Raw genomic sequence first — 72,089 nt, forward strand, 5'->3', positions numbered from 1 at the left:
CAAGTAACAAACCCCTTTAAAATTGATAACCGAAGTATTCAAACCTCGGGTCGTCTTCTCAAGGAATTACAGGGAGGTATGTTCTTATTATTGGTTATGAAAAAGTATGTTTGGGGTTTTTGGATCAAGGTAAAAGGTTAGTTGGGCAATGGACACAGGTATATTTTCAAAGCAATAAAAGTAAATGAATGACTGTAAAATAAACTCTTGGCAAGGTATGGGAACTGGAGGTCCTATCCTGGTTATCCTTATCAATTGTAATGAGAATTGGATTTTTCTCCCACTTTGTTAACCTCTAACTATGAAGGTAAGTTAAGTGGATGAATTCCAATTTTCAATTAATAATGAGTTTGATAACTCAAGAGTTGCCAGTTATTTTACCAGAGCCAAAAGGAAAACTATCTACTCGAATGAAAATAATTTGGATAGTACCGACAACATAAATTAAAGAAAGCAATCATAGATCTGAAATATCTCAAATAGCATTAATTTAAAAGAGTAATCTGTAACATGGAAGAGTTCATAAATTTAATTGGAAAAATAAATAAAAAGGAACATTGAACCTGAATCGAGAGTCACTCTTAAAAACCAAGAGAAGTCCTAAATCCTAGTTTCTAAAAATCCTAATTTCTAATCCTAAGGGAGAGAGGAGAGAACCTCTCTCAAAACTAATCTAAATCATGAGAAGTGAATTATGAGTGCATGATTATGAATGGATGCATTCCCCCACTTTATAGCCTCTAATCTGTGTCCTCTGGGCCGAAAACTGGGTCAGAAACAGTCCAGAAATCACTTCCAGCGCTTTCTGGTCCGTACAGGTCGCAGAAAAGTGACGCGGCCGCATGGCTCACGCGGCCGAGCGGGTTCCGTTCCTGCCAGGTCACGCGTCCGCGTGACCCACGTGTTAGCGTCGCTTGGCGTCGAGGTAGCTATAGCAAATTATATATCAAATCGAAGCTCCGTACGTTAGCTTTCCAACACAACTGGAACCGCGTCATTTGAACCTCTGTAGCTAAAGTTGTAGCCGTTTGAGTGTGAAGAGGTCAGGCTGGACAGCTTAGCAATTTCTCCAACTTATTGTATTCATTCCATTTTTGCATGCTTCCTTTCCATCCTCTGAGCCATTCCTGCCTTATAATCTCTGAAAACACTTAACACACATATCAAGGCATCTAATGGTAATAAGAGAGGATTGATAATAAGCAAATATAAGATCAAAGAAGCATGTTTTCAATCAAAGCACATAATTAGGAAGGGGAATGTAAAACATGCAAATAGTATGAATAAGTGGGTAAAGAGTTGATAAAATCCACTCAATTGAGTACAAGATAAACCATAAAATAGTGGTTTATCAGTGCCCATCATAGTAGGGTACAATATTGATCTCAACCCTCATTCTAAGACAACAACTCTATAGTGCTTGTAGAAACCTCGGCACCTATTGTATGACTCCTCCTCATCACCGTAAATCTGGACAATTGCCTTTTGCTTCACCAGTTAGACCTTTCTGTACGAAAATTTGGAGTGATAGCTTTTCCTAACTGCACCTTGTAGGACAGAGATACAAACGGATGGCTGGATTGTATCAACGGTAGGATGACACGGCAGATGAGATTGTTGTCCAACTGTCGGCGGTTCTGAGACATGGTGGTTGCTAAATACGTGTGCGCGCTTCCCACCTTAAGCACCTCCCTAACGAAATATGACAACCGTGGTTGACATGTACAACAAGCATAACAATGATAAATGATAATATAAAACAAAGTTAAACTTGACCTTACCAATATCTTAGATTCTTTCAGAGAGCAACACGGAGATTCCAAGGGCAGCCTGCTTCATATTGTCCGCAATGCACATGGTACTTTAATCGATATGACTCCACGACTTGGTACTCAGCATTTTTGCGAATTCTGTAAATCTTCACACCCTGCATTACTGCATCTCTGCTTTTGAATCTGTGGCCAACCCAAAACTTCACGCGCACCGTCTAAGTTGTAATCATCTTCACTTTTGTTGGAAAATAGATTTTCTCCTGCATCGCATCCAGATCAAATGTATGATAATTATAAATGACAAGGTCGGAATTGGGTGCGGGGCAAGGCAGAAGATACTGACGTGATGGCTCAACTGGGGTCTCTAGTACAAACTACTCATCCTCATCATCTTCAGAAGAACCGCTCTCGTTGCTATCAGCAACATACTCCCGTCGGAGTCCTCACCGTGACGTCCATGTCTTTCACTGGACGAACAACGTGTAGCGGTGGTGGTGCGAGAGGTTGGTCATTCTTCACAAAGTCTGACTGGCCAGATCCACTGCCACTGACATCACCAACCTCCACAGAAAGCTTCATCACTTGTTCCGCCATGATTCTCCCATGGATGTCAAACATCAAGCGCATATACTCGTCTTCTTGGAGTCAAAACAGATGAACCGAAAAGCTCTGTGTCCCATTGGTGCTAGCAACCCATACCCCACACTTCCGATCTCTTTTCTGCCGCTACTACCGGTACTGCTCAATATCAGACTCTTCAGTTTTGATAAAGAACTTACTCGTTAGGTACGCAACAAAATGAAATTCTCACACTCAAATATCACCTCAGTATCACTATTTCTCATATGACAATTGGGATACACACTTACAACTAAATATCCACTACTACTAGACATTTTGGCTTACTTTTCAGAAGAAAAATGGTAGACAAGAAGAAGATAAATGTTTGTGAAGAATACAAAGGGTTGCACATCCTTTTATAGTTGTTAAAAATTTGTCGTAGCATATCTCGTTTACACTATAAACATTATAAGTGTTCATGTATTTCTTTTACAGTGTAAACGAAATAAAATTGCACATATCTCGTTTACACTGTAAACGAAATATATACGTCTCTCATTTCATGCCTTATCTTATTTACAGTATAAATAATATACGTACAATCTTATTTCATTTACACTTAAATGAGATAAGCCATATGATGCATTTTAGTAAAAAAAACTATAAAATGTATGTTTTGATAAATAAAATATTTATTTTATTTATTTAAAAAAATTTGACTTTTTAAAACCCTTATAATATCAAGAAATTAAAGTGGGATTTGAATATAAACTAAAGTATACATAGGGTGTCTAATAGATAATATTATAATAATAATCATCCCCTTTTAATAGGATGATAAAAAGAATCTGTATCTACAGAAATCCGCAAAAATTATTTACGACGGAGATACTAATAGAGACTCGTAAAATTTTCACAAAAACAAAAATTCATCCTGCAAATAAATAAAGACGGGATCGAAAATTGAGGTACTACTTCAGAGGACTTATGAAATCTTTTCAAAAGAAAATTTATGTAAATATCTTTATATATATAAGTTATGTAAGTAATTATAATTTGTTTTATTTTAATTTATATGTTAAAAATTTTATGTGTATGTTATATACATATTAAATTTAAATTGTATTGAATTTTATAATAATTGTGTTAATTTTATTTTTTAAAAAATTTAAAACTTAATATTTTTGGATATCCATGAATTTTCATCTCTTCCACAAAGAAAAATAAACGAAGATTCATAACAAAAATAAAATAAAAACAAAAGATATTTTACTAAATAGAAATAGAAATAGGGGAAGGATACTCCATAGAGACCCATTCCATTTCTACCTTTGAAGTGATATACTTTAATCAATTTTTAACACTATAATATGATAGTTTCGAATTAATAATTAACTAATAAGTTTATTCAATGTAAATATGTAATCAGCTTTTGCCTTTTCATCAGATCAGCTGGCTGAGTTGGAGCACTCTTCTTAATTGGTAGCTCGCTCGTCAATTAATTCAAGTTTATACTCACAACATAAAGTGTTTTTTACCATATATACATAATGCAGACAATTTAATGCAATTTATATTCACAATCACCAAAATGAAAGCAACAAGCCAATAACTAACTAATCAGGGAATATTCCAGCTTGTTATGAGCTGCTTCATTATAAATAATATATATGGCTCAGAGCCTCAGAGAGAAAAAAGGATGGTTTAAACGAGAGATTCAAATCGGATCTTGATTACACTAATATATTGAACCTTCCATGCTCTTCTATACCTTTGTTGTAACTACCACTTCACACACACACAAAATAAAGTAGTAGTTCCAATAATTAAATATTATATTACATTATTACTGTATGTAGGATAAAAGAGATTCACACATAACACATTATTTTTAATTAATACCAACTCATTTCCCTTCATTAATTGTCACGATTTGAAGTGCTTCGTGTCAAAAAAATTAAAAGTACTATACGAATAAGGTCATATATATACAAACCCACACACACCAAAAAATAATTGTTAATGCAAAATCGTACGCAATCTTGCATAATGTTATATCATTGTTTCCTCCATGAAGGCCCCACTCGCTTGTCATTAGGCTTTTGATTTGGTTTCCAATTGCATCACACATGCTTTATTTTGTGGGTTCCTACTTTCAAGAACGAGTAAGTATCTAATCCGGTCTCGGACAATTATTTTAAAAAACAAAATATTTTTTGACAAAAAAAAAGTTTAATTCGGTTTTTAGTCTTTAATCCTATTCTTTCGTTATTTTTGTTGTGAAATTGTAACAAAAATTACTTAAGTAGCACATTCGAATGATGAGTTAATATGTTAGTTGTTACATTATCACTGCTAAATTGACTAGAGATTTATTCCTAAATTTAAATTGTCAAAGAATCTATTTATCTTTATTTGTTTTGACAAAACGATGTTGATTTGACGTTAAATTAATCAAATATTTATTTATCGAAGACCTATTTGTGTCAAAAGGATTTTTTATATAATTTTTTTCATATTAACTTTTTATTTTTATGATATTGATTTTATTAATTTTTTAATAAATTATTAAATAAATAGTATAATAAATATAAATTAATTAATAAATCATTCAAATTTAAAATATTATTTATTATGAACTTAAATAAATAATTCTCAGTGTAATTTTTTAACTTATAAAAAAAAATTAGGGGTAAGTATGGTTTTGGTCCCTAATGTTTAATGCCAGAATCGAAACCGCCCCTCATCTAATTTTCGTATTAAAATCGTCCTTAACGTTTTTTTTCGTATTAAAAATCGTTCTTTTTATTTTTTTGGACAAAATTACCCTCACCACTACCAACACAATTACATGCTCCACCACCACCACCACCAACACCAACACCACCGCCACAGCCTCCACCCACAGCACCACCAACATCACCAGCACCACCACCACCACCACCAACACCACCACCAACGCCGCCGCTGCCGTTCCCCTCCCTCCTTTTCCCCTCCCCGTCTTCCCTTCCCCCAACCTCCACCCCCACCCCCGCGTCCCCTCCCCTCCCCAACCACCATCCCCACCCCGCGTCCCCTCCCCCTCCCCGTCTTCCCTTCCCCCCACCTCCACCCCCACCTCCCACCTCCACCTCCATCTCCACACAGAGAAGCAGAAACAGAAAATCAACAAATTCAAGCACAAATTTAGCAAATGCAGAAACAGAAAGCAACAAATCAACAAATCAACACAGCCAAATTAACAAATTCAATAGAGAAGCACAAAGCCAAATCAGAAATTCAAAGTACAAAGAAGCAGATGCAGAAGGCCAAGCAGGACCACCGGCAAACTCATCATCATAACCCATAACCGCAAGAAGCTGAAGCGGCGAGGCGGCGAGGAGCAGCGGCGACGGTGGCGCTGGCTTCCCTCAGTGGCTAGGCGATAAGAAGCAGCAACGTGAGTCCTTCTCCCTCTTCGCGTCTCTCTCTGTCCGATCTCTCTCCTCTAGCGTGGGTGGCTGGCGCGACAGTGAGGGTTCGCCGAAGAGATGAGGGCTGGGCGGTGAGGCGGTGAGGGCTGGGCGCAGCTGGCAGTGAGGGGCTGGGTGCGGCGGTGAGGGCTGGACCTGGTGATGCCAGGGCATCTAGGCCAGTTTCACTGACCTTTTCTTCACTGTTTTAAGGTAGTTTCATGCATTTCCCTAGTGAATAAGGCAAGTTTTGGGTGAAAATACACTTACACCTTCATTTAAGCAACTATTGTGAATTTTGCATGATTTCATGAGATTTTTGCCAGAATTGCATGATAACTTAATGATGCATACTCTCATGACTTTGGCTTTGGCTAGAGCTTTGATGCACCTTAATTGCTTGATTTCAGGACAAATGAACCATGGAAGAACCACGTTAGCATTCACGTTAACTTAGTTAACGTGGGTTCTAACGTGGGATGGCAAAGAGCTTGCAACGTTAATGAGAAAAGTGATCACCAATAACGACTGCGAAGCCATTCATAGCTTACGTTAAGAGCCACGTTAACTAAGTTAACGTGGTACTTAACGTAGAAGAAAAAGAGGACTCCACGTTAACAAGAAACATGAACTCCAATAACGTTTCTCCTCAATGTTAGTGGTAAAAGTGAACACCACTAACGTTGGGAAACTAGGCAATGCCCCACGTTAAGAGTCACGTTAACTTAGTTAACGTGAACTCTAACGTGGAAGAGGATCAACTACGCCAACGTTAGTGACACTCACTTTTGTCACTAAAGTTGGATCATTAGCATTGCCTGCGTTAACTCTCACGTTAAGATTGTTAACGTGAAAGTTAACGTGGAGTTAGGTTCAAAGAACCAACGTTAGTGACACTCACTTTTGTCACTAACGTTGGGAGATGGCTTCATTACTACGTTAAGATCCACGTTAACTTAGTTAACGTGGGTTCTAACATAGGGACTTAAGGCAATTGGAGCGTTAGTGACAAAGGTGAGGGTCACTAATGCTCTCGAAGGTGATAGATATCCACGTTAAGAGCTCGTTAGCTGATGAGCGGATAATTTATACGCTTTTTGGCATTATTTTTAGTATGTTTTTAGTATGTTTTAGTTAGTTTTTATTATATTTTTATTAGATTTTATTTAAAATTCACTTTTCTGGACTTTACTATGAGTTTGTGTATTTTTCTGTGATTTTAGGTATTTTCTGGCTGAAATTGAGGGACCTGAGCAAAAATCTGATTCAGAGGCTGAAAAGGACTGCAGATGCTGTTGGATTCTGACCTCCATGCATTCGAAGTGGATTTTCTGGAGCTACGAAAGCCCAATTGGCCTGCTCTCCATTCCGTTGGAAAGTAGACATCCTGAACTTTCCAGCAATATATAATAGTCTATACTTTGCCCGAGATTTGATGGCCCAAACCAGCGTTCCAAATCAGCTCAAGAATTCCAGGCGTTTAACGCCAGAACTGGCACAGAAGTGGGAGTTAAACGCCCAAACTGGCACAAAAGCTGGCGTTTAACTCCAAGAAAAGTCTCTACACATGGAAGCTTCAATGCTCAGCCCAAGCACACACCAAGTGGGCCCGGGAGTGGATTTTTACGTCATTTACTCATTTTTGTAAACCTTAAGCTACTAGTTCTCTATAAATAGGACCTTTTGCTATTGTATTTTCAACGGTGGAGTTTCTACACACCACAGATTAAGGTGTGGAGCTCTGCTGTACCTCGAGTATCAATGCAATTACTACTATTTTCCATTCAATTCAGCTTATTCTTGTTCTAAGATATTCATTCGCACCCAAGAACATGATGAATGTGATGATTATGTGACGCTCATCATCATTCTCACTTATGAACGCGTGTCTGACAACCACTTCCGTTCTACATGCAAACAAGGCTTGAGTGTTTATCTCTTAGATTCCTTAATCAGAATCTTCGTGGTATAAGCTATAATTGATGGTGGCATTCTTGAGAATCCGGAAAGTCTAAACCTTGTCTGTGGTATTCCGGGTAGGATTCAAGGATTGAATGACTGTGATGAGCTTCGAACTCACGATTGTGGGGCGTTAGTGACAGACGCAAAAGAATCACTGGATTCTATTCCGACATAATCGAGAACCGACAGATGAATAGCCGTGCTGTGACAGAGCGCGTTGAACATTTTCACTGAGAGGAAGGGACTGTAGCCATTGACAACGGTGATGCCCAACATACAGCTTACCATGGATAGGAGTAAGAAGGATTGGAAGAAGACAGTAGGAAAGCAGAGAGACGGAAGGGACAAAGCATCTCCATACGCTTATCTGAAATTCTCACCAATGAATTACATAAGTATCTCTATCTATGTTTTATTCATCTTTTAATTATCAATCCCCCATAACCATTTGAATCCACCTGAATGAGATTTACAAGATGACCATAGCTTGCTTTAAACCAACAATCTCCGTGGGATCGACCCTTACTCGCGTAAGGTTTATTACTTGGACGACCCAGTACACTTGCTGGTTAGTTGTGAGAAGTTGTCATAAAGAGTTGAGATTGCAATTTAGCGTACCATGTTGATGGCGCCATTGATGATCACAATTTTGTGCTCCATTAGCCAAGCTAACGTGAGATCTAACGTAGGGGCAAGAGCAAGCAACGTTAATGGGAAAAGTGATTCCCATTAACGTTTGCGAAAAGGGGCACAAGCCAACGTTAATGGGAAAAGTGAGTCCCATTAACGTTGGCCTAGGATCGAGTAGGAAACGTTAAAAGTCACGTTAAGATTTCTAACGTTGGGATTAACGTGGGTATATAAGGGTGGAACGTTAGTGGAAAAAGTGAATGCCACTAACGTTCTCGCACCCAAAAATGTATTCAACGTTAATCTCACTAAATGCCTAAGCCTAACTCATATTTCTCTGCAAGCTGGGCCCACTAAAGATGAGAATTGCTTCAACTCAAGGTCCAGATCCCACATCCAAGACTTGAAGAACTCACTAGAAGATCATGAGGAGTAGTATATATAGGAGTAGTTTTCAACTAGAGAGAAGCTTAGCACTTTTGGGAACTACTCTCGGCATATTTACTTTTCTGTACTTCTAGCATGGATTCTTCTTTTCTGCCATTTTTGATTCCTAGAGCTATGAACAACTAAACCCCTTTCATTGGGTTAGGGAGCTCTATTGTAATTTGATGGATCAATTATAGTTTTCATTCTTCTTCTTTCTTTTCTCTTGATCTTACTAGAAAGCTTTCAATCTTAATTTAATTGGTTAGTTGTCTTGGAAAAGAAACTCTCTATAATTGGATCTCCTTTGAACCTTGGAAAAGGGATGAGGAAATCATGCTAGAAATGCTTTCTCATGTTGGACCAAATTGGGGTTTGGATGGATATTGTGACATTTAATCCTCCCAATACTTTGATTTGGAAATACATGTGGTATAATCAGTGACCACACATTCATCTCTTCCCATGAGCAATTAAATCAAGGAATTGGGCAATTGTTCAAGCTTAGAGAGATTGGATTGCCAAGAAATTGGGATCCAATCACTTAAGATTGCCAAGGAGATTAATGAATGCATTGATTGAGGAAGAGATGAGAATGAACTTGATCTGGAGAATGCAACATCTCCTAAACCCAATGATCTCCCCATTTCTGATCTTACCCGTTCTATTTACTTTCTGCCATTTAATTTCCTGCTCATTACCCCAACTTCCCATTTAAGATTTTGCACTTTAAATTCTGTTATTTACTTTCTAGTCAAAATTTCTGCATCTCAATCTCAATTCTGTTTAGCTCAACTAGCATATTCTTCTAACTAAAGTTGTTTGACCAATCAATCCTTGTGGGATTCGACCTCACTCTATTGTGAGTTTTACTTGACGACAATTCGGTATACTTGCCGAAGGAAAATTTGTTGAGAGACAAGTTTTCATGCATCAAGTTTATGGCGCCGTTGCCGGGGATTGATTTTGAATCAACAATGATTAAGTTAGAAGATCACTAGATTGAGCATTTTTTTATTTCGTTATTCATTTTTTTTATTCAGTCAATTTCTGTTAGTTGTTTTGATTTCTTCCTCACCCCTGCACCCTTTTAGTTTGTTTCGTTCTTCATTTCTTTGTTTATTATAATTTTGCTCACTAACCCACTAACTGTTTGATAAATTGCATCACTCACACTAACAATTACTCTAACAAGAATAATCTTCACTATACCTCCTGTTGTGCAATCTGTTTGTTGTATGACAGGGAGAAGAGAAGGAGTCTTAACATCCTTTTGATTCAGAACCTGAAAGAACCCTTTGGAGAATAAGAAGGGAGGCAAGAGGAAAAAGGATTATTGGTGCTGAGGAAGAGGAAGAATACTTTAAACCCAACATGGAAGAGAATTTGGAGAACAATCATGAAGAAGAAGCTCATAATCATGCCAGAGAAGGCCATGCAAACCGGGCTGGGCAAGAAAGGAGGGTCTTAGGATTCTATATCAATCCTAATCCAAGAAACTGTGGAAGCAGCATTCAGAAGCCCACCATACATGCCAACAATTTCGAGCTAAAACCTCAGCTCATCACTCTTGTGCAGAATAATTGTTCATTTGGAGGAGGTGTTCAAGAAGATCCTAATCAACACTTGACCACCTTCTTGAGGATTTATGACACAGTGAAGTCCAATGGAGTCCACCCGGATGTCTATAGGCTGCTCCTGTTCCCTTTTTCACTAAGGGACAAGGCATCTAAATGGCTTGAATCCTTCCCAAAGGAAAGCTTAACTAATTGGGAAGAAGTGGTAAACAAGTTTTTAGCAAGATTTTATCCTCCTCAAAGGATCAATAGGCTAAGAACTGAGGTGCCGACTTTTAGACAACAAGATGGTGAGACACTTTATGAAGCATGGGAGAGATTCAAAGACTTGACAAGGAGATGCCCACCAGAGATGTTTAATGAGTGGGTTCAACTTCACATCTTTTATGAAGATCTGTCCTATGAGTCAAAGAAGGCTGTGGATCATTCATCAGGAGGGTCTTTAAACAAGAAGAAAACCATTGAAGAAGGCATAGATGTCATTGAAACAGTTGCTGAGAATGACTACTTCTATGCCTCTAAAAGAAGTAATACTAGAAGAGTAATGGAGCTGAACCACATGGATGCACTGTTAGCCCAAAACAAGATGATCACTGATGAGCGGATAATTTATACGCTTTTGGCATTGTTTTCAGTATGTTTTTAGTATGTTTTAATTAATTTTTATTATATTTTTATTAGTTTTTAGTTAAAATTCACTTTTCTGGACTTTACTATGACTTTGTGTGTTTTTCTGTGATTTCAGGTATTTTCTGGCTGAAATTGAGGGACCTGAGCAAAAATCTGATTCAGAGGCTGAAAAGGACTGCAGATGCTGTTGGATTCTGACCTCCATGCATTCGAAGTGGATTTTCTGGAGCTACGAAAGTCCAATTGGCCCGCTCTTCATTCCGTTGGAAAGTAGACATCCTGGACTTTCCAGCAATATATAATAGTCCATACTTTACCCGAGATTTGATGGCCCAAACCGGCGTTCCAAATCAGCTCAAGAATTCCTGGCGTTTAACGCCGGAACTGGCACAGAAGTGGGAGTTAAAGGCCCAAACTGGCGCAAAAGCTGGCGTTTAACTCCAAGAAAAGTCTCTACACATGGAAGCTTCAATGCTCAGCCCAAGCACACACCAAGTGGGCCCGGGAGTGGATTTTTACGTCATTTACTCATTTTTGTAAACCTTAAGCTACTAGTTCTCTATAAATAGGACCTTTTGCTATTGTATTTTCATCTTGGTTCTTCTGGTTCCCTCTCTGGGGCCGAAGCCAATGATCACCGTTATTACTTATGTATTTTCAACGGTGGAGTTTCTACACACCACAGATTAAGGTGTGGAGCTCTGCTGTACCTCGAGTATCAATGCAATTACTACTATTTTCCATTCAATTCAGCTTATTCTTGTTCTAAGATATTCATTCGCACCCAAGAACATGATGAATGTGATGATTATGTGACGCTCATCATCATTCTCACTTATGAACGCGTGTCTGACAACCACTTCCGTTCTACATGCAAACAAGGCTTGAGTGTTTATCTCTTAGATTCCTTAATCAGAATCTTCGTGGTATAAGCTATAATTGATGGTGGCATTCTTGAGAATCCGGAAAGTCTAAACCTAGTCTGTGGTATTCCGAGTAGGATTCAAAGATTGAATGACTGTGATGAGCTTCGAACTCACGATTGTGGGGCGTTAGTGACAGACGCAAAAGAATCACTGGATTCTATTCCGACATAATCGAGAACCGACAGATGAATAGCCGTGCTGTGACAGAGCGCGTTGAACATTTTCACTGAGAGGAAGGGACTGTAGCCATTGACAACGGTGATGCCCAACATACAGCTTACCATGGATAGGAGTAAGAAGGATTGGAAGAAGACAGTAGGAAAGCAGAGAGACGGAAGGGACAAAGCATCTCCATACGCTTATCTGAAATTCTCACCAATGAATTACATAAGTATCTCTATCTATGTTTTATTCATCTTTTAATTATCAATCCCCCATAACCATTTGAATCCACCTGAATGAGATTTACAAGATGACCATAGCTTGCTTTAAACCAACAATCTCCGTGGGATCGACCCTTACGCGCGTAAGGTTTATTACTTGGACGACCCAGTACACTTGCTGGTTAGTTGTGAGAAGTTGTCATAAAGAGTTGAGATTGCAATTTAGCGTACCATGTTGATGGCGCCATTGATGATCACAATTTTGTGCACCATTAGCCAAGCTAACGTGAGATCTAACGTAGGGGCAAGAGGCAAGCAACGTTAATGGGAAAAGTGATTCCCATTAACGTTTGCGAAAAGGGGCACAAGCCAACGTTAATGGGAAAAGTGAGTCCCATTAACGTTGGCCTAGGATCGAGTAGGAAACGTTAAAAGTCACGTTAAGATTTCTAACGTTGGGATTAACGTGGGTATATAAGGGTGGAACGTTAGTGGAAAAAGTGAATGCCACTAACGTTCTCGCACCCAAAAATGTATTCAACGTTAATCTCACTAAATGCCTAAGCCTAACTCATATTTCTCTGCAAGCTGGGCCCACTAAAGATGAGAATTGCTTCAACTCAAGGTCCAGATCCCACATCCAAGACTTGAAGAACTCACTAGAAGATCATGAGGAGTAGTATATATAGGAGTAGTTTTCAACTAGAGAGAAGCTTAGCACTTTTGGGAACTACTCTCGGCATATTTACTTTTCTGTACTTCTAGCATGGATTCTTCTTTTCTGCCATTTTTGATTCCTAGAGCTATGAACAACTAAACCCCTTTCATTGGGTTAGGGAGCTCTATTGTAATTTGATGGATCAATTATAGTTTTCATTCTTCTTCTTTCTTTTCTCTTGATCTTACTAGAAAGCTTTCAATCTTAATTTAATTGGTTAGTTGTCTTGGAAAAGAAACTCTCTATAATTGGATCTCCTTTGAACCTTGGAAAAGGGATGAGGAAATCATGCTAGAAATGCTTTCTCATGTTGGACCAAATTGGGGTTTGGATGGATATTGTGACATTTAATCCTCCCAATACTTTGATTTGGAAATACATGTGGTATAATCAGTGACCACACATTCATCTCTTCCCATGAGCAATTAAATCAAGGAATTGGGCAATTGTTCAAGCTTAGAGAGATTGGATTGCCAAGAAATTGGGATCCAATCACTTAAGATTGCCAAGGAGATTAATGAATGCATTGATTGAGGAAGAGATGAGAATGAACTTGATCTGGAGAATGCAACATCTCCTAAACCCAATGATCTCCCCATTTCTGATCTTACCCGTTCTATTTACTTTCTGCCATTTAATTTCCTGCTCATTACCCCAACTTCCCATTTAAGATTTTGCACTTTAAATTCTGTTATTTACTTTCTAGTCAAAATTTCTGCATCTCAATCTCAATTCTGTTTAGCTCAACTAGCATATTCTTCTAACTAAAGTTGTTTGACCAATCAATCCTTGTGGGATTCGACCTCACTCTATTGTGAGTTTTACTTGACGACAATTCGGTATACTTGCCGAAGGAAAATTTGTTGAGAGACAAGTTTTCATGCATCAAGTTTATGGCGCCGTTGCCGGGGATTGATTTTGAATCAACAATGATTAAGTTAGAAGATCACTAGATTGAGCATTTTTTTATTTCGTTATTCATTTTTTTTATTCAGTCAATTTCTGTTAGTTGTTTTGATTTCTTCCTCACCCCTGCACCCTTTTAGTTTGTTTCGTTCTTCATTTCTTTGTTTATTATAATTTTGCTCACTAACCCACTAACTGTTTGATAAATTGCATCACTCACACTAACAATTACTCTAACAAGAATAATCTTCACTATACCTCCTGTTGTGCAATCTGTTTGTTGTATGACAGGGAGAAGAGAAGGAGTCTTAACATCCTTTTGATTCAGAACCTGAAAGAACCCTTTGGAGAATAAGAAGGGAGGCAAGAGGAAAAAGGATTATTGGTGCTGAGGAAGAGGAAGAGTACTTTAAACCCAACATGGAAGAGAATTTGGAGAACAATCACGAAGAAGAAGCTCATAATCATGCCAGAGAAGGCCATGCAAACCGGGCTGGGCAAGAAAGGAGGGTCTTAGGATTCTATATCAATCCTAATCCAGGAAACTGTGGAAGCAGCATTCAGAAGCCCACCATACATGCCAACAATTTCGAGCTAAAACCTCAGCTCATCACTCTTGTGCAGAATAATTGTTCATTTGGAGGAGGTGTTCAAGAAGATCCTAATCAACACTTGACCACCTTCTTGAGGATTTATGACACAGTGAAGTCCAATGGAGTCCACCCGGATGTCTATAGGCTGCTCCTGTTCCCTTTTTCACTAAGGGACAAGGCATCTAAATGGCTTGAATCCTTCCCAAAGGAAAGCTTAACTAATTGGGAAGAAGTGGTAAACAAGTTTTTAGCAAGATTTTATCCTCCTCAAAGGATCAATAGGCTAAGAACTGAGGTGCAGACTTTTAGACAACAAGATGGTGAGACACTTTATGAAGCATGGGAGAGATTCAAAGACTTGACAAGGAGATGCCCACCAGAGATGTTTAATGAGTGGGTTCAACTTCACATCTTTTATGAAGATCTGTCCTATGAGTCAAAGAAGGCTATGGATCATTCATCAAGAGGGTCTTTAAACAAGAAGAAAACCATTGAAGTAGCCATAGATGTCATTGAAACAGTTGCTGAGAATGACTACTTCTATGCCTCTAAAAGAAGTAATACTAGAGGAGTAATGGAGCTGAACCACATGGATGCACTGTTAGCCCAAAACAAGATGATCACTGATGAGCGGATAATTTATACGCTTTTTGGCATTGTTTTCAGTATGTTTTTAGTATATTTTAATTAGTTTTTATTATATTTTTATTAGTTTTTAGTTAAAATTCACTTTTCTGGACTTTACTATGAGTTTGTGTGTTTTTCTGTGATTTCAGGTATTTTTTGGCTGAAATTGAGGGTCCTGAGCAAAAATCTGATTCAGAGGCTGAAAAGGACTGCAGATGCTGTTGGATTCTGACCTCCCTGCACTCGAAGTGGATTTTCTGGAGCTACAGAAGCCCAATTGGCACGCTCTCAACGGCGTTGGAAAGTAGACATTCTGGGCTTTCCAGCAATGTATAATAATCCATACGTTTCCCGATATTTGATGGCCCAAACCGGCGTTGCAAATCAGCTTCAGAATTCCCAGCGTTTAACGCTGGAACTGGCATAAAAATTGGAGTTAAACGCCCAAACTGGCATAAAAGCTGGCGTTTAACTCCAAAAAAAGTCTCTACACATGAAAGCTTCAACGCTCAGCCCAAGCACACACTAAGTGGACCCAGAAGTGGATTTTTACGTCATTTTACTCATTTCTGTATACCCTAGGTTACTAGTTCACTATTAATAGGATCTTTTGACATTGTATCTACACCTCATGACACTTTACACGTTTCTCATTGTATCTTCTACAGTATGAGTCTCTAAACCCCATGGTTGGGGGTGAGGAGCTCTGCTGTGTCTTGATGGATTAATGCAATTACTACTGTTTTTCATTCAATCATGCTTGCTTCCATTCTAAGATATCACTTGTTCCTAAACCTGATTAAATGTGATGATCCGTGACACTCATCATCATTCTCAACTATGAACGTGTGCCTGACTGCCACCTCCATTCTACCTTAGATTGAGTAGATATCTCTTGGATTCTTTAATCAGAATCTTCGTGGTATAAGCAAGAATTGATGGCGGCATTCAAGAGAATCCGGAAGGTTTAAACCTTGTCTGTGGTATTCTGAGTAGGATTCAAGGATTGAATGACTGTGACGAGCTTCAAACTCCTGAGAGTTGGGCGTTAGTGACAGACGCAAAAGAATCACTGGATTCTGTTCCAACCCGATTGAGAACCGACAGATGATTAGCCGTGCTGTGACAGAGTGCGTTGAACATTTTCACTAAGAGGATGGGAGGTAGCCGTTGACAACGGTGAAACCCTACATACAGCTTGCCATGGAAGGAGCCTTGCATGCTTGAAGAAGAAGACAGTAGGAAAGCAGAGGTTCAGAAGATAGAGCATCTCCAAAACCTCAACCTATTCCCCATTACTGCAAAACAAGTACATATTTCATGTTCTTTTGCTTTTTACAATCAACCCTGATAATTATTGATATCCTGACTAAGAGTTACAAGATAACCATAGCTTGCTTCAAGCCGACAATCTCCGTGGGATCGACCCTTACTCACGTAAGGTATTACTTGGACGACCCAGTGCACTTGCTGGTTAGTTGTGCGGAATGGCAAAAGTGTGATTGCAATTTCGTGCACCAAGTTTTTGGCGCCATTGCCGGGGATTGTTTGAGTTTGGACAACTGACGGCTTATCTTGTTGCTTAGATTAGGACTGTTTTATTTTTGTTGGTTTAGAGTCTTTTATTTGAGTCTAGTTTCATATTTTAAGTTTGATGTCAATTGCATGTTCTTAGTCCTTTCTTGTTCTTTAAAAATTCTAAGTTTGGTGTCTTCTTTGTGTTTTTCCTTTAAAATTTTCGAAAATTTGTGTTTGATTTTCTAAAAATTTTAAGTTTGGTGTCATTTTGTTGTTTTTCTCTTTCCTCATTTCAAAAATCAATTCTTTTTCAAAATAATTTTCAATCATATCTCTTCAATTGCTAATTTCAAAATCTTTTTAATTAACTAATTGATTCAGTTTTCAATTTGCTTTGATCTTATTTTCTTTTAATTTTCAAAATTTTATTTTATTTTCCATTTATTTTATTTTAATTTTTTCGGTCACCTTAAAAAAAAATATTTTTACTTTGCTTGTGAATCCATATCATATTCTCTTTCTCCATCATGGACCTAAGTGGAATTGAGCAGTCCAGAAGGACTCTGGGGTCATATGCTAACCCCATTACAGCTGCATATGGGAGTAGCATCTATATACCTCCCATCAAAGCAAGCAACTTTGAGCTAAATCCTCAACTCATTATCATGGTGCAGCAAAATTGTCAGTATTCCGGTCTTCCACAGGAAGAACCTACTGAGTTTCTGGCACAGTTCTTACAAATTACTGACACAGTACGTGATAAAGAGGTGGATCAGGATGTCTACAGATTATTACTGTTTCTATTTGCTGTAAAAGATCAAGCTAAGAGGTGGTTAAATAACCAACCTACAGCAAGCATAAAGACATGGAAACAGTTATCAGACAAATTCCTGAATCAATTTTACCCTCCAAAAAGGATGACACAGCTAAGGCTGGACATCCAAGGCTTTAAACAAGAGGATAATGAATCCCTTTATAATGCCTGGGAGAGGTATAGAGGTATGCTAAGAAAATGCCCTTCTGAAATGTTTTCAGAGTGGGTATAGTTAGACATCTTCTACTATGGGCTTACAGAAAAAGCTCAGATGTCTCTAGACCACTCAGCTGGTGGATCTATACATATGAGGAAAACGATTGAGGAGGCTCAAGAGCTTATAGATACTGTTGCTAAAAATCAACATTTGTACTCTAGCAATGAGTCCTCTATAAAAGAAGAAGTTATGACAGTAGCCACTGACCCTAATCCTCAAGAACAGATGGTTGAGCTTAATTAACAATTACACCTTATGACAAAACAGTTAGCAAAATTTAAAGAGATGCTCCAAGAAACTAAAATTGCTAACAAGAACATAGAATCACAGTTGAATCAGGCAAGACAGCAGTTATCTAAACAGATAACAGAAGAATGCCAAGCAGTTCAACTGAGGAGTGAGAAGACATTGAATAACACTGCTCAAAGTAGCAAAAAGCCAACAAAGGAACAATTGACAAAGGATAACCAAACCACTGTCCAAAATCCCTCTGAGGACAGTAAGAGCCCATAGAGGAATACTCTTGGCGTTCAAACGCCAGAAAGGGGGGGAAAGCTGGCGTTAAACGCCCATTCCCTGCCCAGTTCTGGCGTTCAAACGCCAGAAAAGGGGGAAAACTTGGCGTTAAACGCCCATTCCTCACCCAATCCTGGCGTTTAAACGCCAATGAGGGATCAGACACCTGAGAGTGCTGATAGTAACCCCTCTAAAAAGGCTTCTCCAACCACCTCTGTAAGGAATAAACCTGCAGCAACTAAGGTTGAAGAATATAAAATCAAGATGCCCTATCCTCAGAAACTCCGCCAAGCAGAACAAAATAAGCAATTTGCCCGCTTTGCAGACTATCTAAGGACTCTTGAAATAAAGATTCCATTTGCAGAGGCACTTGAGCAAATACCCTCTTATGCTAAGTTCATGAAAGAGATCTTAAGCCATAAGAAGGATTGGAGAGAAACTGAAAAAGTGTTTCTCACTGAAGAATGCAGTGCAGTCATTCTGAAAAGCTTACCAGAAAAGCTTCAAGATCCAGGAAGCTTTATGATACCATGCACATTAGAAGGTGCTTGCACCAAGACAGCCCTGTGTGACCTTGGAGCAAGTATTAATCTAATACCTGCATCCACTATCAGAAAGCTTGGGTTGACTGAAGAAGTCAAACCAACCTGGATATGCCTCCAACTTGCTGATGGCTCCACTAAATATCCATCAGGCATAATTGAGGACATGATTGTCAAGGTTGGGCCATTCGCCTTTCCAACTGACTTTGTAGTGCTGGAAATGGAGGAGCACAAGAGTGCAACTTTCATTCTAGGAAGGCCCTTCCTAGCAACTGGACGAACTCTCATTGATGTACAAAAATGGGAAGTAACCCTGAGAGTCAATGAGGATGAGTTCAAGTTGAATGCTGTAAAAGCTATGCAGCATCCAGACACACCAAATGACTGCATGGACGCTGACATTATTGACTCTTTGGTGGAAGAGATCAATATCACTGAAAGTCTAGAATCAGAGCTTGAAGACATCTTCAAGGATGCTCAGCCTGCTCAGGAAGAACCAGAGGAAACAAAAGAATTTTTGAAAATTCCTCAGGAGGAGGATAAGCCTCCCAAACCTGAACTCAAACCACTACCAACATCCCTGAAGTATGCATTTCTGGGAGAGGGTGACACTTTTCCAGTGATTATAAGCTCTGCTTTAAATCCACAGGAAGAGGAAGCACTGATTCAAGTGCTAAAGACACACAAGACAGCTCTTGGGTGGTCCATAAGTGATCTTAAGGGCATTGGCTCAGCAAGATGCATGCACAAGATCCTATTGGAGGATAATGCCAAACCAGTGGTCCAACCACAAAGGCGGCTAAATCCAGCCATGAAGGAGGTGGTGCAGAAAGAGGTCACTAAATTACTAGAGGCTGGGATTATTTATCCTATTTCTGATAGCCCCTGGGTGAGCCCTGTCCAAGTTGTCCCCAAGAAGGGAGGCATGACAGTAGTTCATAATGAAAAAAATGAACTGGTTCCTACAAGAACAGTGACAGGGTGGCGTATGTGTATTGACTACAGAAGGCTCAATACAGCCACCAGAAAGGATCATTTTCCTTTACCATTCATAGACCAAATGCTAGAAAGACTAGCTGGTCATGATTATTACTGCTTTTTGGATGGCTATTCAGGCTACAACCAAATTGCAGTAGATCTTCAGGACCAAGAGAAAACAGCATTCACTTGCCCTTCTGGCGTGTTTGCCTACAGGAGAATGCCTTTTGGTCTGTGTAATGCTCCTGTAACTTTTCAGAGATGCATGTTATCCATCTTCTCTGATATGGTGGAGAAATTCCTGGAAGTCTTCATGGATGACTTCTCAGTATATGGAGACTCATTCAGCTCCTGTCTTAATCACCTAGCACTTGTCCTGAAAAGGTGCCAAGAGACTAACCTGGTTTTAAACTGGGAGAAATGTCACTTTATGGTGACTGAAGGAATTGTCCTTGGGCACAAAATTTCAAGCAAGGGAATAGAGGTGGATAAAGCAAAGGTAGAGGTAATTGAAAAATTGCCACCACCTGCCAATGTTAAGGCAATCAGAAGCTTTCTGGGGCATGCAGGATTCTACAGAAGGTTTATAAAGGATTTTTCGAAAATTGCAAAACCTTTAAGCATCCTGCTAGCTGCTGACACACCATTTGTGTTTGACACACAATGTCTGCAGGCATTTGAGACCCTGAAAGCCAAGCTGGTCATAGCACCAGTCATTTCTGCACCAGACTGGACATTGCCATTCGAACTAATGTGTAATGCCAGTGACCATGCCATTGGTGCAGTGTTGGGACAGAGGCATAACAAGCTTCTGCACGTCATTTATTATGCCAGCTGTGTTCTAAATGATGCACAGAAGAATTACACAACCACAGAAAAAGAGTTACTTGCAGTGGTCTATGCCATTGACAAGTTTAGATCCTATCTAGTGGGATCAAAGGTGATTGTGTACACTGACCATGCTGCTCTTAAGTACTTACTCACAAAGCAGGATTCAAAACCCAGGCTCATAAGATGGGTGTTGCTTCTGCAAGAGTTTGACATAGAAATAAGAGACAGAAAAGGGACAGAGAACCAAGTAGCTGATCATCTGTCCCGAATAGAACCAGTAGTTGGGGCGTCCCTCCTTCCTACTGAGATCTCTGAGACCTTTCCAGATGAGCAACTTTTTGCCATTCAGGAAGCTCCATGGTTTGCAGATATTGCAAATTACAAAGCTGTGAGGTTCATACCCCAGGAGTACAGCAGGGTGCAAAGAAAGAAATTGATTTCAGATGCTAAGTACTACTTGTGGGATGAGCCATACCTCTTTAAGAGATGTGCATACGGAATAATCCACAGATGTGTACCCAGAGAGGAAGCACAAAGAATCCTGTGGCATTGCCATGGATCACAATATGGAGGACACTTTGGAGGTGAGCGAACAGCAACCAAGGTCCTCCAATGCGGATTTTACTGGCCTACTCTCTATAGAGATGCCTGAGAATTTGTGCGTAACTGTGACAGTTGCCAAAGAGCTGGTAACTTGCCTCATGGTTACGCCATGCCTCAGCAAGGGATCTTAGAGATTGAATTGTTTGATGTATGGGGAATTGACTTCATGGGCCCTTCCCACCATCATACTCAAACACTTATATTCTAGTGGCAATAGACTATGTATCTAAATGGGTGGAAGCAATTGCCACACCCAATAATGATACCAAGACCGTGCTGAAATTCCTCCAGAAACACATCTTCAGCAGGTTTGGTGTTCCCAGAGTACTGATCAGTGATGGGGGCACTCATTTCTGCAATAAACAACTGTACTCTGCTATGGTTAGATATGGAATTAGCCACAAAGTAGCAACTCCATATCACCCACAGACAAATGGGCAAGCTGAGGTCTCTAACAGAGAGATCAAAAGAATCCTGGAACGGACTGTTGTTGCCCGTAGAAAGGATTGGGCAAAGATCTTGGATGATGCTCTGTGGGTATACAGAACAGCATTCAAGACTCCTATAGGAACCTCTCCATACCAACTGGTGTATGGGAAGGCCTGTCATTTGCCCGTGGAACTGGAACATAAAGGCTACTGGGCAACCAGATTCCTAAACATGGATGCTAAGTTAGCTGGTGAAAAAAGATTGCTCCAGCTAAATGAGCTAGAGGAGTTCAGACTCAGTGCCTTTGAAAATGCAAAAATTTATAAGGAAAAGGCAAAGAAGTGGCATGACAAGAAGTTGTCATCCAGAGTCTTTGCGCCAGGACAAAAAGTCCTGCTCTTCAACTCTAGGCTCAGATTGTTCCCAGGAAAACTTAAATCCCGCTGGAGGGGTCCGTATGTGATTACAGGAGTATCACCATATGGATATGTTGAGCTTCAGGATACTGATTCTGACAAGAAGTTCATTGTTAATGGACAGAGGATTAGGCATTATCTTGAAAGCAATTTTGAGCAAGAATGCTCAAAACTGAGACTTGAGTGATTCTCAGTGAAGGTCCAGCTAAAGACAATAAAGAAGCACTTGCTGGGAGGCAACCCAATGATTAGCAGGGTATCTGTTCTGTTTAATAAAGGTTTGATACATATTCTAAAAGGGCAATTATCAAAATTGAAGGAATTCATAGAGTTACAGAAGGATTCAGTGCAAAAAGCAGAGAAAAAGAGCTTGCTGGCAAAAAAATGCCAGTAAGGGATACTTTGGGCGTTAAATGCCAGAATGGGCACCATTCTGGGCGTTTAACGCCAGTAAAGGTGCCATTTTGGGCGTTAAACGCCAGAATGGGCACCATTCTGGGCGTTTAACGCCAGGTGTGCAGCATCCTGGGTGTTTAGTAAAATGCCCAGTGATAAAGGGATTTCTGGTGTTTAACGCCAGCCAGGGTACCTGGCTGGGCGTTAAACGCCCAAATTGGCCAACAAATGGGCGTTAAACGTCAGAATGGATACCATTCTGGGTGTTTAACGCCAGAAAGGCAGGGGGAGGAGATTTTGGTTCCCACTTCAAATTTTTTCAAACTTTTTTGTTTTGATCCATATTTTTCTGCATACACACATTACAAACTTTCATCATTCACCTTCCAATTTCAAAAATTAAAATCTTCTTCAAATCTATTTCAAATCCTTTCCTAGGCTCTTTTAAAAACTCCATTATCTCGTCAAATTTTTTCTATATCTTCTCAAATCTCCCTCAAATTTTCAAAAATCTCTCCTCCTCTCCTATTTAAACACGTTCGGCCACCCTCTTTCCCCACACCATTCGAATTTGCTCTCCTCCTCTCTCCCCTCTTTGCCTTCTTTTGCTTGAGGACAAGCAAACCTCTAAGTTTGGTGTGCTTTCCGTGATCACTAGGCCAAGATTTACCAAGATCATGGCTCCTAGAGGAAAACAAACCAATTCAAGAGGCAAGAAAGAGAATAATCCAAAGGATGTCTGGAGTCAAGAGAAGTTCTTAACCAAAGAACATGCGGACCATTACCACAAAATAATGGGTCTGAGGTCAGTAATCCCGGAAGTCAAATTCAATCTGAAAGAAGATGAATATCCGGAGATCCAAGAGCAAATTCGAAATAGAGGATGGGAAGTTCTAACCAACCCTGAGACAAAGGTTGGAAGGAACATGGTTCAGGAATTCTACTCAAATCTGTGGCTGACAGATAAGCAGAGAATGACTGGAACTGCTTTTCATACCTACAGAACCATGGTCAGAGGGAGAATTATTTACTTCTATCTGGACAAAATAAGAGAGGTCTTCAAATTGCCTCAACTGCAAGATGATCCTGAATCCTTTAATAGGAGGATGGTGAGAGCAGATAAAGGGTTGGATCAAGTTCTAAAGGACATATGCCTCCCTGGAACTAAGTGGATAACCAATTCAAAAGGTGTCCCAAACCAACTCAAGAGGGGAGACCTCAAACCAATTGCAAGAGGTTGGCTAGACTTTATTGGGCGTTCCATATTGCCCACTAGCAACCGTTCTGAGGTCACTATCAAGAGAGCAGTGATGATTCATTGCATTATGTTGGGAAAAAGAAGTGGAGGTTCATCATCTGATTGCTTGTGAGATCTACACAATTGCAAACAAGAATTCCACTGAAGCCAAACTGGCGTACCCAAGCTTGATCTCCTTGCTCTGCAAAGAGGCTGGGGTGAAAATGGGAGTAGATGAATTCATCCCAATTGAACATCCAATCACCAAGAAGTCAATGGAAGGACAAATGCAAGACAACTCTATCAAAAAGAGGGCGCAGGAGTTCCTCCCTGAATTTCCTGAAATTGACTACTGGGCCAGCCTAGAAGCATCTATCACCAAGTTGCAAGAAACTATGGAGCAACTTAAGGAAGAACAGCAGAATCAGAACTGCATGCTCTGCAAATTGCTGAAGGAACAAGAGAAGCAGGGGCATGAACTTCAAGAGTTGAAACGCCAAAAGTTCTCCCCTCAATTTGAGGGAGCATCCACTTCTCAAAATCAAGGTTGTTGAGTCCTAACTCTGTGATAACCTCTATCATTAGGAGCCTATTTAAATTTTTGTTTTCTATTCCTACTAGTCTCATCTTATATCTATTTTTGAGTCTTGTTCTTAATTAATGATTAATAAAATTTAAAGTTCATGTCTTAAAGCTATGAATGTCCTATGAATCCATCACCTCTCTTAAATGAAAAGTGCTTTAATCACAAAAGAACAAGAAGTACAGGATTTCAAATTCATCTTTGAAACTAGTTGAATTAGTTTGATGTGGTGACAATACTTTTTGTTTTCTGAATGAATGCTTGAACAGTGCATATGTATTTTGAATTTGTTGATTTAAGAATGTTAAAGTTGTTGGCTCTTGAAAGAATGAGGGAAAAGGAGAACTGTTATTGAGGATCTGAAAAATCATCAAATTGATTCTTGAAGCAAGAAAAAGCAGTGATTCAAAAATCTGAAAAAAAAAGAGAAATAAAGTTGTGATCAAAGGCAAAAAGAGTGTGCTTAAGAACCCTGAACACCTCTAATTGGGGACTTTAGCAAAGCTGAGTCACAATCTGAAAAGGTTCACCCAAGTATGTGTCTGTGGCATGTATGTATTCGGTGGTAATACTGGAAGACAGAGTGCTTTGGGCCACAGCCAAGACTCATAAAATAGCTATGTTCAAGAATCATTATACTTAACTAGGAGAATCAATAACACTATCATAGTTCTGAGTTCCTATGGATGCCAATCATTCTGAACTTCAAAGGATAAAGCGAGATGCCAAAACTGTTCGGAAGCAAAAAGCTAATAGTCCCGCTCATCTAATTGGAGCTAAGTTTCTTTGATATTTTGGAGTCTATAGTATATTCTCTTCTTTTTATTCTATCTTGATTTTCAGTTGCTTGGGGACAAGCAACAATTTAAGTTTGGTGTTGTGATGAGCGGATAATTTATACGCTTTTTGGCATTGTTTTCAGTATGTTTTTAGTATGTTTTAATTAGTTTTTATTATATTTTTATTAGTTTTTAGTTAAAATTCACTTTTCTGGACATTACTATGAGTTTGTGTGTTTTTCTGTGATTTCAGGTATTTTCTGGCTGAAATTGAGGGTCCTGAGCAAAAATCTGATTCAGAGGTTGAAAAGGACTGCAGATGCTGTTGGATTCTGACCTCTCTGCACTCGAAGTGGATTTTCTGGAGCTACAGAAGCCCAATTGGAAAGTAGACATCCTGGGCTTTCCAGCAATGTATAATAGTCCATACTTTGCCCGAGATTTGATGGCCCAAACCGGCGTTGTAAATCAGCTTCAGAATTCCCAGCGTTTAACGCTGGAACTGGCATAAAAATTGGAGTTAAACGCCCAAACTGGCATAAAAGCTGGCGTTTAACTCCAGAAAAAGTCTCTACACATGAAAGCTTCAATGCTCAGCCCAAGCACACACTAAGTGGACCCCGAAGTGGATTTTTACGTCATTTTACTCATTTCTGTATACCCTAGGTTACTAGTTCACTATTAATAGGATCTTTTGACATTGTATCTACACCTCATGACACTTTACACGTTTCTCATTGTATCTTCTACAGCATGAGTCTCTAAACCCCATGGTTGGGGGTGAGGAGCTCTGCTGTGTCTTGATGGATTAATGCAATTACTACTGTTTTTCATTCAATCATGCTTGCTTCCATTCTAAGATATCACTTGTTCCTAAACCTGATGAATGTGATGATCCGTGACACTCATCATCATTCTCAACTATGAACGTGTGCCTGACAACCACCTCCGTTCTGCCTTAGATTGAGTAGATATCTCTTGGATTCTTTAATCAGAATCTTCATGGTATAAGCTAGAATTGATGACGGCATTCAAGAGAATCCGGAAGGTTTAAACCTTGTCTGTGGTATTCTGAGTAGGATTCAAGGATTGAATGACTGTGACGAGCTTCAAACTCCTGAGAGTTAGGCGTTAGTGACAGACGCAAAAGAATCACTGGATTCTATTCCAACCCGATTGAGAACCGACAGATGATTAGCCGTGCTGTGACAGAGCGCGTTGAACATTTTCACTGAGAGGATGGGAGGTAACCATTGACAACGGTGAAACCCTACATACAACTTGCCATGGAAGGAGCCTTGCATGCTTGAAGAAGAAGACAGTAGGAAAGCAGAGGTTTAGAAGAGAGAGCATCTCCAAAACCTCAACCTGTTCCCCATCACTGCAAAACAAGTACCTATTTCATGTTCTTTTGCTTTTTACAATCAACCGTGATAATTATTGATATCCTGACTAAGAGTTAGAAGCTAACCATAGCTTGCTTCAAGCCGACAATCTCCGTGGGATCGACCCTTACTCACGTAAGGTATTACTTGGACGACCCAGTGCACTTGCTGGTTAGTTGTGCGGAATTGCAAAAGTGTGATTGCAATTTCGTGCACCAATCACCAAGCAGCTAGCAGATCTTACCAAGAAGGTGGAAGAGAACCAAGTTGCAGCAGCCATCACCTCATCACCAACTCAAGAAGGAGTAAACATAGGAGAAGAAGGTGACTGGGAGCAAGCCAACTATGTGGGAAACTCACCTAGACAAGTCCATGATCCATACTCCAAAACTTACAACTCTGGATGGAGGAATCACCCAACTTTAGATGGGGAAATCAACAAGACCAAGGGCAAGATCAGAGACGCCACAACTTCAACTCCAACAACAATGCTACTCATCAAAACACCTCATAGAGATATTACCAACATCCATCTAACCAACCTTCTCAACCACTTAATCTCAACCCATCATCATTAACAGATGATAGGCTTTCAAAGATTGAGGCTCTACTTGAAAACATATGCAGAGAAGTCCAAGACAACAAAGTGTTTAAGGAAGAAGTGCGAGCTAATATTAAGAACCAAGGAGAAAACATCAGGAGATTGGAGTCCCAAGTAGGGTACCTATCTCAACAAATTCCCAAACCCACTGATGGATTTCCCAGTGATACAGAGAAGAATCCAAGAGGAAAAACAAAAAAAGTGAGATGGGAAGAATGCAAAATGATAACCACAAGTGATGAGGGGAGTATGAATGGAGTAGAACATATCCAAAATAACCAAAAGGAAAGCAAGGAGGAAGGAAGCTGTGCAACTCAGCTTACATCCAAGGAAGAGCTAAAAAAGAAGGAGGTATTGAACCCATATGCACCTTTTCCCCACAGGCTTAAAGGTGGTGTAGCAGGGAGAATGTACTCAAGGTTTCTTGATATGTTTGCATCTCTAAATGTAAATATACCGTTCATTAAAGCCCTCCAACAGATGCCTTTCTACATCAAGTATATAAAGGAGCTACTAGCCAGAAAAAGTCCATTGAAGGGTGGACAAACAATCAAGATGAACAGAGATTGTAGTGCTCTCATTCAACCAGGGCCACCCACAAAGAAGGAGGATCCAGGGAGTTTCCACATTCCTTGTGCCATAGGAGAAACAATGATTGACAAAGGGCTTTGTGACTTGGGAGCAAGCATCAACCTAATGCCTCTCTCCCTCATGAAGAAGCTCCAAATCAATGAACTAATTCCTACTGATGTAATTATCAGATTGGCTGACAAAACTAAAAAACAAGTAGTAGGGGTGGTTGAAAATGTGCTGGTGAAGGTTGGGAACTACTATCTTCCCACAGATTTTGTTGTTCTGGAAATGGATGAGAATCCTATTTATCCCATCATTCTGGGAAGACCATTCCTAGCCACAGTTAGAGCACTCATAGATGTAGAACGAGGAGAGTTAGTGTTGAAAATACATGATGAACAGCTCACCTTCAATGTTTTCAACCTCTCACAAGAAGCAGACCATGAAGACAATAAGTTGATGGAGGAGCCAAACAAGGAAGCACAAACAACACAATTGGAAGCCCCATTAGTTGGGAAGCCATATAGTCAGGAAGAACCATGTTCAAAGGTGATCCAAGAGAAACCAGAACCAACAGAGTCATGCAAGATCAATAACAAGAATCCCCTAGAGAAAGAATCCATTGAAAACAAGACAACATCAATGGAAACAAAGAAGAAAGTTCCAAGGGGATGGAGAAATAAGAAAATTCCTACAAAAAAAATTCTCACCAGATGATGAAGTGATTTCTACATACTTTCCATCTATACCACCTCACTTCCCCACTATTCCATCTCAGCTTCCCCCAGTATATACCATCAATAAAATCATGTCCTTAGAACATATGGAGCTTATCAACAAGGCTAATGGACATAGGTTCACTGCAAGAGGGGAGGACTTCAAACACTATCAACCACCTTGACAAGGAACAATCGTCAAGCTAATGACATTAAAGAAGCGCTTCATGGGAGGCAACCCATACTCTATAACTCTTTTTTTAATTTTCTAATAACAGCAATAAGGTAATTTCCATGGAAGTTCAAATCAATCTTGACGACTAACATAAAGCTTCTCTACATGCAACTTATAGTACATGATAAGTTTGGTGTTCAAAGCACACCAAGTGTGGTTTGAACGCACCTTATGAGGAAAGTTCATTCCCCAAACTTGTGCACTATGTGATTACAAACAAGTTTGGTGTACCAACGTGCATGCATGGGAAGCTTAATGTTTGATTGATTTGCTTTCATGGAAAACATTTAGTCATATAGAAACAAAAGAAAAAGAAAAAAAAATATTTTATTAGTTCACACTTTTTCCCACCAAAAGTTTTAAATAACTCATTGCATTTACTTTTCGTATATAGGGAATCAAAAAGGACATTGATGGTACTTGATAGGACAATTGAGGAAAGGAGATTCGGCCACTACACCAAGGGAATTTCACACTTGTCTTCATAGGGAATGTCCTTGGAAATGTTGCCATGCAACATTGGGAGTGAACAATCTTGAAGACCGAACTAAGACCTCCATAAAGGAGGTGATCCTTGTGCTCATTCAATCCTAAAACCCCAACCGTCCACTATCAAACACCATCATCAATCCACACCCTTCAATCAATTGCCATCTTCATATTTAAACTTCTACACAAAACCTATCCATACACACTCATGCTCACCATTCTCATTCCCTCCTTTCGGTCATACACACATCACTCTCCACCAAAGCTTCACATACACCTTCATAGCCTTCACCATCTTCGCAAACTGATCCTCACTCATGGCATCATCAAGCTCCAAGAGGCAAAAAGGGTAGGGACCTATAGAGCATCCTCCTTTTGATGAAGTGCGATTTAGAACCTTCTATCATGCACTTCAGTATGGGTGGATGACTGAGAAGGAAATCATTTATGAACTAGGCTTTCATGTCACAAAAGTCGAGTGCCCAGAAATCACAGAGAAGGTGGAACAACGCCGATGGGAGCTCCTGACCGACCCTGTCACAAGGGTGAATGACACTCTAGTAAGAGAGTTCTATGCTAATGCAGTTAGGCAAGACAAGAAGGATGACTCATACACAAGTTTTATGAGAGGGGTCGTGGTAGACTTTAGCCCCATGACTATCATGAGAGTGTTGAAATTGAGAAGCATACCCTTTGAAGAGGAGAGCTATCACTCGAAAATGGACCAAAACCCCAATTATGACCAGATTCTACAGGATATATGTGTGCAAGGATCAGATTGGAAGAGAGGTCCCAAGGGGAAGCCGAAATTTATAAAAAGAGGAGATCTCCTCCCTGAGGCTAAAGGATGGTTCGAAATTGTAAGGAGACCCATTCTCCCAGCTTGAAACAACTCGGAGGTGAACCTCAAGAGAGCAACGATGGTGCAATGTATAATGAAGGGAGGAGAGATCAAGGTTCATGAACTCATAGCTCAAGGCATTCGGAAGCTCGCTGAGAAGAGTGACTCTGGAGGAAAGGTGGGTTATCCTAGCACTATCTTTCGCCTTTGCAAACTGGCCAGGGTGATATTCGAAGATGAAAACCTTGAGTGGATAAAGGTTGGTCTTCCACTCACTTATCGCCGGATGCATGCTGCTGCAACTCCATTACCTCCACGAAGGGTACAGAAGAGGCCAGCTCATCAAGCTGAAGAAGAACAACATTCACAAGAGCAAGTTTCAGCCACCCTAAGCATGCACCAACTGCAGGAGGCTATTGACAGCTTATTTAGGCAATGCATGGAAAATCAAGAGGCACAAAGGGAGCTCCAAATACAATCAAGGGATTGCCATGAAGAGTCACTTTCTAGATGGATAAATCAACAAGGGGAGTGGCAAAAACAATTGATGGATCAGCAATTGGAACAAGGAAGACAATGGAGTGAATCGTTCCATAACCTGAATCAGAAACATGATCAACAACAAGAAGCCATCCAAAGGCTAATCAACATCCAAGCACATCAAGGAGCACACATTCACGAGATGCATAGGAAACAAAGAGAACAAGCAGATCTTTTCGATGAATATAGAACATTCTCGGAAGGAGTCTACATGAGTGAGACTGGATACCATGTGAATACCCAAGCAAGGCTTGGATATCTAGTCGGACAATTACCTGTTTTGCATCCAGGAATCACAAAATATGAGGATGTAAAGGATGAATTAGCACGAGTAGAGCGCGAAAGGGCTGAACAAAGTCATGAATCAGTAAGGAAGGCACTAGAAGATTGGAAATTAGCTAGAGCAAATTGGATGAGAGGAAGCACAAGTGGACAAAGCGAATCTAAAAATGGCAAGGGAGCAGAAGAAGAATGAGCATATCAACAAGTGAAAGGTGGCGAAGTTCCTTCTTAGTTTACCTTCTTTTTCAAAGCTTTAAATAAGGAAAATCATGTATGAAATAGAACATGCTTCCATGGTAGCTTAGGATTTTCAATTATGCATTTAATTCTCTTTGCTTAGGTCTATGTTATTGAGCCTAGTGTCTTGAATGCTCACCTTCACCTTTCTTACTTGTATGCTTGTCTCTTTAAGTTAATCAAAAAGAAAATGTTTTGGAAAGAACGAGAGTGGAGTCATTTTGTGAAGTGCATTCTAAATGTTTGTGGTAGGATGATTAGTAAGCTAAGTTGGTTCACCAAGAAAAGAAAGCAACTATCCATCCTAAGTCCTATGTTTGAGACACATTCTTTGAGGCTAGCTAACCAATAAGATCCCAACAAGAAAAGAAAAAAGAGTAATACAAGTGAAAATAAGAAAGGGAACACAATAAGAAATAATGCTAGGCACCAAGGGTTTCGAAATTGAGGCATGTGTCTGTGGTGTTTATGTACAAGGGATATACTTGGATGAATAAGCTCTTAGGGTGCCTTATTACTTGGTAACTTGGATTGACTAATCCGGGATTATCAGCTGAAAGTCCACTATCAAGAGTAACCCTTGTTACAGAGCACTTAGTAACCCAAAGAGGTGCTGGACACCAAGGTCTTAAGAAAGAAGAATAACAAACCATGTCCTTAGGGGTGTCTTAACACCTAGCACCTTAAAACCAACTGGTTTGGGAGTGTTGGCTGAAAGCTTATCATAAAGAGTCGCCCTCTTACAAAGCACCTAGCAAAAAGAAAAATAAACTTTGAAAAAAAAAGAAAAGGATCAATAAGAAAGAAGCCTCAAGGGATGCAATCAAGAGAGTGACTAGGGATTTGATAAAGGCTTGAAACCTAAAAAGGAAAGAACCTAAGTTGCTATGCATGAAACTCCATGAACCAGGAATGCTACTTCCATTTTATCTTCTTGTTCTTTCATTTCATTTTTCTTATGCTTCAGTACTTGCTTAGGGACAAGCAAGCTTTAAGTTTGGTGTTGTGATGCCAGGGCATCTAGGCCAGTTTCACTGACCTTTTCTTTACTGTTTTAGGGTAGTTTCATGCATTTTCCTAGTGAATAAGGCAAGTTTTTGGTGAAAATACAGTTACACCTTCATTTAAGCAACTATTGTGAATTTTGCATGATTTCATGAGATTTTTGCCAGAATTGCATGATAACTTAATGATGCATACTCTCATGACTTTGGCTAGAGCTTTGATGCACTTTAATTGCTTGATTTCAGGACAAATGAAGCATGGAAGAACCACGTTAGCATTCATGTTAACTTAGTTAACGTGGTAACTAACGTGGGGTGGCAAAGAGCTTGCAACATTAATGAGAAAAGTGATCACCAATAATGCCTGCGAAGCCATTCATAGCTTACGTTAAGAGCCACGTTAACTAAGTTAACGTGGTACTTAACGTAGAAGAAAAAGAGGACTCCACGTTAACGGGAAACATGAACTCCAATAACGTTTCTCCTCAACGTTAGTGGTAAAAGTGAACACCACTAACGTTGGGAAATTAGGCAATGCCCCATGTTAAGAGTCATGTTAACTTAGTTAACGTGAACTCTAACGTGGAAGAGGATCAACTACGCCAACGTTAGTGACACTCACTTTTGTCACTAACGTTGGATCATTAGCATTGCCTGCGTAAACTCTCACGTTAAGATTGTTAACGTGAAAGTTAACGTGGAGTTAGGTTCAAAGAACCAACGTTAGTGACACTCACTTTTGTCACTAACGTTGGGAGATGGCTTCATTACTACGTTAAGATCCACGTTAACTTAGTTAACGTGGGTTCTAAGGTAGGGACTAAAGGCAATTGGAGCGTTAGTGGCAAAGGTGAGTGCCACTAATGCTCTCGAAGGTGATAGATACCCACGTTAAAAGCTACGTTAGCCAAGCTAACGTGAGATCTAACGTAGGGGCAAGAGGCAAGCAACGTTAATGGGAAAAGTGATTCCCATTAACGTTTGCGAAAAGGGGCACAAGCCAACGTTAATGGGAAAAGTGAGTCCCATTAACGTTGGCCAAGGATTGAGTAGGAAACGTTAGAAGTCACGTTAAGATTTCTAACGTTGGGATTAACGTGGGTATATAAGGGTGGAACGTTAGTGGAAAAAGTGAATGCCACTAACGTTCTCGCACCCAAAAATGTATTCAATGTTAATCTCACTAAATGCCCAAGCCTAATTCATATTTCTTTGCAAGCTGGGCCCACTAAAGATGAGAATTGCTTCAACTCAAGGTCCAGAGCCCACATCCAAGACTTGAAGAACTCACTAGAAGATCATGAGGAGTAGTTTTGAACTAGAGAGAAGCTTAGCACTTTTGGGAACTACTCTCGGCATATTTACTTTTCTGTACTTCTAGCATGGATTCTTCTTTTCTGCCATTTTTGATTCCTAGAGCTATGAACAACTAAACCCCTTTCATTGGGTTAGGGAGCTCTGTTGTAATTTGATGGATCAATTATAGTTTTCATTCTTCTTCTTCTTTCTTTTCTCTTGATCTTACTAGAAAGCTTTCGATCTTAATTCAATTGGTTAGTTATCTTGGAAAAGAAACTCTCCATAATTGGATCTCCTTTGAACCTTGGAAAAGGGATGAGGAAATCATGCTAGAAATACTTTCTCATGTTGGACCAAATTGGGGTTTGGATGGATATTGTGACATTTAATCCTTCCAATACTTTGATTTGGAAATACATGTGGTATAATCAGTGACCACACATTCATCTCTTCCTATGAGCAATTAAATCAAGGAATTGAGCAATTGTTCAAGCTTGGAGAGATTGGATTGCCAAGGAATTGGGATCCAATCACTTAAGATTGCCAAGGAGATTAATGAATGCATTGATTGAGAAAGAGATGAGAATGAACTTGATCCGGAGAATGCAACATCTCCTAAACCCAATGATCTCCCCATTTCTGATCTTACCCATTCTATTTACTTTCTGCCATTTAATTTCCTGCTCATTACCCCAACTTCCCATTTAAGATTCTGCACTTTAAATTCTGTTATTTACTTTCTAGTCATTTAAATTTCTGCATCTCAATCTCAATTCTGTTTAGCTCAACTAGCATATTCTTCTAACTAAAGTTGCTTGACCAATCAATCCTTGTGCGATTCGACCTCACTCTATTGTGAGTTTTACTTGATGACAATTCGGTATACTTGCCGAAGGAAAATTTGTTGAGAGACAAGTTTTCATGCATCACCTGGCGGTGAGGGCTGGACCTGGCGGTGAGGCGCTGGGCGCGGCGGTGAAAGCTGTGCGTGGCAGTGAGGGGCTGGCTTCCCCTTTCACCTTTCCCCTTTTCCTCCCCTCCCCTCCCCTCCCCCTTACCCTTTTCCTCCCCCCTCCCCGACGCGTTTCCCCTCCCCACCACAACACATTTTTTTATTTTTTTAATTTTATCTTTTTTATTAAAATAGGTGTAGTATAGGAATAATATAAAAAATTTATTAAAAAGGACGATTTTAATGCGAATAAAAACGTTAAGGACGATTTTAATACGAAAATTAGATGAGGGACGGTTTCGATTCTGGCGTTAAACTTTAGGGACCAAAACCATACTTACCCCAAAAAATTATGTAATTAAAAATAAGAATACTAGTAAAATTTGAAATAAAATTAATAAATTAGTAATATAATTTTAAAAAAGGTAATTCTATATATTAGTAATATATCAGTATTAAAGGTTTTTTTTAATAATAAAATAAAAAATTATTATTTCTCCAAACATGATTTTTAGACTTTAATTTCTCAAATATAATTTTTTTTTTACATTTGGGCAAGTTCGTCGGACCCTGGCGAACTCTATAAAAATTGGCAAGTTTGCCTTACCATCGGCGAGCTCTATAAATTTTATAGAGTTCGTCTAACCCCCGGCGAACTCCACTCAAGTTTCTTGAAACACACACTTTTATTTCATATCATTGTCTAAAAAATAGTATATAGATCTACAAACAGTATATAAGAGAATACAAAAATACACGGACAACAAGCATGGCTTCTTCAAGGACATTTTTTAATTATAAATTAAAAAAATAAACCATATTTAACAATGGCAACCATTGTTATCGTCTCTAAAAATACATAGGTACACCAGAATAAACCATATTTAACAAAAAAAATTTTAATTATAAATTAAAAAGATAACTATTTCTAAAAAATAATCTACTTCAAATATATCATATTGGAAAGTTAACAATGGTAACCATTATCATCGTTTCTAGGGTACATAGGAGTACACAAAAGTACATAGGAATAACAATCCTTGTCGCGCCATCGTCGCTGGTGTTCCCCATCGCGGCCGTCGCCGGGGTTCAGCCGCTCCGTCGCTGCTAGGCCAATCCTCTGCTGCTCCTCTCATCTTCCCTATGCATCCGCGGGCTTTCTCTTCGCTGTCGCGGGGCTTAGGCTCTGGTTCCTCTACCGTCACGCAATGTTCTGCGGCGCCATCATTGTTAGAGTTTCAATCGCTCCGTCGTCGTTGGGCAAATGTTTCATTGCTCCCCCATCAATGCTGTACACTTGCTATGTCTCTATTGTCGATGGCAAGAGTTTCGTTCTTCCTTTTTTTATGTTTGTTTTCTTATTTTTGAAGAATATAAACATCATTTCTTTCTTTCTAATTTTTTTAATTTCTATTGTTGATTTTGGATCTGAAATTACAGTTGATGATTGCTGAATTATATTTTAATTTGAAATTTCTGTTAAATTTATTTTGTTGATGATTGCGATTGATGATTTCTGTGAAATTGATAAATTATTGCGGTTGATGATTTTTATTAAATTATTGAATTGTTGCACACAAAAAAGGGATTTAGGTGGAAAGAAAAGGGTTGGTTATAATTAAGAAACAAATAATGGTTATATGTTATATAAAATTACTCTATGCAATTATTTTTATATTGGATAAAGTATATATTTTGTTTCTAAGGTTTGTAATTTTTTAAGAATATCTCTAACGTTTAATTTTATTCAATTTTATTCTTAACGTTTTTGATTCGTTCAATTTTGTCCTTAACGTTTTCAATTTATTTCAAAACTATCACAACTAGAAAATGGATTAATATAGACAGATTTAGTCTTTATTACAGCCAAATTTTTGGTTTTCGACAAAATTACTAACGGATTTTGTCCTTCTGTAAAAGCCTCGTCGGAAATTATTTACCGACGGATTTTTTTCCGTCGAAAAATTACCGACGGATTATTACCAGTTACCGACGAATTTTTTCTCTATAAATTCTCCATCCATTTCACTAAGATGACGAACTTTCCGACGAATTTTTTGTCAGTAATACAAACGGATTTTTCGACCGATTTTCTGTCGGTAACTACAGACGAATTTTCTGACAGATTTTTTGTCTGTAATTTGAACCTTGGAAAATCATCTTACACTCTGATTACAGACAGAAAATTCGTCTGTAAATCCGTTAGTAAGGTAAAATAGAATTTTTTTATTTTTTCCAATTACAAAATAACTTGTTTTGATACAAAATAAATATAAATTTAATATATTTTTTTTATCAAATTTGTATTCGAATATTTATGATATTTCAAAAAATAAACAAATTCATCGTATTATCAAACTAAAAGAAAAGTACTATAAACAAGTAAGTCAATAAAATTCAAAACATAAACAAAGTGTATTGATCATCAACTATAATTCCTAGTCCTCATCTGAAGACATTGAGGGTGGCGACGGTGGTGGTGGTAGTGGAACTGCACTAGAACTACTTGACTCTCTAACCATCTCATAGTAGCTAACATAAGCCTCATTCCATCTCTTCTGTTTCAGCTTTTTATTCTTGGCCTTTCCAATTGTCCATTCCAACACAAGTAACATTTCATCTCTCATACAACATCCTATCAATATTTAACCATATCAATGTTTTCAATGCAAAAGATAGTTAGAAATTATACTAAAGACAAACTCCAGAAACACTAAAGACACTAAAACAGGAATGATGAATGACTCATTATTAATTTTATTACATATTATATATACAGGGATTATTTCTTCCTTCCTGCCCATATTACGTACCTTTATGGCCCACAGGATAAAGTTTATGTTCAAGTTCTGATGAGAGCTCCTAAAATCAATAGCCTACAAATTAGATAGATACTCAATAATTAATGTGTTTCTATTTTGAATCAATAATTGATATGTGTTTTAGGAAAATAAAACCTTTTTAGATAAGGATAAAATTGAGAATATATTATTATAAATATATAATATAAACTAGTCTTATTTATACTTTGCCTATATATGCATAAGCTTGAGTTCCATTCTTCTTGTGATCCAAGCTTCTGACTTAGAACTATATATATATATATATATATATATATATATATATATATATATATATATATATATATATTAAATTAAACCCAAAACCTTATATCAATATAATATTCTGTTTTACATTAAACTAACTCAAGTAAACAAATAATCTCAAGTAAACAAATAAATTTGATTTTGCTGTTTAGGCAGATGAAAAAAGTTTATTGTTTCTTCCGCAATATCAACTATTATAAAATAGGAAATGTGCACACAGAAAGTGAAACTTGCATTATTTAATTATAAGAACCTGTCGAATTAAACTGCAGATTTCACACCCTCTCCAACTTAAATTTCTGTTTTCATTCAGCGGCCTCAGTTTGAGCAGAAGCTTTTCCTTCAGCTACTTGCCTTAAGGCCTTCGCAACGGCTAGAAGGAGTTTAAGATAAATAAGTGGGGTTGGTTGATGGATACCTGTTGATGGCCGCCGTAGATAGACAAATAGAGAAGAGGTAAAAGTAAATAAGCCTTAGCAATAAAGTGGGTGAGTATGTAAAAATCTCAAAAACCAAAACCCTATTTGTGGCAGCAGCTCAATTAAAGTAAGTTTAGTTTTGCATAAATTTTATTCGTAAGTTAGAAATTTGAAATTCGAAAAATGCTTTTTGTTGATATTTTGCATAGTCTATCACTTTTTGGACCTCAAATAAGATTAACTAAAGAAAAACAAGTTAAAATTTGAACAAATTATACATAAATTCAAGGATTAAGAAATTTGTGAGAAACTATGTCAAAAAACGGTTGTACCATTCATTGCTGAAGCTCTTAAATAAAGATTAATTTACACTCTCCTAATCCCTTGCTTTCTCTCCGTTCTAATAAATAGATAAGGAAAAGATACACTATATTAATAAAATCCTTCTTCAAAATATATATAATGCTAATTAATCTATCAGGTAAAATAAGATGAATTCAATATGTAATGTAAAATAGTTTTATAAGTATATTCAATTACATAACATTAAATTAGTAAAAAAATTTGTTCCAAACCCCATCAACTCCCATATAGTATTTGTTCCGAATATGACAGAGCAACTGTAGATCCAAAATCCAAATTGTTTGATAAAGATAGATATTAATGCAGACTTGATTTGGTTCAAAGAAAAATATATCATCTTAGGAGGAATAAATGCTTACAAAGTAATGGTTGAATCCAATTCTGTATATTTGCAAGGTCTTTGTAATTCTTCAAAAATGTATTATAGTAACTAAATAAAATAAAACTTATTAATATGACCTAACTCAACACAAATAAATAAATAAATAAAATTAAGAAAAAAACACTAAGAGATGCTTATTAATATGAGTCTAAATATATGCAATGAAACCTTTGTTATGATGATTCAAAGAACTTGGAAATTCTTACTGAATTCAATTCATCTTCATGTACAAATTAAATGCTTATCTTTGTTCTTTGGAACTATGTTGCAAGAACAACAAAAACAAAATCAAAGAGCAAATGCAAAAGTAAAAGAAAATCTGTGATATAGGAGAAATCATCATCAACCTAAGCATGAAATGCAGAAAGATAGAAATAAAATGAATTAAATAAATAAGAATGAAAAAGAAAAAATAAAGGAAAATTCATTGACCTTAGGTGACTAAAGAGAAAATATAGAGCCAAAAATCCCAAAAGAAGGTGATGGTTGAGACTCTTTGGAACCGAAAAGCTCAGAAGGAAATGAAGGAGAAGAAGTACCCTTTTTGCTTTGTTGCTTCCATTTTTCTTCTTTTGTTCTCTCTCTCTCTCTCTCTCTCTCTCTCTCTCTCTCTCTCTCTCTCTCTCTCTCTCTCTCTGCAAGTTTTAAAAACCACTGTATCAGAATCACTTCAACCCTTTAACTAAATTTAAGAGCCTTCTTCTCAATGATTAAGACTTTGTTATAATTTGGCTCACAAAATCATGGTTTTGGGTTCGGGAATGGTTAGTAACATAAAGCAGACCAGAATAACTAATCTACTTAGATTAGGTATTTCTTTACAACAAAGACTTTATATGACATAGAAATAGATCTAATTTATTTTGGGTAGTTGTTCCGAAGGTTACCTGAAACTAGAGGTCGATCTCGGACGAGATCTTCTATGCTGGTCGGGGATGCGGAGTCCGATCTGATGATCGTGGTTGGAGTCGCTGTGTCCGACTCATTGGACTTGGTGATGATGCTGATCCTTCGTCCCCGGAGGGTGGGGGGTACCTGCAAGGGACTCCGATGCTTAAGTTAGCAAGGGTATTAAGTAGGTATTGAGTAGAATTAGAGTATGAGTTATACCTGGGTGCTCCACTGTATTTATAATAGCGTAGAATGACCTTCTTAGATAAGATAAGTTAGTTATCTTATCTTATCTTTATCTTATCTTCAAGGGAACCGCCTTTATCTCTACGGGCTTGGGCTGCCTTTGGATTTGGGACGTGTTCCCCTATTTGGGCCCTTTGTTTGGGCTTTCCTGTGATTTGGCCGAGCTCTTTGAGAAAGGGTCGGGTTGTCCTGATCTGAAGAGGTCGGTCGCTTTGTCTGTAGAACATCCCGGGTCGAACAGCTCGACCCAGGGTATGAACAGTGCCCCTGCTCGAGTTCGGTCTTCTCTTTGAGGTCGAGTCTTTAGTTTTAGGACTTCTATCCTTCTTTGGTGAAGCCGAACTCGAGCATTTTGTCGATTTCTTTTTGTAGAGTTCTCCTTCTTTTGAATGTGGGAACATTTCTGTTTCGTTTCCTCTGAAAGCGCGCGCTTCTTCATTTAGTGCCCTAGCCTTGGAATGTGTGAGGGTTTTAATGCCCTCATTAATTGGTTTTAATGCCCCGTTTCTCTCAGTTTCCTTTATTCCAATTTTGTATCCAAGAGACGATTTTCCTTTCCCAGTAACTTCCCTTCTTTTTCACCGTTTCCTGTCCTGTATTTCTCGTTTTCTCTCTTGTGACGCTTTGGCATTCGCTTGGTGTTTCCGCTTTATTGTCGAATCTCCGCTGCTCCTTTTCAAAGTTTTCTTCCTTCTTCCAGGTTGGCTTTGCTTTTCTCTTCACCTTTTTTATTTCTGCTACTTTGTTTTTGATTTCTTTGATGACACTCTAAATTTGTACGTTTGAAAGGTTTGAACCTTTTTCTTGTTTATGTGCTTGGTTTATTGCTGTGATGCCTGTTTCCTGGTTTTTTTCGTCCTTATTATGCTTTGGGTGATTTTTTGTACTGCTGTTTCAAAAAAGGTTGCTCCTTTGATAACTTGTTTGTTTCGTTGATGATTTTGTTATACTGGTTGATGACTGCTCTTCAATAGAGATGATGGTTTTTGATGACTTTCTTTTGACTTTTATTGGGATGTGAAAAGATGTAGGCTTTGTTGGCTTCCTTGAATCTTCTTTCTGCCTCCAAAAGGATGCCCCTAGAACCTTTTGGGTTGGGTCCTGGGGTTTCCTTTTCTTGCTTTTCCTGGTTTCTCTGTCACCTATATGCTTTAGTCTTATGAGTTACCTCCGTTTGTTGCCTCCGTTTATGCCTGAGTTGTTCAATTAGTGTCCGAGGTGTTTTTTGAGTAATCCAATCTTCTTTTCTTCTTGTAGGACTAGTTAACCCTGTCTTCTCACAAAAATATTGTCGAGGTGTCTTCTAAAGTTTCCGAGGGAATGTCTGACTGGTTGGACTCCCTTGTGCTGTTATGTGTATCTATGGCTAATTCGGAGTTCTGTGCGGCACTTAGAAAATACCATCGAATATGTAGTAGTGAGAATCAAGAATGCAATTATAAGTTGGTGGCACCTGACTCTGAGGACCGGGTCTGCTTTCCTACTTTGACCCAGGGGGAGCGTCCTTTCTTCTATGCATATGATTTCTTTTTTAGCCAGATGGATATTACTCTTTGATGAGCGGATAATTTATACGCTTTTTGGCATTGTTTTTAGGTAGTTTTTAGTAAGTTCAAGCTACTTTTAGGGATGTTTTCATTAGTTTTTATGTTAAATTCACATTTCTGGACTTTACTATGAGTTTGTGTGTTTTTCTGTGATTTCAGGTAATTTCTGGCTGAAATTGAGGGACTTGAGCAAAACTCTGAAAAAGGCTGACAAAAAGGACTGCTGATGCTGTTGGAATCTGACCTCCCTGCACTCGAAATGGATTTTCTAGAGCTACAGAACTCCAAATGGCGCGCTCTCAACGGCGTTGAAAAGTAGACATCCAGAGCTTTCCAGCAATATATAATAGTCCATACTTTATTCGGAAATTGACGACGTAACTTGGCGTTGAACGCCAAGTACATGCTGCTGTCTGGAGTTAAACGCCAGAAAAACGTCATGATCCGGAGTTGAACGCCCAAAACACGTTATAACTTGGAGTTCAACTCCAAGAGAAGCCTCAGCTCGTGGATAGATCAAGCTCAGCCCAAACATACACCAAGTGGGCCCCGGAAGTGGATTTATGCATCAATTACTTACTCATGTAAACCCTAGGAGCTAGTTTATTATAAATAGAACTTTTTACTATCATATTATCATCCTGGATTGTATTTTGAATCCTGTGATCACGTTTTGGGGGCTGGCCATTCGGCCATGCCTGAACCTTTCACTTATGTATTTTCAACGGTGGAGTTTCTGCACACCATAGATTAAGGGTGTGGAGCTCTGTTGTACCTCAAGTTTCAATACAATTACTATTACTTTTATTCAAATCTCTCTTATTCTTATTCCAAGATATTCATTCGTACCCAAGAACATGATGAATGTGATGATAAGTAACCCTCATTATCATTCTCACTTATGAACGCACGTGATTGACAACCACTTCCGTTCTACATGCAACAAGAGCTTGAATGTGTATCTCTTAGATTCCCCAACAGAATCTTCGTGGTATAAGTTAGATAGATGGCGGCATTCATGAGGATCCGGAAAGTCTAAACCTTGTCTGTGGTATTCCGAGTAGGACTCTATGATTGAATGACTGTGACGAGCTTCAAACTCCTGAAGGCTGGGCGTGATGACAAGCGCAAAAGAATCAAGGGATTCTATTCCAACCTGATTGAGAACCGACAGATGATTAGCCGTGCTGTGACAGAGCATAGGAACGTTTTCACTGAGAGGATGGGATGTAGCCATTGACAACGGTGATGCCCTACATACAGCTTGCCATGGAAAGGAGTAAGAAGGATTGAGTTGAAGCAGTGGGAGAGCAGGCGTCCTTGAGCCATACAGTATCTTCATTCGCTTATCTGAAATTCCCACCAATGAATCTGCATGAGTACTCTATCCCTTTTATTATTTATTTTCTTATTTCTATTTTCGAAAACCCATAAACCAATTTAATCTGCCTAACTGAGATTTGCAAGGTGACCATAGCTTGCTTCATACCACAATCTCTGTGGGATCGACCCTTACTCACGTAAGGTTTATTACTTGGACGACCCAGTACACTTGCTGGTTAGTTGAACGGAGTTGTGTCCACTCGTGCCAATTTCAAATTCCATAATTTTATAATTACGTGCAACTACAGCACCAAGTTGATAAATGCAACTCAAAGAATAGTGATCACAATTTCGTCCACCAAGTTTTTGGCGCCGTTGCCGGGGATTGTTCGAGTATGGACAACTGACGGTTCATCTTGTTGCTCAGATTAGGTAATTTTCTTTTCAAAAATCTTTTTCAAAATTTTTCTTTTCTTTTTCGTTTTTCCAAACTTTATTTTCGAAAAAATTAATAAAAATCCAAAAAAATTAATAAAATCATAAAAATAAAAAATATTTTGTGTTCTTGTTTGAGTCTTGAGTCAATTTTTAAGTTTGGTGTCAATTGCATGCATTAAAATTTTTTCTTGCGTTTTTCGAAATTCCATGCATTCATAGTGTTCTTCATGATCTTCAAGTTATTCTTGACAAGTCTTCTTGTTTGATCTTGATGATTTCTTGTTTTGTGTTGTTTGTTGTTTTTCATATGCATTTTTCGTTTGTTAGAGTCCATGCATTAAAGATTTCTAAGTTTGGTGTCTTGCATGTTTTCTTTGCATCAAAAATTTTTCAAAATTATGTTCTTGATGTTCATCATGATCTTCAAAGTGTTCTTGGTGTTCATCTTAACATTCATAGTGTTCTTGCATGTATCTTGTGTTTTGATCCAAAATTTTCATGTTTTGAGTCATTTTTGTGTTTTTCTCTCTCATCATAAAAAATTCAAAAATAAAAAAAATATCTTTTCCTTTTTTATCTCCTAATTTTCGAAAATTTGAGTTGACTTAGTCAAAAATTTTAAAAATTAGTTGTTTCTTACAAGTCAAGTCAAATTTTCAATTTTAAAAATCTTATCTTTTCAAAACTTTTTCAAAAATTAAATCTTTTCCTTTTTTCTTATTAATTTTCGAAATTTTTTTTAAAATATTTTTCAAAATCTTTTTCTTATCTTTTACATCATATTTTCGAAAATTAGCTAACAAGTAAATGTGATTGATTCAAAAATTTGAAGTTTGTTACTTTCTTGTTAAGAAAGGTTCAATCTTTAAATTCTAGAATCTTATCTTTTAGTTTCTTGTTAGTTAAGTAATTAATTTTAATTTTAAAAATTAAATCTTTTTCAAAACTAATTTCAATCATATATTTTTAAAACCATATCTTTTAAAATCATATCTTTTCAAAAAAAATATCTTTTTAATCTTATCTTTTCATATCTTTTTATCTTATCTAATTATCTTATCTTTTTATCTTATCTTTTTCAAAATTTTATCTTTTTCAAAATTTGATTTCAAAATATCTTATCTAACTTATTTTCTTATCTTTTTCAAATTTGACTTTTTGGTTGTTTCTTATCTTTTTCAAAACCACCTAACTACCTTTCCCTCTCTAATTTTCGAAAATACCTCCCTCTTTTTCAAAAAATTCTTTTTAATTAACTAATTGTTTCAAGTTTTAATTTTAATTTTAATTCATCTTTAATTTTCGAAATTACTAACTCCTTTTCAAAAATATTTTTGAAAATCCCTCTCTCATCTTCTTCTATTTATTTATTTATTTACTAACACTTCTCTTCATCTCTTATCACCTCCCTATCCTTACTCTTTATACAGACTATTCATCCCTCTCCTTCCATTATCCCCTTTCTTCTTCTACTAATAATAAGGATCCTCTTTACTATGACATAGAAGATTCCTCTTTCTTTTCTTTTCCTCTTCTCTTTCATATGAGCAGGAACAAGGAAAAAGGCATTCTTGTTGAAGCTGATCCAGAACCTGAAAGGACTCTGAAGAGGAAACTAAGAGAAACTAAATTACAACAATTCAGAGACATAGTAGAGCTCAAGGACATCAATGGTCCTTCAAGAAGGCGCCACCCTCACTAAGGTGGACTCATTCCTTGTTCTTAAATTTTTCTTCTGCTTTTCATTTTTTTTATGTTATATGTTTATCTATGCTTGTGTCTTTATTACATGATCATTAGTAGATAGTAACTATGTCTTAAAGTTATGAATAAATTCATTAATCCTTCACCTCTCTTAAATGAAAAATGTTTTAATTCAAAAGAACAAGAAGTACATGAATTTCGAATTTATCCTTGAATTTAATTTAATTATATTGATGTGGTGACAATACTTTTTGTTTTTTGAATGAATGCTTGAACAGTGCATATTTTTGATCTTGTTGTTTATGAATGTTAAAATTGTTGGCTCTTGAAAGAATGATGAACAAAGAGAAATGTTATTGATGATTTGAAAAAAAATCATGAAATTGATTCTTGAAGCAAGAGAAAGCAGTGAAAAAGGAAGCTTGCGAAAAAAAATAGCAAAGAAAAAGAAAAAGCAAGCAGAAAAAGCCAATAGCCCTTAAAACTAAAAGGCAAGGGTAAAAAGGATCCAAGGCTTTGAGCATCAATGGATAGGAGGGCCCAAGGAAATTAAATCCAGGCCTAAGCGGCTAAATCAAGTTGTCCCTAACCATGTGCTTGTGTCATGAAGGTCCAAGTAAAAAGCTTGAGACTGAGTGGTTAAAGTCGTGATCCAAAGCAAAAGAGTGTGCTTAAGAGCTCTGGACACCACTAACTGGGGACTCTAGCAAAGCTGAGTCACAATCTGAAAAGGTTCACCCAGTTATGTGTCTGTGGCATTTATGTATCCGGTGGTAATACTGGAAAACAAAGTGCTTAGGGCCACGGCCAAGACTCATAAGTAGCTGTGTTCAAGAATCAACATGCTTAACTAGGAAAGTCAATAACACTATCCGAAATTCTAAGTTCCTAGAGAAGCCAATCATTCTGAACTTCAAAGGAAAAAGTGAGATGCCAAAACTGTTCAGAAGCAAAAAGCTACAAGTCCCGCTCATCTAATTATAATTAATATTCATTGATATTCTGAAATTTATAGTATATTCTCTTCTTTTTATCCTAATTGATTTTCAGTTGCTTGGGGACAAGCAACAATTTAAGTTTGGTGTTGTGATGAGCGGATAATTTATACGCTTTTTGGCATTGTTTTTAGGTAGTTTTTAGTAAGTTCAAGCTACTTTTAGGGATGTTTTCATTAGTTTTTATGTTAAATTCACATTTCTGGACTTTACTATGAGTTTGTGTGTTTTTCTATGATTTCAGGTAATTTCTGGCTGAAATTGAGGGACTTGAGCAAAACTCTGAAAAAGGCTGACAAAAAGGACTGCTGATGCTGTTGGAATCTGACCTCCCTGCACTCGAAATGGATTTTCTGGAGCTACAGAACTCCAAATGGCGCGCTCTCAATGGCGTTGAAAAGTAGACATCCAGAGCTTTCCAGCAATATATAATAGTCCATACTTTATTCGGAAATTGACGACGTAACTTGGCGTTGAACGCCAAGTACATGCTGCTGTCTGGAGTTAAACGCCAGAAAAACGTCATGATCCGGAGTTGAACGCCCAAAACACGTTATAACTTGGAGTTCAACTCCAAGAGAAGCCTCAGCTCGTGGATAGATCAAGCTCAGCCCAAACATACACCAAGTGGGCCCCGGAAGTGGATTTATGCATCAATTACTTACTCATGTAAACCCTAGGAGCTAGTTTATTATAAATAGAACTTTTTACTATCATATTATCATCCTGGATTGTATTTTGAATCCTGTGATCACGTTTTGGGGGCTGGCCATTCGGCCATGCCTGAACCTTTCACTTATGTATTTTCAACGGTGGAGTTTCTGCACACCATAGATTAAGGGTGTGGAGCTCTGTTGTACCTCAAGTTTCAATACAATTACTATTACTTTTATTCAAATCTCTCTTATTCTTATTCCAAGATATTCATTCGTACCCAAGAACATGATGAATGTGATGATAAGTAACCCTCATTATCATTCTCACTTATGAACGCACGTGATTGACAACCACTTCCGTTCTACATGCAACAAGAGCTTGAATGTGTATCTCTTAGATTCCCCAACAGAATCTTCGTGGTATAAGTTAGATAGATGGCGGCATTCATGAGGATCCGGAAAGTCTAAACCTTGTCTGTGGTATTCCGAGTAGGACTCTATGATTGAATGACTGTGACGAGCTTCAAACTCCTGAAGGCTGGGCGTGATGACAAGCGCAAAAGAATCAAGGGATTCTATTCCAACCTGATTGAGAACCGACAGATGATTAGCCGTGCTGTGACAGAGCATAGGAACGTTTTCACTGAGAGGATGTGATGTAGCCATTGACAACGGTGATGCCCTACATACAGCTTGCCATGGAAAGGAGTAAGAAGGATTGAGTTGAAGCAGTGGGAGAGCAGGCGTCCTTGAGCCATACAGTATCTTCATTCGCTTATCTGAAATTCCCACCAATGAATCTGCATGAGTACTCTATCCCTTTTATTATTTATTTTCTTATTTCTATTTTCGAAAACCCATAAACCAATTTAATCTGCCTAACTGAGATTTGCAAGGTGACCATAGCTTGCTTCATACCAACAATCTCTGTAGGATCGACCCTTACTCACGTAAGGTTTATTACTTGGACGACCCAGTACACTTGCTGGTTAGCTGAATGGAGTTGTGTCCACTCGTGCCGATTTCAAATTCCATAATTTTATAATTACGTGCAACTACAGCACCAAGTTGATAAATGCAACTCAAAGAATAGTGATCACAATTTCGTCCACCACTCTTCCTTTTTCTTCCTTTGAGACCGAGTTGTTTTGGTCTTGTAACGTGGCCCCATCTCAGCTTCACCCGAATTCTTGGGGTTTTATTAAGATTTTTCAGATGGTTTGTCATGAATTCGGCATTAAGCCCTCTTTGACTCTTTTTCTGTATTTGTTTGTGTTGACCAAACCTAGGACTACCAAAAAGAAAGCTTCTTGGATTTCTTTTAGGTCGGCCCGGGGGCATAAAGTCTTGTCCATGTATGATGAGTCTTTCTACGATTTTAAGAATTACTTTTTCAAGATCCGAGCTGTTGAAGGACCTCGCCCTTTCTTCCTGGATGAGAATGACTGATGGTGTTTTTGTGGAAAAATAAATTTCCAACACACAAATCCAACCGGAAAGTATACCGGGTCGCATAAAATAGTAATAACTCACTTAGAGTGAGGTCGATCCCACAGGGATTGATGGATCAAGCAACTTTAGTGGGTGATTAGTCTAGTCAAGCTAACATTGGTGAGTGAGAATTGTTGCAGCAGAATGTAAATAGCAGTGAACTTAAATTGCAGAATGTAAATAGGCAGGAAGTTTAAAGAGCAAGCAATGTAAATTGCAGAAACTTAAATGACAAGAAATGTAAATTGCAGTAAATATAAAGGGGATTGGGCGCAGGAAGAATAATTGCAGAATAATTAAATTGCATGAAAAGTAAAAGGACTTGGGTGCTGGGAATTAAAATTCAACAAGAGAATGTAAGGAGCAATCAAGCAGAAGAGTAACTTGCAACAAATCTTAAACAGAAAGCAGAATTGCTTGAAGAAGCGAACAGAAATTAAAAGGAAATCAAAGAGAGTAGAAAACAAGTCTAGATCTCAATTCCTTCCTTGATCCAACCAAGAACAATTGCAGAAGGAAAGAAGATGAAAGCAGTAAAGAGAGCTTTGATTCAAATCAAAATTCCTTGAATTATGCAGAAGAACAAAGCAGAGATGTTGCGGATGGAGAATGAAAATAGAATTCCTTTCAATCTCAATCCAAAATTTAAAACAGAAAGGAAAATTAAAAGAGAGAGAGCTATCTACTACTACTATTCCCTAATGGAGCAAGCCTTTCCAATGGAGCCTCCTTTCCGAGCTCTAATTGATGCCTTTATATAGGCTTTACAAAATAAAAAATGAAAATGAAATTAAAACAAATTACAAAAATGAAAATCCTAATTTAATTGATCCATGTGCCTTTGAGTGATGATGTGGGCTTTGCTTGCTTTGGATTTGAGGAGAAATGGGTTTGGTTGGCTTTGATTCAATTTGGTGAGGAATTGAATTAAATTGAATTTTGGCCCATATTGCTCCCAGGAGGCTGCCCTGCCCTTGTGGAGGGCAGGGCAAGATTTGATGCGTGCGGCCTTGGTGCGAGCGTGGTGCGTTGGTGTGTGCTGCAGGATGCTGCCCTGCCCTCGCGGAGGGCAGGGCAAAAAATTCTGGTGCGCCAGTTTGGTGCCTGTGCGTGCTGCTGGTGCTGCCGAATTGTTCCTTGGTGCGCCAGAATGGTGCTGGCCGTGCCACAACAAAATGCTGCCCTGCCCTCGCGGAGGGCAGGGCAGTGTTTCTAAATTGAAGTCCCGTGTTCGAGACTTGGCCGATGCACACGCTACCCATTTTTCCTTGGCTTTCTTGGGACCAAAGTAAGGCCTAGTTTCTTGCTTCCTCATGGCCCTTAAAGATGCCTTTCGTTCCTGCCTGAATTTTACGCCAAATATGGATTGCTATATATCATTGGAAAGCTCTGAATGTCAGCTTTCCAACGCAACTGGAAGCACATCAATTGGACGTCTGTAGCTCAAGTTATAGCCATTTGAAGGAGGCATGGTCATGCTGTGAGCGCCCAGATTTTACCTTAGCGAAATTCTTGCTTCCAACCTCACTTTGCATCACGATTCTGCCCTGCCCTTGGCAAGAGCAGGGCAGTGTGTGCTGTTTGCCTATTCTTCATTAATTTGGTCATGGGCCACGCTTTTAAAAGCGTGGCCTAAGCCTCCAAAGTGTGCTCCAACTTCAAAGTGTGCTCCAAAGCTCTTTTTTTTTCTCTTTTTTTTGTGCTTCTTTGCTTCTTTTTCTTCTTATTTCCTACAAGATTTATAAAATTAAAATATCAAGAAAATATATCATTTAAGTACAAAAGCATTCAATATTTAAGCACAATTCATCAATTTCTTGTATGAAAAAGCATAGAAAAATAGGTATATGATGACATGTCATCACAACACCAAACTTAAACCTTGCTTGTCCCCAAGCAAGAAAAGAATCATGCAATAAAGATTGACAATCTAAGGTAAGAAGAATAGCAACTCAATGTTCATGGTTAGCTAGTTTTCTAAGTATGCTACAATCACAAAAGAAATGTAAATGATTGATGCTTCTATCTAGCTCAATTTATGAAATCTTTTCCTTATAATTTTTCCTTGAAACAAGCATTTGATTTTTTTTAGCTTCTCCTTTTGGGTGCTTTGCCCCATGAGTTAATAACAAAGCTACGACTTCTAAATGCTTTGTTTTCAAGTATTACCACTTGATACATAAGCACCACAAGCATTTAATTAGAGGACTTCATTAAGCTCATTTTTCTTTTCTTTTCTTGACTCTCTAATCATTGATGCTCATAGCCTTGAGCTTTGAGGGAGTGCTTTTGCACTTGAGCCTAGCCTTGACTTCTAAGTATTTTGTTTTCAAGCATTTGGCTTGATACATAAACACCACAAGCACTTAGCAAATAAATTGCCATTGGTACTCAGAGCCTTCAACTTTCTCATTCTTTCCCTTTTTCCTTTTTTTGCTTTTTTTTTTGCATTTACTTCCTTCAAGGTTTTCATGATTTCAAAAGATTTCACAAAATGTACAAGATGAAAAACTTCAATTAAATAAAATCCAATGCAATTGAGCAACAATCAGTCATACTAGCTATCCAATACTTGTATGCACATGCTAAAATCTTCTTTAATGCCTTGTTTGTTTATGATCATGATACTTTATTGCTTTTGAATTCACAAAGCTCAAGTTGGTAGTTATAATGCCACAGCACCATGTTTCAATCAAAATTCAAGCTATGCTTAGTCATACCACACATGCATACAGAGAATATAAAGACAATCATGCAATTTAAAGTGCTGGAAACAAAGGAGAGGAAAAGGAACTTTACAACCTTGTAGTTCATCTTCATTATTGTTGTCCTTTTTCTCCAATTCTTCCCTTTCCCTTGCCAACTTAGAGTGCTTGCTCATCCTCAAGCAACAATTAGAACAATGGCTATGGGGCTAAGATGGATCATGAATGTCTTACACAATGAAATGTTAGTAGCACATGTGTTTTAAGCAAGCGAAAATGAAAAATAACAATCAAGGCACAAGAGACAGCGACATTTGATTGCAAGCATAAGAAGGTGTGCACAATACTTTGCATAAAGAATAAGTGGCACACCAAACTTAGTGTGACACTTTCACTTGGAATTGATGCAAGTATCTAATAGATATTGGAACCAAATTTTGTTGCATAGCAACACCAAACTTAGAATGCAATCATATATCAATTTATTTGAATTAAAACCAAGCAAATAAAACTGTTATTTATTAATTACAATCACCAAGCTAAGAATCTGTCATTAATAAAGCTCTCTTGGTAATGTATTAACAAACACAGTTAATAAGCAAACTAAAATGAAAGCATTAAAAACAAAGAATTAACTAAAGTAAACAGAATATCAAATTATCAAACCAAAAGAAAATTAACACTGCAAAGACATTATGGTTATGCAGACAAGTGATGTTGCTGGATGAGTTGCATAGAAAAATAGGTGGCACACCAAACTTAGAATCTTGGTGTGTCACTTTCATTTTTTGATTTGATGCAATCATCCAAAAAGATTGAAAACAATGTGTTGCATGGCAACACCAAACTTAGAATGTAACCATATGACAATTTATTGAAATTTAAACAAAGCAAGGAAGAGAAACGTCACCTACTGTTAGCATGTTGTTCTTCACTTTCTTCCTCTTTTTCCAGTTTGTTAAGAGGAATGACATCAAGGGGGGAGAAGTTTCAGCTAGTGTCCCCTTTCTTGGTTTCCTCTCAGCAAGCTTTCTTTTGAAATTGGCTTGGTTGAGCTTGCTTGCTTGATCAGGGGGAGGATTGTTTGCAGTTGACCTTTTCTTGAATATTGTCCTTGATATCTTGGTCACAATCCTTTTCTTGGTGCTTTTGTTAATTGCCTTCACTTCCTTGAATCCAAGTTTTGGTTGCTGTGTGATTGTTGGAGTGATTTCTTTATCAAGAGCCTCTTGCATTGGTGGTTCCATGAGCTTTTCCTTCATGTACTTCTCTACTTCAGTTGAGTGTGACTTATCTTGAATGTCTTCCTCCCTTTCTTCTTCATGATTTTCCATTAATGCCTCTGGGAGGGAATCTTTGTGTTTCATTGTCACCTCAAGTGGCTCTTGTGAATGTAGAATCCTTGGCTCATGTCCAAATACTTCCACCACCTCTTCCTTTTTCACTGAAATTTCACTTGACACAGAGGCTTCCTCATCTTGCTTTTCCACTTTCTCACCCACAAATTGGTCTTCATCCTCTCTATTTGATGGTTCTAAGTTCCTCCTTGTTTGCTCTAAGGGCTCATTCATCTTCTTGAGGATGATTTCTTTCCAGGATTGGGGTTGTGTGTATCTTTCCACGAGTTTTCTATGTATTTCAATGGCTTGAAGGTAATCCTCATCTGGTGGTTCAAGAGATGAAGGTTGAGAGTAATTTTGGTAACGTGGATATGTTGTAGTGAAGCTGTGTTGTGGGGTGTGGAATGAGTTGTGTGATTGATGGGATGACTTGTATGGATTTTGGAGGAAACTCTGTGTTGAGGCATAATCTAGTGATGAAGAACTTTTAAATGAGAAACTGGGATGTGAGGGTGAATGCTCTTTCATTCCTTGGTGATACTCCCAGCCACCATGAGGATAATGATATGAATCATTTTGTGGTGGTGGTTGGTATCCCTCATAATTCTCTTGCTCATCTTGGGGTTCTGAAGCAAATCTCCATGGATTGGAGTGCTCAGAATTTGTGTCTTCCTGGTGATATTCCCAACCATAATTAGAATACTGACTTGAATCATATTGTGATGGCGGGCAATATCCCATGAAGTTTGTTTGACTAAAAGATGAGGTGAACTCCATTTGAATTTTGCAAAACACAACACCATTGAAAATTGAAAGTCATGTCACAGAGACAGAATTTCTTAGTGAGGCAAAAACTCAAACACCTTGGTTTCACTTTAAAGCAGAGAACAAAAATAAAAAATACTTAATCTAGACTTCTCACCCACTTAATCATTGTTGATCTAATCAATCCCCGGCAACGGCGCCAAAAACTTGATGGTGTTTTTGTGGAAAAATAAATTTCCAACACACAAATCCAACCGGCAAGTATACCGGGTCGCATCAAATAGTAATAACTCACTTAGAGTGAGGTCGATCCCACAGGGATTGATGGATCAAGCAACTTTAGTGGGTGATTAGTCTAGTCAAGCTAACATTGGTGAGTGAGAATTGTTGCAGCAGAATGTAAATAGCAGTGAACTTAAATTGCAGAATGTAAATAGGTAGGAAGTTTAAAGAGCAAGCAATGTAAATTGCAGAAACTTAAATGACAAGAAATGTAAATTGCAGTAAATATAAAGGGGATTGGGTGCAGGAAGAATAATTGCAGAATAATTAAATTGCATGAAAAGTAAAAGGACTTGGGTGCTGGGAATTAAAATTCAACAAGAGAATGTAAGGAGCAATCAAGCAGAAGAGTAACTTGCAACAAATCTTAAACAGAAAGCAGAATTGCTTGAAGAAGCGAACAGAAATTAAATTCAGTTTAATTGCCAAATGAGATTGAAGATCTCAGGAAATCAAAGAGACTAGAAAATAAGTCTAGATCTCAATTCCTTCCTTGATCCAACCAAGAACAATTGCAGAAGGAAAGAAGATGAAAGCAGTAAAGAGAGCTTTGATTCAAATCAAAATTCCTTGAATTATGCAGAAGAACAAAGCAGAGATGTTGCGGATGGAGAATGAAAACAGAATTCCGTTCAATCTCATTCCAAAATTTAAAACAGAAAGAAAAATTAAAAGAGAGAGAGCTATCTACGACTACTATTCCCTAATGGAGCAAGCCTTTCTAATGGAGCCTCCTTTCCGAGCTCTAATTGATGCCTTTATATAGGCTTTACAAAATAAAAAATGAAAATGAAATTAAAACAAATTACAAAAATGAAAATCCTAATTTAATTGATCCATGTGCCTTTGAGTGATGATGTGGGCTTTGCTTGCTTTGGATTTGAGGAGAAATGGGTTTGGTTGGCTTTGATTCAATTTGGTGAGGAATTGAATTAAATTGAATTTTGGCCCATATTGCTCCCAGGAGGCTGCCCTGCCCTTGTGGAGGGCAGGGCAGGATTTGATGCGTGCGGCCTTGGTGGGAGCGTGGTGCATTGGTGTGTGCTGCAGGATGCTGCCCTGCCCTCGCGGAGGGCAGGGCAGAAAATTCTGGTGCGCCAGTTTGGTGCCTGTGCGTGCTGCTGGTGCTGCCGAATTGTTCCTTGGTGCGCCAGAATGGTGCTGGCCGTGCCACAACAAAATGCTGCCCTGCCCTCGCGGAGGGCAGGGCAGTGTTTCTAAATTGAAGTCCCGTGTTCGAGACTTGGCCGATGCACACGCTACCCATTTTTCCTTGGCTTTCTTGGGACCAAAGTAAGGCCTAGTTTCTTGCTTCCTCATGGCCCTTAAAGATGCCTTTCGTTCCTGCCTGAATTTTACGCCAAATATGGATTGCTATATATCATTGGAAAGCTCTGAATGTCAGCTTTCCAACGCAACTGGAAGCACATCAATTGGACGTCTGTAGCTCAAGTTATAGCCCTTTGAAGGAGGCATGGTCATGCTGTGAGCGCCCAGATTTTACCTTAGCGAAATTCTTGCTTCCAACCTCACTTTGCATCACGATTCTGCCCTGCCCTTGGCAAGAGCAGGGCAGTGTGTGCTGTTTGCCTATTCTTCATTAATTTGGTCATGGGCCACGCTTTTAGAAGCGTGGCCTAAGCCTCCAAAGTGTGCTCCAACTTCAAAGTGTGCTCCAAAGCTCTTTTTTTCTCTTTTTTTTGTGCTTCTTTGCTTCTTTTTCTTCTTATTTCCTACAAGATTTATAAAATTAAAATATCAAGAAAATATATCATTTAAGTACAAAAGCATTCAATATTTAAGCACAATTCATCAATTTCTTGTATGAAAAAGCATAGAAAAATAGGTATATGATGACATGTCATCAATGACGAGCCTCGTTTTCCTTCAGAGTGGCAGAGAAATGTAGTTGTGTCTAGGTATACCTGGGAGATGCTAGATGAGGTCGAGCATGCCTTTGTTGCTGCTTTGGAGGATATTTGGGGGGAACCTCCTCATCTTGAGACCAAGAAATTTCTAGGGGATCCATCCTTGATTCGTGCTGTGCTGGGTATTTTATAGACTGTGCTCTCCTATCTTTGTTTTCTTGCTTTTTTTCTGGGTATTCATAAGTCGTTTGTATTTTTCTTTGTTTTTCAGAGATGTCAAAGAATAATGACTCACTGAAGGCCTTTAAAAAGGTGAGGAAAGCTACCGCGGCTCAGAGCGTCCCAACCAAGGTGGTCGGGGAAGGGTCCTCCCAGGCTTTGTCGAAACCGTCTATCTCAAGCTCTCCTGGGCCGAGGAGGATGATCCCGACCCCTCGGGTTCGTTTGGTTGATCCGCCTCAAACTTCAGTTGGTACCTCTGCTCCTTCAATCGCTCCTCCTCCAAAAAGACCTCGGACTGTCGAGCCATTTAATCTTGGTGCTCCTGACTTTGATGCAGTTGGATTTATGGATCAATAGATTGCTCTCTATGGTGTCATGCCTACTAATGATGTATCCATTCTTTGTCATTTGGATTATATTACCCGGAGCAGTATTACGTTGGCACATATGGGAGCGGCTCTATACCGAACTACTCAAGATCTTTTTATTCATGCTACCAAGGCTTTTATGGAGGAGGTGAAGTCAGAGTTTGACCGAATCAAGGGTTTGAAGGAGGAGCTTGAGATGAAGGTGTCCGAGCTGGAAAAGGAGCTGAAGGGGGAGAAGGCCCGGTCTGTTGGTCTGGCGGCTGCTGCGCAACTGGCTAAAGATACGGCACTAAAACGTAAGGATAGCTATGTTACCACTTATAAGGAGCTGATGGGTCTTAGGGAGGAGTTGAAGTCTGCCCGAGCTGATTATGCCGAGCTCCAAGGTCATCTTGTAGACAGTGAAACTGCTGCTTATGAGAATCTGGTGGAGCAGTTCTGGATTGTTGCCCCTGATGCCGATTTGACTCTCGTTAGCCTTGATAACGTAGTAAAGGATAGCAAGATTGTCCCGGATGATCCCGATGATGACATTGAACCTCGTCCTGCACCTTCTCTTAAAGCTTCTGCTATATCAGTTTCTTCAACCCCTCGACCGTGGTTGAGCCAGATTCTGATTGTCAGATCTTGAATCGAGGCGACAGAACAGTGGATGCGGTGCCTCTCCAGACTCGCCCTCCTTCTTCCCAAGATGCTGCTACTGGGAAGCCTTTGGATCCTATATGATTTCTCTATCATGTTTGTGTATAGCCCGTTTTGTGGGCTTTTTAACTCTTTATCTTTGTAACTGGTGTTTTGGTGACTTGTTTGCTACTTCCTTTGGTTGCCTGTTTAGCAACTTTATTTTGAAAAACCAAGTAGTTCTCGAGCTTCCGGGGTTGGTCTTTGATGGCCTCTGGAGTTTATTATCATAACTTAGTAGCTTTTATATCATGTCTGCTTGCACTTATCTTGGTACCTTAGTAGGCTGAGATTTTGTCCAACATAATCATCTTGATTTTTTGGTTTGATTTCGTTTGTAATTTCTGTGTCCTGGGCTTAACTTCATCATGTCGGATCCTGTCGAGTGTGCTTGGTAATCCTCTTTCTTGGACTTTGTTCATGTCTCTTTTTGGGATTACCTTTGTAGTTTTTTCTTTCCGGGCCGACTTTGTCACGTCGGGCCCTGTCGAGTTATTTGATAATCCTCTTTTTTGGACCTCGTTTTAGGTCTCTTTCAGGGATTATCTTTTGTAACTTTTTCTTTTCGGGACGACTTTGTCACGTCGAGCCCTGTCGAGTTACTTGACAATCCTCTTTTTTGGACCTCGTTTTAGGTCTCTTTCAGGGATTATCTTTTGTAAATTTTTCTTTCCGGGCCGACTTTGTCACGTCAACAGGTTTTGTAACTTTTTTCTTTTCGAGCCGAATTTGTCACGTCGGGCCCTGTCGAGTTACTTGATAATCCTCTTTTTTGGACCTCGTTTTAAGTCTCTTTCAGGGATTATCTTTTGTAACTTTTTTCTTTCCGGGCCGACTTTGTCACGTCGGGCCCTGTCGAGTTACTTGATAATCCTCTTTTTTGAACCTCGTTTTAGGTCTCTTTCAGGGATTATCTTTTGTAACTTTTTTGTAGGAGTCCGACTTCCTCATGTCAGGTTCTTCGAAGTTATAGTAATCCTCTTTTATAGGGTTGGCCAGACCTCTTTCCAGGGCTTTACTTATAGCTTGGGTTGTTGTGGCTGGTCCGACTTTTTGTGCCGGCCAGTCTTTAAGTTATTTTATAGCAATCCATTTTATTAGGTCTTCGTTAGGTCCTTTCTATGGATCGCTTTCTATAACTTGTTGCATTATTCTATTTTCATCTTTGCCGATTTTGTAGAATTTGGGTTTTTAGCCCTTGTTTTTATCGTGATCGCGCAGTGAATTCGTTTTTCACTTTTTGTCGATTTGTAGCTTTATAATCGGGTGATGAATGTTTTCAGAATAATACGACTTGAGCGTTTGTAGAGAATCTGAACAAATTTTATTAAAGGAAAATGCAAATATACATGAGGAATTAATTTCCTAAGTCGGGTGATTTGTAGGTCTTGGCGGGGCGCCTCGTTAAAAAACCTTTTTCAGGAAAAAGAGTGCACCTTGTCCAAGATCTTTTATCATCCCTAGCTATAGTACCTTCTTAGGTTGCAGGCATTCCATGATCTAGGAAGCTCTCGCCTGTCGAGTTCGGAAAGTTTGTAGTAGCCCTTTCCCAAGACTTCTATGACTTGGAAGGGTCTTTTCCAGTTTGCAGTTAGCTTTCCTTCTCCAGGTCGAGTTGTTCCTATATCGTTTCGGATTAGGATAAGGTTGTTTTCAACAAAGGCCCGCTGTATTACTTTTCGGTTGTATATGGAGGCCATTCGTCGTTTCAACGCTTCTTCCCTTATCTGAGCTCTTTCTCGGATTTTCGGAAGTAAATCGAGCTCTTCTCTTTAGAGTTGGGAATTGGCTATTTCACTATAATGGATTACTCTGGGTGATCCTTCCTCGACCTCCACTGGGATCATCGCCTCCATTCCGTAAGCTAATCAGAAAGGTGACTCCTTTGTCGTGGAATGTGGAGTCGTTCGATATGTCCATAGGACTTGTGGGAGCTCCTCAGCCCAGGCTCCCTTTGCATCCTGTAATCTCCGTTTTATCCCTGTTAATATAACTTTGTTAGCAGCTTTGGCTTGCCCATCGGCTTGGGGGTGCTCGACAGAGGTGAATTGTTGTTTTATATTCAGGTCGGCCGCTAGTTTTCTGAAGCCTGCGTCTGTGAACTGGGTACCATTGTCTGTAGTGATAGAGTATGGAACTCCGAACCTTGTGACGATATTTCTATACAGAAATTTCCGACTTCTTTGAGCTGTGGCATTGGCTAGAGGTTCTGCCTCGATCCATTTTGTGAAGTAGTATATTCCTACTATAAGGAATTTGACTTGTCCTGATCCTTGAGGAAAAGGTCCGAGGAGATCGAGTCCCCATTTTGTGAATGGCCAATGTGAGGTTACGCTGATGAGTTCCTCTGGCAGAGCAGTGTGAAAGTTGGCATGCTTTTGACATGGCAAACATGTCTTTACGAATTCTGTGGCTTCTTTTTGTAGGTTTGGCCAATAAAATCCTGCCCGTAGTACTTTTTTGGCGAGTGCTTGCGCTCCGAGGTGATTGCCACAAATGCCACTGTGTACTTCTTCTAAGATATCCTTAGTGTTGGGAGTCGGCACGCATTTTAGCAATGGTGTTGAAATCCCTCTTTTGTATAAAGTATTATTTATGATAGTATAGTATTATGCTTCCCGTTTTAACCTCTTTGCCTCTTTCTCATCTGTAGGGAGGGCCTCTGTGGTGAGGTAATTAATTATGGGGTCATCCATCCCTGATCACGATTTGTTATGGCTAAGACCTTTTCTTCTTCTGAGATTGATGGCTTCTGTAGAATTTCTTGGAAAAGGCTTCTAGTGTTGCCTCCTGGTTTGGTGTTGGCTAGTTTTGAGAGTGCATCGGCCCGGGCATTCTGTTCTCGGGGTATGTGTTGAATCTCATACTCTCCGAGTAGCTGTTCCCTGATTTTGTCCAGATATTTTTTCATAGTGGGATATTTGGCTTGGTAGCTGCCTGTTATTTGTGAAGTGACTACCTGTGACTCGCTAAAGATGATAAGTTTTTGAGCTCCAACCTCCCTAGCCAGCTTCAAACCAGCTAGTAGTGCCTCATATTCCGCTTGATTGTTTGAGGTAGGGAACCCAAATTTGAGGGAGAGTTCGATCTGGGTCCCCTGGTCGCTTTCAATTATTACGCCTGTGCCACTTCCTATTTTATTTGAGGATCCATCCACGTATAGATTCCATTCTGTGGGGATTTCTGGTGTGTCCGTGAATTTCGCAATAAAGTCGGCCAGATATTGAGATTTAATGGCCGTCTGAGCTTCGTATTGAAGGTCGAATTCAGACAACTCGACTGCCCATTGCAAGATTCTGCCTGCCAAGTCTGTTTTCTGTAGGATTCCTTTCATGGGCTGGTTGGTCCGAATTTTAATGGTGTGAGACTGGAAATATGGGTGAAGTCGTCGAGATGTTATTATGAGAGCATAAGCGAACGTTTTTATTTTCTAGTAGTTCTGCTCGGACCCTTGTAAAGCTTTGCTGATGAAGTATATGTGTTGTTGCCCACTGTTGTCTTCTCAGACCAGTGCTGAGGCTATTGTCCGATTTCCTACTGCGAGGTACAAGATGAGTGGTTCTCGTTCCCGTGGCCGACTTAATATAGGTGGCTGTCCCAGAAATTTTTTGAAGTCTCGGAAGGCTTGCTCGCATTCAACTGTCCATTTAAACTCCTTTCCCTTCCTTAGAGTGGCGTAGAAGGGGAGAGACCTTATTGCAGATCCCGCCAGGAATCTGGACAAGGCTGCCAACCACCTGTTGAGTTATTGTACCTCTTTGATACAAGTCAGGCTTTTCATGTCGAGTACGGCCCTGCAATTGTCCAGGTTTACCTCGATTCCTCTCTGTGTGATCATAAAACCCAAGAATTTACCAGCTTCTACTGTGAAGGTACATTTTGTGGGATTGAATCGCATGTCGTGTCGTCTTATGGTGTTGAATACTTGTGTCAGGTCGGATAATAACATCTCTACGTTTTGCGTCTTCACTAGCATGTCGTCTACGTAGACCTCCATGATCTTTCCGATGTGATCCGAAAAAACTTTGTTCATTAATCTTTGGTAAGTGGCTCCCGCGTTTTTGAGATCGAAGGGCATAACAATGTAGCAGTAATTTGCCTTTGGGGTTAAGAAAGAGGTTTTTTCTTGGTCGGGTGAGTACATTGGGATTTGGTTATATCCCGAGTATGCGTCCATAAAGGAGAGGTATTTGTATTCGGAGGAGGCATCTACTAGTGCGTCGATGTTTGGGAGTGGATAAGGATCTTTCGGGCAAGATTTGTTAAAATCGGTATAGTCGGTGCACATTCTCCACTTCCCATTTGACTTTTTTACCAAAACGACATTAGCAAGCCATAGTGGGTATTTCACTTCTCTTATGAAGCCTGCCTCCAGTAGAGCTTGTACCTGTTCTTCCACTGCTTGAGAGCGTTCTGGTCCTAGCTTTCTGCGCCTTTGTTGTACCGGCCGAGATCCTGGGTAGACTGCTAGCTTGTGGCACATTAGTTTGGGATCTATGCCTAGCATGTCTGCGGCTTTCCATGCAAAGAGGTCGGCGTTGTTGCGTAGGAACAGTATGAGTGATTCTTTTATTTCCCCGTTTAGGAGTGTGCCGATGTTGGTTGTTTAGTCCGGGGTGTTCCCGATCTGGATTTTCTCTATTTCTCCTTCAGGTTGTGGGTGGAGCTCCTCCCGCCTCCGAACTCCACCGAGCTTGATTGTGTGGAATTCTTCTCCCCTACCTCTGAGGTTTAGACTTTCGTTGTAACAGCGGCGTGCCATCTTCTGATCTGCCTTTACTATGGCTATTCCTTCTGCGGTTGGGAATTTCATGCATAGATGCGGAGTCGAGACTATTGCGCCGAGTTGATTTAACGTTGCCTGACCTATTAGGGCATTGTAGGCTGAGCTTACTTCAACAACGATGTAATCTATTTTGAGTTTTCTTGAGTGACTTCCTTTTCCAAAAGTTGTGTGGAGCGGGATGTATCCCATTGGTTGAACCGGGGTATCACCTAACCCGAACATGCTGTCTGGATATGCTCTGAGTTCTTTTTCTTCTAAGCCGAGTTTCTCGAAGGCGGTTTTGAATAAGATATCGGCAGAGCTCCCCTGGTCTATCAGTGTGCGATGAAGATTTGCGTTTGCCAGTATAATAGTGATGACCATGGGATCGTCATGCCCTGTCGCGATGTCGGATGTGTCTTCCTTGGTAAAAGTGATTGCCGGGATGTCAGGTGCTTTATTCCTTTTTGCGTCATGATATACATCTTTGAGATGTCTTTTGCGGGATGATTTGGAGATTCCTCCCCCGGCGAATCCGTCGTATATCATGTGGACGTGTCTTTCTGGCGTCCAGAATGATCGCGTAGTTGTTTCGACATCTTCTGCTCTTCTTCTTTTCCTTTGTTCATCCTCATGGGTGGCCAGGTATCGATCTAGCTTTCCTTCTCGTACGAGCTTTTCTATGACGTTTTTTTAAGTCAAAACACTCATTGGTGGAGTGCCCGCGGATCCGATGGTATTCACAATATTCAGCCCGGTTTCCTCCTCCTTTTTTGCCGTTGAGTGGTCGAGCTGGTGGTATTTTTCTGTGTTGCAAACCTCTCTGTAGACATCCATGAGAGACACCCGAAGAGGGGTGTAATTGTGGTATTTTTTGATTTTCTCTCCATGTCGATCTTCCTTTTTTCTGAAATCTTTGTCTTTATCCCGAGGGGTGAACCCTGCTTTTGAGGTCTCTCCTAATCAGGAGTTTTCCTCCATGTTGATGTATTTTTCCGCTCGCTCCTGTACCTCGTTCAGGGATGTGGGGTACTTCTTTGATTTGGATTGACTAAAAGGCCCTTCTCACAGGCTATTAATGAGACCCATGATGGCAGCTTCTATTGGAAGGTTTTGTATATCCATGCATGTTTTGTTGAATCTCTCCATGTAGTTACGCAGGGTTTCTCGCTCTCCTTGTCTGATTCCCAGTAAGCTCGGCGCATGTTTTGCTTTGTCCTTTTGGATGGAAAATCTGGCCAGGAACTTTTTGGCCATGTCGTCGAAACTCGAGATGGATCTTGGAGGGAGGTTATCGAACCATTTAATTGTCATTTTTGTTAAAGTAGTTGGAAAGGCTTTGCAACGAACTGCATCTGAGGCATCAGTGAGGTACATTCTGCTTCTGAAGTTGCTGAGACGATGGCTGGGATCCGTAGTGCCGTCGTACAAGGTCATGTCTGGGAGTTTAAAGTCTTTTGGGATTTTTGTCTTCATGATCTCCTTGGTGAATGGATCTTGGTCCTTGCGGGTGCTATCTTCGGGAGTGGATTGGCTGGCTTTAGTCTTGACATTGGCTTCAAGTTTTAGGAGTTTGTTCCCCAATTCCCGACGTCGCCTTATTTCTCTTTGTAGATCCTTCTCGGCCTCTCATTGACGTAGAGCATCTTCCTCAAGTTGTTTTAACCGGTCTTGAAATGCCTCCAGGGCTTCCTCGTTTGGGGAGTCCTTATTGTTGATTTGGGGAGTGTCTTTTGGTGTAGTGTCCGCATTTTTTTGGCAGCGTTCTATCCTCTAGATCTGAGCCATGGTTGTTGTCATGGTTGTCCGCCATGGTGCTGGGATGACTTTCAGGTTCCCCAACAACGGCACCAATGTTCCGAGGGTTACCTGAAATTAGAGGTTGATCTCGGACAAGATCTTCTATGCTGATCGGGGATGCGGAGTCCGATCTGATGATCGTGGTCGGTGTCGCTGTGTCTGACTCGTTGGACTTGGTGATGATGCTGATCCTTCATCCCCGGAGGGTGGGGGGTACCTGCAAGGGACTCCGATGCTTAAGTTAGCAAGAGTATTAAGCAGGTATTGAGTAGAATCAGAGTATGAGTTATACCTGGGTGCTCCAGTGTATTTATAATAGCGTAGAATGACCTTCTTAGATAAGATAAGTTAGTTATCTTATCTTATCTTTATCTTATCTTCAAGGGAACCGCCTTTATCTCTACGGGCTTGGGCTGCCTTTAGATTTGGGACGTGTTCCTCTATTTGGGCCCTTTGTTTTGGCTTTCCTGTGATTTGGCCGAGCTCTTTGAGAAGGGGTCGGGTTGTCCTGACCTAAAGAGGTCGGTCGCTTTGTCTGTAGAACATCCCGGGTCAAACAGCTCGACCCAAGGTATGAACAGTAGTTAAACCTTAAACTCTAATTTATTTAATTTTAATTTGTTATGTATTAGAAAATTTGTAATTCAGATGTTTGTAATAGAGATTTAATTGTTTTTCAGATTTATCTCACGTATTAGTTTAGATTTAGGTTTTCATTTTAATTCTGTTTTGATGATTCTATGTTTAAAATTTTGTTTATGATTCTGATTTTGAATTTTATTTTGATTTTTAATTCTATTTTTATGATTTTGTTTCAAATTCTGTGATAATTTGCAGTTTGATATTAGTTTAAGTGAGAACATTGGCGACACAAAAGGTAAGTAAGGATATTCTGCTCATCCAAACAAATTTTCAAGTGTAAGATCCCTAATTGCACTATTCTAATTTCTGTTATGGTGTTGTTTGAGCTAATTATTTTCTGGGTTAATTAGTTGATTGTTGTTAACTGTGTGAGTTAATCTTAACCTATTTATTTTCTGAGTGAATTATTGACTTATTATTTATTGTTGCTAATTTTCTAAGTTTATTATTATCTAAATTAATTATTTTCTGACTTAATTATTGACTTGTTGTTTATGATTTTTTACTTAAATAAATGAAACTGAAGTAAAATTTACCCAATTTCTAATATTATATAAATTGTCCTAGGATGATAAGGGATATATAATATGTTAAACATGGCTTCCTAGGATGATTTATGCATGCATGGCCTAGTTCAAATTAGCCATAAATCGTGCCAGGATACATATGGTTACTAGTTCAATATAAATCGTCCCACCCTGGGTGGATTTACATGATTTTCGGTTGAAACACAAAGATATGCCACGATTAATATGATTTTCGAACCCTAAGAACCCTGTCGTGATTTACTTTCTACTTAAAGACCCTCATTGGTTTGTCACGATTTATGGTTAAAGAGTTACACTAAAGAGGCTATAGCGAGTTATTGCTTGAGTGAAACCTCAACAAATTGCGGTGACTAACATTGGTGGAGTAGGAGCCACCATTTTAATTGCTAGGGAAGCTCCGGGAGAGAACATTTGGGAGGAAGACAGCCCGCAGCGGAGGAGGAAGTGGCAGTGAGCAGAGGCGTGTGGCGTTCACCGACGACGGTGCGGTAGTGGGTGGGGCAGAGCAGCCACTGTCCGGCGAAGTGAAGCACATAGTGGTAAGTGGTACGATGGAGGTGGAAGAATCCGTCTTATGGCAAGAATGGTCACAAACCAAGGAGATATGTATCGCCTAAACGATATTACGCATCTTGCTGGATTTATCGACGAAGAGGTTAGTTATCGGAAACCAAATTTAGTTGAGTTAGTATAGTTTGAAGAATATGTTGAAGAATATAGTATAGTTTGAATATGCATGTTAGAACATTTTTTTATTTAGGATCTGGTGGATTGTATTGTTTAGTGATTCCTTAAATTTTTGGTTGGTTTAAAGGATGTTAAGATGTTGTGGGCCTGTGATGTTAGAGTTGTGATGAATTTTTTCTTGTGCTGTTAGACTTGTGATATTTTGATGAATACGTATGGCCTGTACTTTTTTATTTTGTTAGCTTATTGGATGAACTTACTGAGTTATTTTTGTTTTTTTTGTATAATGACAAGTTAAATCATTGCCTTAAAATTTATGTTTTATCAGCCAACTCGATGCGTTAGGAGCATTTGTAGGCAACAAAGGATGGTAATACATGATCGTATACTTCCCTACTTAGATCATGCTAATTTTCTACATGTTGCAAGGTTGAATGATTATTGGTTCAAGCTTGAGGAGCCGATGATTAGTGCATTCGTAGAGCGATGGCATCATGATACCCATACATTCCATATGCTGTTGGGGAGTGTATGGTAACATTGCAGGATGTGGCATACCAGTTTGGCCTCCTTATTGATAGACATGAGGTGAGCGGGTATCTCAGCAATTTTGAGCAGTTGATGGAGGGGTGAAGCCAGCCTGGGTGTGGTTTGGAGAGTTATTTAGTGAACTTCCACCAGATGACTATGTTGATGATTTCACAGTTTTATTTTTCTGGTTCCAGAAAAAGTTCAGAGACTAGCTTGCCAATGCATCGAAGGCAACGGTACAGATCTATGCACGAGGTTACATTATGATGTTGTTGTCTACGGCACTTTTCACAGACAACTCTGGTGCTAGGGTTCATTTGCGGTGGCTTCCGTATGTTGCGGACTTTGACGGGCTCGGCAAGTACAGTTGGGGTTCGGTGACTTTGTCCTGGTTGTACAGGTGTCTTTGTAGGGTTGCTAACCGGAATGTAAAGAACCTAGGTGGCCCACTGGCATTGTTGTAGTCATGGATTTTTTGGCATTTTCCGACGTTCAGGCCTAGAGGTTTTGACACCATCCACTGGCCGCTTGCATCGAAGTTAGTATTTTTCATGTATCATTTTTTTCATGCACCATATGATATTCATTTTTATCAAAGTTTGATTGTACACTATTATGTATTTGCCAGGTGAGGGAGGTTCCTGCCGTCATCGGACGAGAAGGTTCCCCTAGTCATCGCAACCCGACGCAGATTAGAGAAGCTGAGTGGAAATGATGTAGGTCTCATTTTTCACTTTTTGCTTTCGGTTACAAGTGACAGCTGTATTGGCCTATGGTCTAATCTTTGCAATGGATATGTGTATCGGTTGGTTAATTTTGAGTTCTTCCTGTGTTGCAGTTCATTTGGATGCCATACAACGATCTTGAGGTTATCCAAGTAGTCCATCCTGATATTCTAAGGCCTGATCACATAGTGTTGTGGAAGTTGACAACTGCATTGATCTACTTTGCCTCAATTGAGTGGCATCAGGTTGATAGGGTTTTATCCCAACTTGGGGGAGTTTAGTGTAAGCCCCGAGTAATTAGTGAATAATTAGTAAATAAAATAACTATTAATAAAAAATTAAAAAATAGAATTTTATAGCTTAATGGAGTATAGAAACTTAAAATAGGAATTTTGACACTAATTTTAAAGAATTTGGCCTAAAATTGGGCCAAATGGGTCGAACCAGTTGGACTGGGCCCATATTAGGCCCATGGCCCAACCCAAATCCCATTAAATGAAAATTGCTTCATCTCTTGTCCTTTCCCTCAAAGGGAAACACATTGGACATGGCAAAAGGGGGGGGAGGAGGGGGGAGTTACGGTGAGAAGAGGAGAAGGAAAACCTAATCACCTCCAATCTTCAATTGCTTATATCTTTCAATACAGAACTTTGATTGATAAGCCGTTAGCGGCCATGCGTTCGTGTCGGAGTTTCCTACAATACCCATATAACCAAGTTATTGGTAAGCCTCACTTTTTTTTTCCAGTTGTTCACTCTCTAGTTTTGAAATTCTTGGGTTATCCAAGGAAAGAGGCCAAGGTATGGTTTAGGTTTCACAGATTTAATATATAATGTTCTGTGAAAGCTTAAGCTAGATGACCATAGGATAGGTTGGAATGTATGAATATGTTTAATGCTTATTAACCTTGATAGGGATTGTGATATGGATTAGGTGTTTGTTGGATAAATGATGAATAATAATTTGATGATGATATGTGTGTATGTATATATGTTGAAGAGGTAAAATGAGAATCTTGTCAATGTATTTGAGAGGTTGATGCATGATATTGTTGAATTAAGAAATGGTAGGATGTGAAGATTGATGTGGTATTGATAAAGATATGTTGTGTTGATGGTTATAGGTATGGTAAGTTGAATTGAAGTTGAGCTTTAAAGAAAATGGAGGTTTTGGCATTTAAATTGGTATATTGTTGTGTTGGATATGTGTAAAGGAAGTAGGAATTAAGTTTGGGTTTTATGAAAATTGAGGTTTGAGTCTTTTTATGTAAAGTTAGCTTTTGGCTGAACTTCAGTGGGCTATAACTTGGCTTTTGGACCCCCAAATTATTTCAAACTTGTTTCAGATGAAAATTGGGTCCGTGGAGTTTACGTCATTCAAAGAACGAAAGAAAAATAATTTAAAACAAAGAAGTTATACGCCTCGGAAGTTTGGGATCCAAAATTAAAATTCTTCAGCTTTTCAAATGTAGTCAAATTTTTTATAAAATGTACGGCCACGCGTACGCGTGACTTGGGTTTTTTGCGTACGTAAAATCCCTCATGCATGACCAGTCGTTCCTGCCTGGTGCACATGCATACGCGAGAAGGGCAATGCGTACGCGTCCTGGTCCAAATGTGCACTCACGCATAGGCGTGACCCCTGTTTTCAGCAAATGTGATTTTTTTTGTTTTAAACATGATTTTAAACCTCTATTTTCTTTCTTTTAGCCCCTAAATATTAGTTTTAAGTGTAGTGATGAGATTAAGCTATGGAAAGGAAGATTACTTAGAAGTAAAGGAAGGTCTAGAGTAATTGAATTGAGATGTTAATGATGGGATTGGGTTGACTATGTGTGGCCAGAACGGTCGAGATGTCTGTGTGGCTGAAATGGTCGAGATGGCAAGGTCTGGGTGCGATCCCGCTTGTTTGTTAAGTTGAAAATGTGTTCGGAAGTCAAGTTGAGGACGGAAATTCCCTCTCTTGTCATGATAGGGATGTGGAAAAAGTGAAAGGCACTCTACTTTGTATTATTTTCCCCACATTCTTCTCTGGTTGCGAGGTGAAAAGGCACACTCTTTCGATGTGAAAAGGCACTATCCTTCGTATATCTTCCAAGAGAAGGTAGAAAGGCACACTCCTTCGATGTGGAAAGGTACTCTCCTTCATTTATGATCCTCCTGGAGATGTACAACCTAGAGACAAATATCTGAGTTAGCTACCAGATGTGTCAGGATCTAGCGACTCAACCCACAAATGTCTGGGTTAGCTACCAGATGTACTGGTGCACAAAATTGTGATCATCAATGGCACCATCAACATGGTACGCACAATTGTAATCTCACTTCTTTATCACAACTTCGCACAACTAACCAGCAAGTGTACTGGGTCGTCCAAGTAATAAACCTTACGCGAGTAAGAGTCGATCCCACAGAGATTGTTGGTATGAAGCAAGCTATGGTCACCTTGTAAATCTTAGTCAGGCAAACTCAAATGGTTATGAATGATGAATAAAACATAAAGATAAAGATAGAGATACTTATGTAATTCATTGGTGGGAATTTCAGATAAGCGTATGAAGATGCTTGGTCCCTTCCGTCTCTCTGCTTTCCTACTGTCTTCATCCAATCCTTCTTACTCCTTTCCATGGCAAGCTGTATGCAAGGGTTTCACTGTTGTCAGTGGCTACCTCCCATCCTCTCAGTGGAAATGTTCAACGCACCCTGTCACGGCACGCTATCCATCTGTCGGTTCTCAATCAGGCCGGAATAGAATCCAGTGATTCTTTTGCGTCTGTCACTAACGCCCAACCTTCAGGAGTTTGAGGCTCATCACAGTCATTCAGTCATTGAATCCTACTCAGAATACCACAGACAAGGTTTAGACCTTCCGGATTCTCTTGAATGCCGCCATCAATTCTAGCTTATACCACGAAGATTCCGGTTAAAGAATCCAAGAGATATCCACCCAATCTAAAGTAGAACGGAGGTGGTTGTCAGGCACACGTTCATAGGTGAGAATGATGATGAGTGTCACGGATCATCACATTCATCAAGTTGAAGAACAAGTGATATCTTAGAACAAGAACAAGCGGAATTGAATAGAAGAACAATAGTAATTGCATTAATACTCGAGGTACAGCAGAGCTCCACACCTTAATCTATGGTGTGTAGAAACTCCACCGTTGAAAATACATAAGAACAAGGTCTAGGCATGGCCGAATGGCCAGCCTCCCAAGGATCAAAAGATCTAAAGATCAAAAGATTCCAAAGATCCGAAGATGAAAATACAATAGTAAAAGGTCCTATATATAGAGAACTAGTAGCCTAGGGTTTACAGAGATGAGTAAATGACATAAAAATCCACTTCCGGGCCCACTTGGTGTGTGCTTGGGCTGAGCATTGAAGCATTTTCGTGTAGAGACTCTTCTTGGAGTTAAACGCTAGCTTTGGTGCCAGTTTGGGCGTTTAACTCCCATCCTTGTGCCAGTTCCGGCGTTTAACGCTGGGAATTCTGAGGGTGACTTTGAACGCCGGTTTGGGCCATCAAATCTTGGGAAAAGTATAGACTATCATATATTGCTGGAAAGCCCAGGATGTCTAATTTCCAACGCCGTTGAGAGCGCGCCAATTGGGCTTCTGTAGCTCCAGAAAATCCACTTTGAGTGCAGGGAGGTCAGAATCCAACAGCATCTGCAGTCCTTTTTAGTCTCTGAATCAGATTTTTGCTCAGGTCCCTCAATTTCAGCCAAAAAATACCTGAAATCACAGAAAAATACACAAACTCATAGTAAAGTTCAGAAAAGTGAATTTAAACTAAAAACTAATAAAAATATACTAAAAATTAACTAGATCATACTAAAAACATACTAAAAATAATGCCAAAAAGCGTACAAATTATCCGCTCATCATGTACACCAGAGCGTGCTTGCTTTTCAGTTGGCACTAGACCCTTGTCTTTCGACTGAGTATCTCGATTGGTAGTATAGGGTTGCTCGTAGGTTCCTTTCACATGATCGTTTACTCATAGATCCTTGCCAGCTTGGGGTTCCTGCAGATGCTCCTGTTTGAGGTCATGTTGCTCCACCTGCAAGACAACAAAGACCGAACGTGCCAGACAATAGGCGTAGGGCAACTCGTGAGTGCGTTGGCACTCAATAATACAGCCAGCCCATGGGGCCATTTTCGAGGAGAGTATGGGGTTGGACGAGGATCAGTAAAATGAGGATGATGAGGGTGGTGATAGGGGTGAGAGTGGTGGTAGTGGTATAGGTAGTCAAGGTCATCAAGGAGGTTAGGGTCACGGTGGAGGTGGGTTCGGTTGTGGTTATGGTTGGGGTGGTGATGGGGGTAGTTGGGGAAGGGGTGTTGGTGGATCTGGTGGTAGGGGTGGTTGGGGAGGGGGTGGTAGTGGATCTATTGTAGGAGGGGGAGATAGGGGAGCCGGTGTGGGAGGGGGTGTCTAAGGCTCTGGTTGGGAAGGGTCCGGTAGATTTAGAGGACCCATTGTTGGGGGAGCTAATGCGTGAGCATCTTTCCTATCTTTTCCTCGTGAATTTTCATTTAAATTGTTGAGTTTAATCAAGAATTAATTATCTTTTAGCCAATATGGATGCTACTTTGAGTCTTGTGCAATTTTGTTTATTTCATGTAGCATTCGGCTTGATTTGATGGAGTTTCTGCAGCATAAGAATTAAACGAGATGACAGCGAGGAGCGACGCGTGTATGTACCTGACGCGTGCACGTACCTGACGTGTGCGCGTGATTTGGAGCTTTCCATGGCGACGCGTGCGCGTGCCTGACGCGTACGCGTGAAAAGCGATGTTGCACAGCGACGCGTGCGCGTACTTGACACGTACGCGTGACACGCGAAGAAGACCATCGACGCGTATGCGTGACATGCACCACGTGTAGAAAATGCTGGGGGCGATTTCTGGGCTTTTTTGACCCAGTTTTCAGCCCAGGAAACACAGATTAGAGACTGCAAAATGGAGGACTCAGGGGAACACTTCCTGTTACTTTCCAAGTTAAGCGTGGACCCTACAAAGCAAGTGGTCCCCATCCATCAATTGAAGACTTGCTGATTATTTAGTTAATTCTGATTTAAAACTTTATTTTTATCTTTAATTTAGGAATAGATATTATTTTAGTTTTTAGAAACTAGATTTTAAATTTATTAGGATTAGATATAAAAGGGAAAAGAAACTTCCTTTTTAAGGGGATGCCAATTTACATTCCGTACTCTACAATTTACCTGAATCTTTGTTTTCTTCTCTGAACCATGAGCAACTAAACCTCCACTGTTAAGGTTAGGAGCTCTGTCTATTGTATGGATTGATACTCTTATTTTTCTATTTTAATTCATGTTTGGATTTATATTTCAAGAATTGTTTTCGTTCTTTATCTTATGAATTTGGGTGGAACGGGAGTATAACCCTTTTTTTCTAATTGAGTTCTTGTATAACTTGGAAAAGCTCTTTACTTGAACAACAGCTTGAAAACAAATTCTCCTAAATTTTAATTATTCGGATTTAACGGGAACGTGACATATAATCCTCTTATTTTTGGGTAATTAGAATTTTTGTGGCATATAAACTAGAAATTAAACTTCACCCTCTAATTGGAATTAAGTGACCAAGGAATTGGCGGTTGATGAATTTTAGAAGAGACTAGAAAGGTCTAAGGAATTAGGGTCTAGTCACATATAGTTTTCCATGAATTGAATCTTGCATGATTAAAATAGTTAATAAGAAATGTCAATCAGGAAAATAGATATCTCTGAAACCTTAACTATTTCCCCATATTTGGTTTTCAACTTATTTACATACCTGTCTTCCAATTTTCTGAGTTATTGTTTAATGCCTTTGAACTTCCAAACACTATTTTCTGTTTGCCTAACTTAGTAGTTTAACCAACCATTGTTGCTTAGTCCATCAATCCTCGTGGGATCGACCCTCACTCACCTGAGGTATTATTTGGTACGACCCGGTGCACTTGCCGGTTAGTTTGTGGTTAGAAATTTCGCACCAAGTTTTTGGCGCCGTTGCCGGGGATTGACTGTGATTAACAACTATCAGTTGTTTGATTGCTTAGATTAGGCGTTTTAGTTTTAATTTTATTTAAATTTTATTTAAAAATTTTTCATAAAAAATATTTTAATAGCACTAATATTTTTATTAATCTCTAAAATTAAGTTTGGTGTTTCCTAGTTCAGGTTACCTCACTGGGAATTCTCTGCACTCTGACGTAGAGAGTTCCATCTTTTCTTGTCTTCTGTTTGTTTATGAGTAGGAACAGAGATAAAGAACATCTCTTAGACTTTGATCCTGAACTTGAAAGGACTTTCAGGTGATGTTTACAACAGGCAAGACTTTACAAGGCTGCAGAATCCACTATGGATCCTAATGATTCTGCTAATGCCAATGTGGCAAATCCAAATGGGA

General features: G+C 39.2%; 2 non-coding genes across 2 annotated transcripts; both read right to left on the minus strand.

Annotated features, from left to right (window-relative positions):
• Positions 1-10,630: 10,630 nt before the first annotated feature.
• On the minus strand, positions 10,631-10,738 carry LOC112699614 (small nucleolar RNA R71). Its single transcript, XR_003152558.1, has one exon. It is a non-coding gene; the product is annotated as a small nucleolar RNA R71 (small nucleolar RNA).
• A 4,078-nt stretch (positions 10,739-14,816) lies between these two features.
• Positions 14,817-14,924, minus strand: LOC112699739 (small nucleolar RNA R71). Its single transcript, XR_003152679.1, has one exon. It is a non-coding gene; the product is annotated as a small nucleolar RNA R71 (small nucleolar RNA).
• Positions 14,925-72,089: the final 57,165 nt, after the last annotated feature.

Source organism: Arachis hypogaea, chromosome 6 (genome assembly GCF_003086295.3).
Source record: "Arachis hypogaea cultivar Tifrunner chromosome 6, arahy.Tifrunner.gnm2.J5K5, whole genome shotgun sequence".
NCBI lineage: Eukaryota > Viridiplantae > Streptophyta > Magnoliopsida > Fabales > Fabaceae > Arachis > Arachis hypogaea.